The following is a 67,426-nucleotide window of genomic DNA, read 5'->3' on the forward strand; positions in this document are numbered from 1 at the left end:
AAAATCACCCTGAGACTCACCCCGAGCCCCAAGCTTAAACCTGTTATGACTAGACAACTGATTAATATTTCAAAGATCGTCTCATGTCGAATAGCTCGAACAAATCCACATTATAATGTGGTCTCAACAATATGTCACCGACATGCATACAAATATACAATTATGCCCTCAATGTGCCAAATTACCAAAACACCCCTGTAATGAAATGTGGACCCACATGCATGCATTTAACATCATATTATAATATAATTCACATAAACATGCATATTATCAGTTAATGGCATAATTAAACATTTATGGCCCTCCCGGCCTACTAATCCAGCCATTAAACCGCATTAGGGATTTCGGGGCATTACAAGTACCATCTAGAGTACTTTCTGACTACTGACATGGTCGCCAACAACATGGCCTTCACCCAAGGAGGTAATATCTTTGCTCCCCTGGTTGTTTATTTTCCTTTAATTCTTCCTACATTCCCCTTAGAGATTTAGTTTATTTCAGGTTCGTGGCTGCGACCGGCTCCCACTCCAGACATGGAAGTCCGATCTGCACTCTTGGCCAGCATGACTGACGTAGAGAAGAGCATCAAACAGTTGGTCATGGAAGCTAACCTGAGGCTGGTCGGGCTTCTGGCACCTCACCAGGATGTGAGGGAGTCAATAGCGGGGAGTACCACCGGTGAGGAGATTCCCGAGCAGCACCCAGACGTGTCGCAACCTCAAAGGACGAGGACAACTGGAGTGACAATTAGGGAACCCTCCAGCACCCCGTGAGCTGCTGCTCCCCCTGCCCCACTGGGAAAGGGAATAAAGAAAGCCACCAAGCCCTCTATTCCCGTCGACGAGTCCTCAGATGAGAACGGTACTATTTTCTCATTCTTAGATTGCTTGCCAATTCCCTATCATTTACTTGACAAGGACGAAAACTTTAAGTATACTAAAAACTTAGGTTCAGATTTCTTCCAGGCAATAAGTGAGGGTAGCAGCAGTTCAGTAAGTAATGTAGCGACCAGTAGTTGTAGCACGGGTACTTATCTTATAATTCCCTTGCTTTCTTTTTTAGCTCCATCTATATATATTGTCTCACTATTTGTATTGTTTCCTTTTATGCAGATATGTCGTCTAAAGACGTGTTCAAACATTACAAGGTTGCTGCTACTTCCTCGAGCAAGAAGAAAGACAACAAGAGGGCTCACGGAGAAAGCAGCAAAACTGCTTCAAAGTAGGCCAAGACTGAGGGTCCTTCAGTAACTGCTCCTTCAAAGGAAACCACGCCACCTCCTTCTCCACTCAACCAGCCATCCTTAACACCACCAGTCGACCAACACTCTACTCCTCCAGCGCCTTCCACTCAGCCACATCGTACTTAGCCCGAAGGCACCCTGGCCAGCACTGTGGTCAGCTCGGCCAGGGAGAGAATATACAAACTCTCCAAACACAAACGTAGTCAAGAGGCCATCGACGGTACCATCTCCATGGAAACTGACCAAATAATAAATCGAGGGCTGAATGAGATAGTCAGTGTAAGTTTCTTCCATCGTCTTATTCCTTTTATCTAGTCACAGGGATTGCTGACTATGACTGCTGGCTGGCGCCGCGCGGGTGCAATGGTCTCCCAGACCAAATACTTTGACACTAGGCTCACCGAGGCAATGAAGGTGCTCGAGGGAAAGAATGCTGACCTGCTCGAGGAAAACACTGAACTGGTCAAGCAGAACGACGAACTTCTCGAGAAAAACGCAGAGCTGACCAAGCAGAATGATGAACTGCTCGAGCAGAAAGCCACGCTGACCGAGGATCTATTGGAAAGTCAAACCGCCCTGAACAAATCCAATGAAGATAAAGAAAAATTCAGGGAGAGTGCCAAACTCAACTCCAAAGAATCCAAACAGCTTGAGCTCGATCTGATTGCGAGCAGAAAGGAGACGGAGGAGCTGGAGGGGCGCGTTAAGGAGCTCGAAGAGACTAATGCCAAAAACTTGGAGAAGTACAGGGAAGCCACCCACCTTTGCTTCTACGAGTTTTGGATGCAAAATCAAAAGGTCGACTTCAGCTATCTGTCCGAGCGCTTGAGGCAAACTCTAATCACCTGATGCACCATTCGCCTGGAGGAAGAAGAAAGAGCCAAAATTCCTGCTTCCTCAGAGATTTCCTTGGCAACGGGGATTGACGGTGCGGATAACGAAGCTGACACTACTGTCGACCAGAACGCTCCTCAAGATCCTCCAGCCTCGTAGTCTTTTATTTCTTTTTATCTTTCGAACAAGCGACCTACGGGTCGTGATGTAAAGACAAATGCTTTTTTAATTTTTAATTTTTATTGTTGCACGGGCAGCTTTTACTTTTAACGAACAATTACATCCGAGCAATTACTGCTCGCAGTGTAAAGAGATTCCTTTTGATATTATAATATTTGCATTTTATTATAACATCTGTTCGCATGACTGAACTTAGCATAGTACTTTTGGTTTGATTTAACAAAATACAAAATTTTGAAAAATACTCTAAGTGCCGTAGCGTGCTTTCACTTAATTTGCTCACGTGTTTACATATCTTTCGATATGCTTTGCTTTACTAGATGCCTTATATGCCCCCAAGTGCTTGAGGAGCTTTAGGTCCTTGGTCACTTGCCTTGGCCAAAACCTGTTCAAACATTACTGCTCATAGCAAAGAATTTAATACAGCAAAACAACACATGTAATGAGCAAATACTTGTAATAAATACAATAATTGGCAAGAATGACTGGCTGCGCTTAGTCCCTTATATTTCTCGTAATAAATGGACAAAAAATGTCTATACGAGTGATCAACAAGATCTTACACTTATAAGCGACCACTCACGTAAAATGACCAACCCTTTTTCATAAATTGTAAAAAGTAAAATTAATACAAGACAATTCTTTAAGAAGAATTGTTTATTGATAGTACTTGCGCAGGTGTTCTCCATTCCAATAGCGAGGAATGAGATCTCCATTTAAGAGAGCAAGTTTATAGGTGCCTAGATGGAGGACTTCTTCAATCTAGTATGGTTCTTCCCAATTAGGTCCGAGTACTCCAGCAACCTGGTCGCGGATGTTAAGGAAAACCCTTCGAAGTACTAGATCTCCGACATTGAATTTCCTTTCACGTACTTTAGAATTGAAATACCGAGTGACTTTTTGCTTGTAAGCTGCTACTCGAAGTTGGGCTTGCTCACACTTTTCAATGATCAAATCCAGGGACTCCATTAATAGCTGGTTATTAGAGCCTTGATCGTATGTCATTCTCCGATGCGATGGGGGATCTAACTCAACAGGCAACATAGCCTCATATCCATAAGCTAGGGAGGATGGAGTATGGCCTGTTGATGTTCGATGAGAAGTTCTATACGACCAAAGGACTTCAGGCAGTTGCTCTGGCCATGCCCCCTTTGCTCCATCAAGCCTTTTTTTAGAGTGTCCTTTAGCGTTTTATTGACTGCTTCGACTGGTCCATTTGCTTGAGGATGAGTGACTGAAGAAAAGCTCTTGATAATTCCATGTCGTTCGCAAAACTCTGTGAACAAATCACTATCAAACAGTGTGTCGTTGTCTGAGACATTTTTTTTTTTTGCAATCCATAGCGACACACAATGTTCTTAATTAAAAAATCCAACACTTTCTTGATCATTATGGTTGCGAGTGGCTCAGCTTCGGCCCATTTAGTGAAGTAATCAACGGAAACCACAGCCTATTTGACACCGCCCTTTCCTGTGGGCAGAGATCCAATTAAATCTATACCCTAGACCATGAACGGCCATGGACTTTGCATTTGTTTTAGCTCATTAGGGGATGCTCGTGGAATTTTGGAGAACCTTTAGCACTTGTCGCACCTCCGCACGAATTCCATCGAGTCTTTGTTCATCGATGGCCAAAAGTATCCTAGCCTTAGGATCTTTTTTGATAAGCTCTGTCCCCCAGCATGGTCCCCACAAAAGCCTTCGTGGACCTCCTTCATCAACTCTTTGGCCTTCTCTTCTGAAATACATCTGAGGAGTGGCATTGAGTATCCTCTTCAGTACATGATTCCATTGACCAGGATATACCTAGCAGCCTGCTGTTGAAGGGTCCTACCTTTGTTTCTGTCCGCCGGTAAGACGTCCTGCGTCAGGTACTCTATGTAAGGTGCAATCCATGTATCGGCCACCTGGACCACCAAAGAGGTATCCTCTACTTGGATGCTTGGTATGGATAGTCGCTCAACTGGCACTATGTTCATAGTGTCCGCATCCTTCGCACTTGCCAATTTGGCCAAGGCGTCAATGTTTGAATTCTGATCGCAAGGTACTTGCTGGAGGGTGTACTTGTTAAACTACGCTAATAGATCCTTTACTTTATTTAAGTAAGCAACCATTTTTAAGCCTCGAGCCTGATATTCTCCACTGATTTGATTGACTACCAGTGGGGAGTCACTGGAGATATCAAGCGATTTTACTCGGCTTCATTGTTAGAAGCAGTGAACTCAAACCTGATTGCGCAATGAAATCGATGCCCTTCAGGCGTTATCAAAATCACTCTTACTCCAGCGTGATGTTCATTAGAGGAGCCGTCCGTGTACAAGTTCCATGAGGGAGGTTGGTTTTAAGGCTCGAGCTCTTCAGGAGCTTCTGGCTGCTCGCTATCTGGAAGCCCAGTGAGCTTTACGATGAAGTAAGCCAGGGCTTGTCCTTTTATCACTTCTCGTGGCAAGTAAGAGATATCGAATTGTCCAAGTTCAACCGCCCATTTCAATAATCTGCCTACGGCTTCTGGCTTCTGCAGAACTTGCCGTAGAGGTTGGTCGGTCAAAACCATGATTGGGTGAGCTTGAAAGTAGGGTCGCAGCTTCCTGGAGGCTAAGATTAAGCAATAAGCTAATTTTTCAATAGGTGGATACTGCAGTTCCGCTCCAATTAGCCTCTTGCTTACATAATAAACAACCTTCTGCACGCCTTCTTCTTCTCTTACTAAGACAAAACTAGCAGCGTATTCTGTGATCGCCAAGTAGATGAACAAAGTTTCTTAATCCACCAGCTTTGATAGGATTGGTGGTTGTGACATGTACATATTCAATGCTTGAAAAGCCTGCTCGCAATCCTCCATCCATTCTAATTTCTTGCTGCCTCTGAGTAGATTAAAACATGGGACGCATTTGTCCGTAGATTTGGAAATAAATCTACTGAGAGCAGCAATTCTTCTGGTCAAGCTTTGAACATCCTTGATCTTTGCTGGTGATTTCATATCGACCAGGGCTTTGATTTTCTCAGGATTGGCCTCAATCCCTCACGAATTTACTATAAATCCCAAGAATTTCCCTAATCCAACTCCGAAGGAGCACTTGAGGGGATTCAGCTTCATCTGATACTTATTCAAGACATTGAAGCATCCTTGCAAGTCCTCTACATGCCCTTCTGCCTTTTTCGACTTAACTAGCATGTCATCGACATACACTTCCATGTTTGTGCCGATCAGATCCTTAAACATGAGGTTGACAAGTCACTAGTAAGTTGCACCAGCGTTTTTCAAACCGAAAGGCATTACTTTGTAACAGTAAATCCCTGTGTCAGTCCGAAAGCTAGTGTGTTCCTCATCAGGAGGATGCATAGTGATCTGATTATATCCAAAGTATGCATCCACGAATGAGAGAATCTCGTGCCCTGTAGTGGCATCGATTAGTTGGTCGATCCTAGGGAGTGGGAAACAATCTTTTGCGCAGGCTTTATTAAGGTCTGTGAAATCCACGCATGTTCGCCATTTGCCATTAGGCTTAGGAACAAGCATGGGATTAAAGACCCATGATGGATAAAACACTACCCTGATGAATCCATTCTCCTTCAGCTTCTCGACTTCTTCCTTTAGAGCCTTTGATCTATCTTTGTCGAGCAGCCTCCTTTTCTGTTGCACTGGTGGAAAAAAAATTTCTATGCTCAGGACATGGCTAATGTTTGCAGGGTCTATTCCCACCACGTCTTTGTGCGACTAGGCAAAGACTTCCTGGTTTTTCCACAAAAATTCCACCAGTGCTTGCTTCGTTGTTGTCTCTAAGTTTTTACCGACTTTCACAACTTTGGTCGGGTTTTCTTCATCGAGTTGGACCTCTTCAAGGTCCTCGATGTGTCCTATCTCTTCGTCAAAATCCCCAAAGCGAGGATCTAAATCTCTGTCCTCACTTTGGGCAATGCTCTATTTGGTGACATTATCACATGATTGGGCTTGTACATCAGTCGCCATTTGCAACTCTTTTCTGGCAACTTCCCTTGATACACCTTTCTTCACCTTAGTTATCGAGGCGTTGTAACACTCCCTTGCTTCCCGTTGATTTCCCAACATGCATCCTATCCTTGCGTCGATTGGGAATTTCATGGCCAGGTGCCATATCGAAGTAACGGCTCGTAGGTCGACCAAAATTGGCCTCCCAATTACAGCATTATATGCCGACGGACAATCAACTACTATGAAAGTAGTGAGTAATGTCCTGTTAGTAGGTGCAGTACCTGCTGTAACTGGGAGCCTGATCGACCCAGTTGGGGCGAGCCCTTTGCCAGAAAAACAATAAATGGTTTGGTTGCATGGCTCCAAATCCTTGATGGACAGTTTCATTCTTTCCAGTGAAGACTTGTATAGGATGTTGACTGAGCTTCCTGTATCAACCAACACCCTCTTAACCATCATGTTGGCAATTTGAACGTCCACGACCAGTGGATCGGAGTGTAGGAATTGTAAGTGCTGGGCATCGTCCTCAGAGAAGGTTATTAATTCCTCCTTTGTTCGAGCCTTCTTTGGTGCTCAATCCTCCACACTCATCATCTCGATGTCCTGGTCGTACCGTAGGGTTTGAGCGTATCATTCCCTTGCTTTCCCACTGTCCCCTGCAAGGTGTGGACCACCACAGATGGTGAGTAACGTGCCTATCACAGGAGTTGCCTATAAAGGTGGCGAGCGTTGGTGTGCGGGCGCCTGCTCGTTGCCACCTTGAGCCTCTCGCTGAGACCCTCCTATGGCTTGCACATATCTCCTTAGATGTCCCTACCTGAGCAGGAACTCAATCTTGTCCTTCAACTGGTTGCACTCATTGGTATCGTGTGCTTAGTCGTTGTGAAAATGACAGAACTTTGTGGTATCTCTCTTGGAGATTTTTTTCCTTATAGGTGCGGGTCGCTTATAAGGAACACTAGAGTTGGTCGCTTGGTAGACCTCTGCTCGACTTTCGACAAGGGTCGTGTAGTTGGTGAATCTCGGCTCGTATCAATTGTCTTTGGGGCGTTTATTCTCAGAGGTTGACGGCTCACTGCTTGCCCGTTTTCCACCATTTCTGCCATTTTCCGTTCCCGTTGCCCTTGCCGTTGCCATTGGGTTTCTCCAAACCATTGGCGGCCTTGGCAGGCTCTTCCTTTGGCCCCTTGTCCTTCGTGGGTGATTTCCCCTCATTTGCAATCACATCCTCGAGCTTGATATATCGATCAGCTCGATCCATAAACTCCTGGGTACTTTTTACCCCATTCTTTCTTAGGCTACTCCAGAGGGGAGAATGGCGTCTAACCCCAGCAGTTAGGGCCATCATTTTTCCTTCGTCCTCCACTGTCTTGGCTCCAGCTACTGCTCGCATGAAGCGCTGGACATACTCTTTTAAGGGCTCTCCCTCCTTTTGGCGTATCTCGACCAGCTGGTTGGCCTTAGTGGGGTGTCGCGACCCGCATAAAACATTCCATAAAATTCCTTCATGAACATTTCCCAGGATACCATGCTAGTAGGAGGGAACTTAAAGAACCACTCCTGGGCAGTGTCAGACAGTGTTGCGGGAAGATCCTACAGCGGGCATCATCTGACACTTTTTGTATGTCCATTTGTATCTCAAATTTGTTGACATGAGATACTGGGTCTCCGTACCCATCAAAGTTTGGTAGTATTGGCATTTTGAATTTACTGGGGGTTTCTGCAACAGCAATCCTTTGCACAAACGAAGTGCCTCTCCTCCGATCGTACTCTGTGGGATGTTTGACCCCCGACCAGTTGTTGTACTGCCTGGTTCAGAGCATCAATCTGGGCCTGAATCGCTTCTGGGATCGCTGGGGCGACTAGTGCCGGAGGAGCATTCTCATCATTTCTCTCATGACAGTCATTGAGTACGTCCCTCAAATCATTATCCCTGTGCCTCTGCTCACTAACTCCTAGCCGGTCAAAGACGTTATGCTGCCTAGGTTGCCCCCCAGCGTTATGGCTTGCTGGCCTATTTTCTTTAGGTGGGGGGCTTCTGTCTCCACCTATTTCCTCATTCCTCCAACCAGCATTCCCTCTGCCATAATCGGCTTCATTATAGTCATGGCCATCTCTAAAATGTGGTCGACTACGGCGTGACCGGCTATTCACGCTATTTCCTCCTCAGGCTGGTATTTCCCGAGCGTCACAGGGAGGCCTATGCTGGTCGTTGGGTCCCCGTGCATTATTATGCCGTGGGGGGCCCCTGACCGTAGAGCCTGACTCATTCCTTCTGTTGGCAGAAGGATGCTACCCCCTGCTCGGTGGATTCGGCTCTTCATCCCCTGGGTTTCTAGGGCTACTAGGCGGCTGCTCGGCCCTACTCTGCCTCTGGCGCTGGGGATTGCCACGACCAGCATGAGATGGAGGCTGCTGCTCAGGATCCCAAATTAGGATATCATCCTGAGCCACAGGTGGCTGCTCCGGCCTTTGGGGGCTTGCTGGCTAGAGTTGAGGACTTGGATTGGGAGCGCGTTATGGTGGCGCACTCGGTGGTTGATCTGGTTGAGAGGCCAGTACAGCCTGTCCTCGAGCCAATTGAATGGCTGCTTCAAGAGCGGCCATGGCATCCCTCTGCCAACAGTCCATGTCTGCCTGCCGCTCATTCAGCTCCTAGCCCTAACGCTCAATCTCTCTCTACTGTAGCACCATTGTCTCCATTGCGCTCTCCTGATTGGCCAACTCATCCTGCAACACCCCCAATGTTGCCCTCAGCGTTTCCGAATCCAACTCCTCTTCTTCAAACTCAAATTTGTGGTTCATTCTCAGCCACATTTGGGGGAGGAGGTTGGGATGATGCTGCGCCAGCGGTCTGTCCAGCTCTCTTGGATGTCTTTGCCATTTGATTTTCTTAAATATTTTTATCAAACTCTCAATGAAAGCACCAGAATGTTGACCCTCGATTTGGCCAATGATACAGAGTCAGAAATATGACAAGAAATGATATGATAGTCAAGAATGTAATCAAATGGTAAAGAAATGACATAGACAATTTATAGTGGTTCGGCTCCAATGAATGGTAATGACCTACCTCCACTTAGTGCTATTATTGATGTTGAATCCCAATACCATGATCAAAGAACTAGGGTTCTTGAGTTTCATAAGCCTTAGGAGAATTACAACTGTTTCGAGGATAATCACACTATATGCTTTTACTCTCAGTATTCAGAAAAAAGATTCCAGAAAAAAGCCCCTTCCTTGAGCCCTCTCATTCCTATTTATAGGCTCAAGAGGCTTACATGGGCCAATGGGCCTTAACTAACTTTAATATTAGCGTATTAAGGTAATAAATAGGAAATAATCAATGTAGTTATTACAAGATTACAATCTTTAAAGAAAGGAAATAAATCAGAGCGTGCAACCAGTCTGGTCGTATCTAATCATGAGGTTTGATGAAGCAACTGGGGGCTGGTCGATAAGCGAGCAGCACCTCTTCAATTTGATGCTGCCATGTGTCAACCACGTGTGAGAAACTCTTGCCACGTCATCAGCAGCCATTTTTGGGTAAATAGAAAGTATTTCTTACTTCGCATGCCATATTTCTTCTCTATGCAAGCATTTATCAAAGTGCTCAATGGCATAAATTTCACCAAGCACTTGGGGGGCAGGATAGGAGGCACATATATATATAAAAAAATTGGCAAGCTATCTCTTAGATTCAAAAGGATTAGCTACCCTTATGAATATCAAGAGAATTAAGAAACTTCACAAAGATAACCTCCTACAAAAGGCTGACACCCCCATAGGGGGTGAGGCTTCAAGGAAGGTATCCCCTAATAAGTCTAGAACGACCACCAAGCCATCCAGCCAAAAAGGATCCTAAAAGAGACCCTTGTAAAAATAGTACTATACATAATGACGAGAAGGACGCTTCTCGCACATAATAACAAGCGCGCTCAAAGAATATAAAAGGATGCCAAGAACCCAAAGGGTTAATATGTCCTTACAAGTATAGCCAGGGTGCACCAAAAACACTATCATCATCAGCCCAAGGAAGACATAAGGAATTCATCAAAAAAATAGGGGACTGATCAAAGTCCCGTACACATGATAACCAAAAGAGAATGACAAGGGCTTAGAAGGCCAGTGCATCCTCGTAGTCGATATAAAAAATAAGCAAGGACTTAGATATCAAGAGTCTCATATATTAAGAATGACTTATAAGAAGTTCCATATAAAAGAAAAAACACAGAGGGTTACACAACAACAATATATATAATTAAGCCTCGGAGAGGGGCTCATGGGTTTCCACCCCGACCTTTCCACTCAGCAATCTTCTCAGTCACATACTTTCCAAAGGGAGACAGGTTGACATCAAGATTGGTCCTCCACATGGAGTACAATGTTCACTCGACTATACCATTCTCAGCATTTACCAGCTCAGCCTTAAGAGCGTTAATCTTCTCATTCATGATATGAATATTGGCTTCAAGCCTGGCATTGGAGTGAGAGGTCGAAGCATTCTTGGCTAGTGCAGCATCCCTCTGGATAACTGCCTCAGCAAGGTGGCCTTCCAAGTCGCTGACCCGTGCAGTCAACCCTTCTTTCTCTGCCTAAACCAAGGAGAGGTCCTTCATCACCCCCTCAAGCTCGAATTGTAACTATTGCATGGATGAGGAATTCAAGGCAAAAAAATGGTGATCCAAGATGGAAGCCTAAGTAAAAACAAAGAAACGAATCAAAACATCAATGGCCAGGCGATATCAAAACCAAAAAACATACATTAAGTGTTTTGACAAGCACCTGCATAGAGGCTGGCATATAAGCCTCATCCAACTCGGGATCTGGAATATCATACATAGACCCCCACTCAGTTTCGAAAATATTTCCCATGTAATGTCTCATGGCCTCTCCATACTAACTCTCCAAAGGATGACCCTGGGAAGCGAAAGTATTAGCTCAGTAGGGGGAGACACGTATACATGTTGATGCATGCTTAGATAAGGAAGGGGACCGGGAAGGTCCTGATCCATCCACGGAGGCACAAAGAGCAGAGGGGTGTGGAGTCACCTCTTTAGGAAGCGAGGCACCCAAAGACGCCTGCCCCAGATGCGCCCCCAAGGGTGGAAGGGCATCGTCAAAAGAAGGCAGGACAAAATTCATCTTCGGGATAGAAGGAGCAAGAGCATGGGTGTTGAAATCAAACTCGCCACCTACCACCGGTGATGGGATCCAAGAAGTGACGTCATTGGTATGTCCATCGTCGGAAACATCCCCAACCCCATCAGCCAAGGATAAACAGGAATATTTCTCTGACTCCACCTCATCCTCATCTTCCATATCCATCTGGTCACCCTCAGAGTAGTGATAATCTTTATCATCGTCTATTACCCTCGGGATTATAGACTTAGATGAGACGGAGCACAAGGAAATGACTTGATTTGGAGACAACAACTTGCACAAATACATAATACCCTCAGTGAAAAGGTTGCAGGCCTGTTTATGCGAAGCCAGCACAGCCTAGATCTCCACCACATGATCGCGGGCTGCCGAGCTCAAGGTAGGGCCGACAACCCCTTCAAGACCTATGGTCAAGAAAAAGAAATAAGTATAGTTAGACAAACTTGAGGAGAGGGGAAAAGACAAAAAATATATATGTATGTACGCAGGTAGAAAAATCTTACTTGATGTGTTAAAACACGTATGTTGAGTGGATACGCTATTGGTGAAGAAAAAATTACTCTTCCACGAACCCCTATTGGAAATAGAACCCTCCACGGGGGATACCTTGTGAGACACACAACTTTCTAGAGCTGATAGAAGCTAGGGGCTATTGGGTTCTCCCTAAGAGTGTACAGATGATGGATCTCACTCATGGAGGGCCCCTGAGAGTGCACTTTCTTTTATAACACCTACAATCAACTAAGCACAAACCATGAGTTGGGAGACAGCTAGAGAGGTTCTAGCTCAAAATAGTTGAGTCCCTTAACGAAGAAGGGGTGAAACAGCAAGACCCCCCAAGACTTGATTTCTTAGATGCTGAAAGCTACAAGCCCCTCAGGCGGCTCAAACACACGGTCATTGCGAGATGGAATGATGAAGTTGATGTCCGGTGATAGTACATGGGCCTTCGGCATGTTGGAAAGCTTGACTCGGGTAAGAGTAGACTCAATGTGTGCGTTCTCAAAATAATCAAGGATCCCCCTCGACATGTTTGATACCTGGACAGAGACAATAAGCGGTTTGTGAGCGACTAACTTCATCAACCACCTAGAAGGCCCTCAACATGTCCTACGTTTACCCGCATACTGCTTGACCCTATGATGTTCAGCTATGGAAAGACGAGGAAATGAGGGAAATACCATGGAAAGGAACTCGGGTTCAAATGAATCACAATCAACACCCCCATGGGTAGGACCCCCAAAACCTGGGGCTCCATCACCATAGGACGATGGAGGTTCAGGTGGCAGGTTTTCCTCTAGGCAAGAGATTTCGACTATACAATCTTGAAGGGTTGATTTTAGTGTGGAGACATATGTTTCATGCCATGGGGAGAATCCTATACCCCCACCACGAGTAACATATTCGAGTTCACTCTCAAGGCCTCATGCCTTCTGCCTGAGGTAGGATAACCTTTGCATGTAGAGCATTCGCACACCCCCATTTACAGAAGGTTTGCAAATGTCGAACTTAGAGTCGGAGGATGAAAACTCGATAAACTCAATGTCAGGCGGAACAATAAAAGACCATCCACACATCATAGGCAAGCTAAAACTCGATGATGTGTGTGCGTGAAGACAACCATATATCTACAACATGAGTGTAAAGGGTGTAAGATAAGGACCCATGTATACACGCCTAACACGCCATGGGAATAAAGAACCCTTAAGAACATGTACAAACTAACCTATGGCCCTACCCTCGTGTAAAAGATAAAAGAGACATACTATCACTGGGGAAGAAGGTATACTTGGGTGCGTATATGTGAATCCACAGATGTGCGAGGACAGGCTTTTGGGCGTGTGAAGAGGGATCGAGCGATAGGCAAGAGTGGACCTTTTTGAAATGTGAGATCACCTTGTACCCCTACAATGCAAACATTGTAACGACCCAAAATCGCTAATAAGGCTTAAGGGCCTTGATTAGTGTGCCTGGAGGGCATAATGGGATTTTGTGTGTGACTTTAATGAGTTAAATGCATGATTATGATTTAATGCATGTTATATGACTATTTGAGATGCATGACTATGTGTATTAGTATGCATGTAGACCTGATTATCTTAGAAAGAGCATAATTATAATTTGGCCATTTTGGGCATGACTATGCTGATATCTATGATCTGTGACTCGAGACGATCCTAGAATGAACGGGTTAGCGGAAAAGTCAAAGCGGGAATTTATACCCGGCTTGGGTTAAGCCTGGGGAGTTTAAATGGGAATTTGGAAAAATATATTGAGGTTAATCTTGATGATGAGGGTTATATTTAGTGATTAATCAGGTATTGGGTAGCAAGCGGGAAATTATTAGAGACACTCGAGGAATTAGTGGGAATTGGGTAAAATGACTAAAATGGCCCTACATGGACAAAAAGGTTTATAATTAATAGGAAGGGAATTTTGGTCTTTAGGTTTTTAGAGATAAGTTAAATGAAGCTTTATATTAAGTGGGATTGGTAGAGTAGAGTTATAAGGCTGAAAAAGAAAGAAAGAAGGAAGAAAAAGGAAAAGAGAGAAAAACAGAGGGGTTTTCTTCAAAGGATCGGTTTGTGGCTCTCCCATCATTTCCCTTCATTTTTCTTGGAGTTAAGCTCTATGGAGAGCTAGAGTAGGTCGAGCATCAAGGATCCAAAGCTAGACTTGAAGATTGGCAAGGGATTAGCAAGAACACATCAAACATTGAGGTAAGTTTTTTAGAAGTTTCAGTTTTAGGGCTTGACTGGTTTGAGCTGTGTATTTAAGCTAAATAGATGGCGATTTTTGGGGATACCAGGCCAAGGTTGTGAAGGAGCAAGCTAAGGAGGTCTAGGTTTCAACTCAAGGTCGAATTTCCATCCACGGTATGATTTCTAAGTCCTTAACTTTGATGTTTGACTGAATTTCTGGGTTTAGGGTTCATTATGGTAGATCTTGAGTTTTGGGTTGCTTGAGCTTGGGTTATGAGTTCTTGGGATGCTTGGGATGATTGTGAGGTGTTGATAAGTTTGTTTTTGGGTTTGGGAAAGGTATGGACAAGTTTGGGGTTGAAATGGTTGAAGGAAATCGCAGAAAACGATTTTTGGGTGTGGCCTGTCTGCAACTAGCGCTAGTCTTTGGGCGTTGTAGCGCTAGGCCCTGTTTCTGGGGATGTGTTGTTCTGCTTGTAGCGCTACAGCGCCCTCTTAAGAGCGCTGTAGCGCTGCACTGTTCACAGAAAGGGGTTTTTGGGCTTTTTTTGAGGGATTTTGACCTAGGGTTCGGGGCTCGATTCCACCACCTTGTTTTGTGGATCTAGGACTTCCCGGGGGCTCGGGATTGGTCCCGAGGCTAGGTTTTGGACTTGAGGTTTGGTAATGACTTTGACTTATGGATTTTGTTTAGGTGAGCGCTAGGGCTCGAGTAGGATCGTGCTCGAGGAGTCAGGTGATCAAAGCTATCGAATTGAAAGGTAAGAAAACCGTAACACCCGAGAACAGGGCATGGGCCCACAGTGTTATTGCAGGGCATGGCCCTAGATTGTATTATGTGCGAATGCATAACCTTAAATGAATTATTATATGTTTGAATGATTATTTCAAAATGTACTATATGTGTGATTATAATGAAATGAACGGCTAAGGCCGAGAGCGGCGAAGGCCGAGAACGGCCTTGGGGCCGGAAGTAACACTTAGCACATGGAGTGCTTATAGCCAGGGTGGGACCCAATGGATACATGAGTTATCTTTACGGTAAGGACCGAGACCCCAGGCTTTGGTAAGGCCTCTGGGGTGGCATGGCCGTGCTTGTTCAGTCTGATGGTTTTCCTATTTATCAGTGGATTATATGTCAGCTATATTCTATGCATATGTTATATACCGTATGAGTTGTCTTGCTGGGCTTCGACTCACGGGTGCTCTGTGTGGCAGGTAAAAGCAAGGAGTCAGTCAACCGGCCATGAGTATGGAGAGCGTGGGGGCGGCGCGTACATGTTCGGCCTGCCCGACTGCTTTGGTTGGGGGCATTTTGTATATGGTTGTATTAACCTATTATTTTGATAGTTAATCAAGTGTAAAGCTATTTTTTTTAGTTGTAAATATTTTGTAAACCTTATTTTGGGATCCCGGATGTTTGATACTTAATGTTTTCAATGAAACTAAACATTTTCAAAAACTACAACCTTAACTTCTGATCAAGTCACACTTTTGGTTTTAGAAACCTCGTAGAGTCAGTTAGTTGCACAATTTCCATTTTAAACTCACTTAGTAACGGCTCTAAGGTAGTAGGGCGTTACAAACATGGTATGAGGAAGAATAAGTTTTTTTTTTTTTAAAGGAGGTGAATCTAATGAAATGGGGCGAAAATTACCTCAAGAATTCCTTTATAAGGGATAGAACCTTGGAGCCCTTGGAAATAGCTTCAATGAGATACCACTAGGCTAAGTAAGTTTTGGTGTGAAGAAATGAATCCAAGTCTTGGGGTATTTACAAGCAGGGTCAAGACTTCCTAGCCAATAGATCAAATCTAGGATGAATGGTGGAGATCAAGAGCCTTGGAAACTCTGGGATCCGCACCCAAAAATGATTGGCCCTAACTCAATTACAAGGATGTACTTGGATCACCACCCTAGTTATTTGGTTTTTGCGTTTCTTTATACACTACAAAGAAACACACCACCAAAATACACTTTGTGTTTCTTCATACACCATCAGATAACACACCAATATTGAGTCTCCCAAGCTTCCTAAAGTAAAGCAAAGCTTTAATGTCGTTCATATCATACAAGGAACATAGGAAAGAGTCTACAAGAACACTTAAAAGTATACTTATGGACTAAAGGGTAAGTGTGAATATGGGATAATTTCCCTTGAAGCATCCGTCGTTGAAGGCACATATGGGCGTGAGCGTTGAAGGGGCGAGGGCCTCGTTATGCAAGGCCCAACTCGCCTTAGGAGTGCGTACATACTCCCCCGTAGCCGCTTGATGCACCCCTCGGTAGGCAATGGCTTCACATAGCAAGGCCCAACTCACTATTCTGGCACTCATGGGTGACTCAAGGTCAAGACTCCTCGATGGAAGGCCTAAGGCCTCGTTCGACTTAGCGTGAGGCTCGCGAGAAGAAAGGAGCCTCATTGTACGAGGCTGAGTAAACGAAGGAGGCACCAGGTGGGGAGGCTCCTCAGTGTGAGGTATAAAGCCTCTTTGGCCTCGATGTGAGGCCCGTGTGAAGAAAGGCACCTCGCTATACGAGGCTGAGGAAGCAATGGAGGCATTAGGTGGCGAGGCTCTTCGGCGCGAGGCTTAAAGCCTCATTCACCGCGAGGCTTGTGTGAAGAGAGGCACCTTGCTATATGAGGCGCTGCATGCCCAAACACTAATACGCCTTGACGCTGGGGCTGCATACCTAGATGCCTTGTTATGCGAGGCATAGTTCTCCAAACCCCATGACGCGAGGTCGATATGCAGTAGGGCCTCGCTACCCAAGGCCTATTTCATGAAAGTGCCTCAACATGGAAACCTTGTAAAGGAAATCCATTCTACGTTAATGAAGAGCCACGATGTTCTCTAACACTTTGCAAAATATAAGGAAGCTTGGAGGGAAATTGTATCTTGAAAATGAAATAAGGACCATCAGGTACAAGGCACGCGTACAAGTACGGGATATACAACTATAAAGGTGGAAAATGCATGATTCTAACTTCCGTGTCTGACAAGTAGTGGTAACATAAATTAGTACGACAAGTGGTGGCATATTCTGCATACCTTTGACTATGTACTAAAGCCGACACCACTACCCTGACAATGTACTTACGTACGATCTTGTCCCTTGGGACCACCCTGTATGAGGGGCTATTAGAGCCCATCTATAAATAGGCTTTGACCCCTCAAGCTAAGGGGTTGGAAAAATTCAGTGTATACTCAAGTTATTAAGCAATGTACGAGTTTTTACTCCATTGTGGTTCTACACTTTTCTTCTTGAAGTTCTTTCTATCTTTCTACCTAGTTTTTACAATGAGTTTTCTGATCCTATATCGTTGATGAGTTCTCACCGTCAACACTTATTTATTTGTATTCTTATTTGGAGTGTAGTTCATTTGTCAAAAAAAAAATTCTTTCTTTTTCTCTCTCAGTATATTTTTTTTCTCTTATATTGTCATTAATACAATTTCCCATATTAACCGCATTACAAGTCCTTCCCCCCATCTATTTTCATATACTCATGGTATATCAAAGGGAAAGATAAGTAACAAAGTTTCAAAAAGATAAATGTCAAACAACAAAAGAATCATGTTCGACTCAAAATTGGGTAACTAGGGATTCAATACATTAGGGTTGACTTGAAAGGCTCAATCGTTCCAAAGAATTTCCTAAATCATCTTCCTAAGCATGCATCATTCCTCTTTCAGCTCAATCAACAAACTATGCAAGTTCTAAAATCTTTTCAATTCTCGGTTTACAAACCCATTTAACATGCATATACTAAATTATTTTAAGAAATTTATTAATTAAGGCTTACATGGAATTCAAAACTCAGATCAAAGCTCATCACAAAATTAACCTCACTGAGCACATGGATTCACACAATTTTAAAAACATCACTCATATTACATGGTCATTAGTATCATTAGCTTCCAAACAACTTGATTTACAAACTAACAACTAAAAACATGAAAAACAACTAAAAAAACTAACGAAAAACAAAGTAAACTCTCCCCCAAACTTAAATTAAACATTGTCCCCAATGTATAAATAAAAGAAAAGAAAACTTCCCTGTAATCCAATGCATTTCTCCATTGTAGTGACTCTCATTGCCGTCTTTATCTTGTTGGAAATATAAAATTATTCATTGACACATCAATGAATGGTCGACGCCCATAATATGTGTCATACAAGATAACTTGAAGGTTGTTATTTTGAATGCCTTCAAACTTGGCAAGATATGAATCTAATCTACACGTCACACCAACAACACAAGACTTTGAGTGATGAGCTTGGGGAGAAAATTTTGGTAGCTCATAAAGGATACAGAATGGTGAAGGTGACATCAATTTAAAATATGGATCCACTAGCGGTGTATGTGATTGAAGCATTGATGAACTCAAATTAATGATTGCAGGTGCTTCCTCATCCTCCAAAGTCATATTTTGCTCATCTTCATATGTGAATTCCTTAAATAACCCTTCTGATTGTTTTTCACTCTCCGCTCGACTGTCCATAACCATGCTTGTGATTTGATTTTCAACAACTTCATGATCATGGATGAAATTTACTTCATTCACCATAACAGAATCATTATCTACCAAGCAAGTATCCAACATAACAAAATTTTGAGTTAATATAACTTTGAGGGTCTCTTGTTCATCAACTTTAGGCTCAATATTTTGTAATATCTCAACCCTTGGTGCTTTTATAATATTCGAATAACTTTCACAACCTGGGTTGTTTGAGTCATTGTCCTTTAACCACTCCATATTATGCACCATTAAATTATCACCATCAAAATTTAAAGTGTTCTCCGATCGATTCATTGCTTCTTCAAAAACTGATTTATGCTCTTCAAGCTCGTATGGTTGGTGTATAATATTAGGATCTTGGAATGATGGATGATATTGGTGACTCCAACATTGCAGAGAAGAATCCTAATGCCAATGGTAATCAAAATCTGCCATATCATTGAACAACTCCATTATATCTTCATGGCATCTTCTTAATAAAGGTTCACTAGTTACCTCTGCTCCATAATTTACCCAACTTCTTGTTGCATCATCTAATCCATTGTAAAAGAAAAGTGTAAGACACCCCCTTTAGAAATTGTGACGACATCTCTCCACCAATTCATTAAATCTCCCCCAAGCGAAGTAAAATGGCTCCATGTGTTGTTGGGAAAAACCCAAGATGTAATCTTAATGGAGCATTTTTTATTTACCTTGCAAGTCAAACACAGAAAAGAAACATAAATTAAATAAGAAAAATAAAAAAGAACCAAATTAGAATCAAAATAATTCTATGGATATTAATAAAAAAAATCCCCGGAAATAGCACCAAAAACTTGTTGTGAGAATTTAGAAACTACGCAAGTATTTGCAATCATAAACAAGTAATAAAGTAGTAAGTAGAGTATCGTTCCCACGAGGATTGTTACTAATTACCAAGAATCAAACTTTATTTCTAATTGATTTTATGAATAATGAATATAGAATTTACTAAACTAAAAGAAATAAACAATTAATCATAACAATAGAGAACTCAGTAATAAATATATTAATTCAATGGATAAAGTTATAGAGTTATTAACTTCATCAACTATCCACCTATTCCTCTCTAGTGTGAATTTAAGAATTTCTATGTCTATCTTGATATCAGATTACATCGTAAATTATATTCTTACTGTGACTTATAACTCTCTACAATAAGGAAATCTCTAACATCTTTGTGGTAAATTAACAAATTGCAGGCATTAAACACGTAATCCCTAAGCTACACAAATCATACGAGTACTCTTGTCCAATATAAATTTATGATTATTTGACCATAACATAATTATCTTTTGTAAAATCCATATTTGGAAATTTAAGATTTGACAAATATTTTTGATTTAGTCTATTTATTTTTGGATTTATAAAGAAAAATATCATTGATTTTATTGCTATTAATTTATGATATTTCTTATTTATTAGGTTTGTATTTTTTGTAAGAATAAAGTCTCCTTATTCTCAATATCTTTTTAGACTTTATTTTCTTTCCAAATTTAACTAATTAATTCTCTGTTTTATAGCTAACCGAATATATCTCTAGACAGCTATCAATCAATCAAGAACGGGTAACTACTCAAAGTTAGTCAAATGATGAACTTGACCATGAACAAGTCTAGATTCGTACAATTTTGCAACTACGAAATCTCTATTTGTTCCTACAATTCCAGCTGCATTGATTTTGATTGAAAGTTTATTTTGGAAACATTCCTAGCGTGTGTTGTGTGTCTAGAATTATGTAAAGCTGACTTTGGGTAAGTATTTTTTGTATAAATACGAACCAAAGCATCAGCCCTAAGTACCTCTTCTTCGCCTTAATTTCTTATACTTTTAAAAGAGTGTCTTTTTTTGTAAAGGATAGCTGTTCTATTATTCCTTGGTTATTCTATGTCTTTTTAATTACTTATGTGTTGAGTAAAATCTCAAAGAGAAGAACGTGAAGAACAACCTTCGGGAGAAGGTTCATCAAAGTCTTGCATCGCGAGGAAGCAAGCATTCATCAAGCAATTTGAAGGGAGTTCAAACCTTGGTGTCTTAAGGAGATTCATTCAGCAAATGAAGAGTACACTACATCAAAAACCCCTTTCAATAACACATCATTATAAGACAAATGAAAAAGTGTTATAATAGATATAAATAAATGCGGTAAACTAATTTTTGTAAAACAAAAAGCGGTAAACTAGAAAAAAATTAAAATTAAAAGGGGGCAAATGAAATGTAAGTGATATTTTGTTTGGGTATAACCCTTTAACCTAGAATCCCTTCACTTCAATCCCTCTCTCTCTCTCTCTCTCTCTCTCTCTTTCCGAATTCTCTCCCTCCCTATCGTTCTTGCAGTTAGCCTCTCTTTCTCTATGTGTTTCTACAGACGATGGGTGGAATTTTCTTTTAGGTGGCGAGGTGGATGGTGGTAAGTTCATGTTCTCCTTCTCTCTATTTTCTTTTCTTTTAATTTGATCTGCTTTTTTCTTTTTCCTCCTCTGGGTTGACGATGGTTCTTGGTTGTGGACGAGTTATTCTAATTATTTTTCTTCTGTTTGGGTTTGCGTTATGCAGGTTTGTAGGCGTGATGGTGGTGGTGGTGAGGGTTCATGGTAGTGGCTCAAAGGGAAAAGGGTGGTGTCTTCTTCATATCAATGTCTGGGTTGTTGAGTGATGCCGAGATAAGATTTTGTTTTCATTTAAAAATGGGTTTGTAAATTTGATTATTTTACTTTTGAGAATAACTTGTGTGTTTCATATTTTTTCTGTTTTGAGTTTACTAATTATTTTTAAAGATTTATCTATGGTTGAGTACGTTAAATCTTTTATTTTGGATTTACTACATATTTTTATACAAATTTACATGTGTTTTTTCATAAACACATGTTTGCATAATAATCTATGAAGCTTTTTCTGATTCTCTTGATGTCATAATAATCTATGAAGCTTTTTTCTAATGTTACATTTGAAGTCTGTTAAAATAGGTAAGATAAAAGTGTGTAGGCATATGGTGTGATTATGTGTAAATTTCCCTGTCAATTTACTTCAGGAACTTTCATACCTTATAAAAATTATCTATACATATGCATACACACTTTAAAAACTTGCAAGCCTACTGTTACACATTATGCATAATTCAAAATCTCAGATATGTATAACTTCCTTGTTGTATAGTATGCAAGTAATGATCAAGAAGACAAGTGCTTAACTAATCTTTGATGTGCAATGGGCAAGTATAATGAGATTCCTTTTAGGGTTTCATTTATCTTTGTCTCTATTTTATTAAGTATGAAAATGTTTTATATGTTTGGATTAATTTGTGCCTCTGATTGTTTTTTATTATTTTTGGTTTTATTTTCATTCCTAAAAAAAAATTCTTCTCTCTTTCACTCATATGCCTCCAGCTATGAAGATTGCCCAACATTGTGGTTCATGAGTTTTTTTATTATAGACTTATTATTTGTTGGTTTGAGATTAATGAGTTTCTTCTGCTTATTTATTCATTAATTGCCTTTATATATCTATATATATGTTTGTTCAACGTTTTCTACAATAAATCTCAATAATGATGTGTTTATATAAACAAATATTGACCTACATATTTTTGCATGATATTGAGTGATGATTCTTATATGCATACACATAAGAAAAAATTTGTATGATAACAAAATAAAATAAGTGAACTATAGTAGTCCAAAACAGGGGACTAATTAATCCTATTAGGTTCTAGCTCTAGTTGTCTCATTAAGTTCATGTATGTTTTTGCTTCTAATGGAACAATTTACTTTTTGCTTTGCTAATGATTAAATGATTCTTGTTCTTCTTTTCATTAAAAATTAAAGCTTTTATTTTGGTTGGTTTGTTGATATTGATTCTGGGTTGTATCAGAAAAACTGTAAAAATATATATAATAGCATTGATATGTATAATTTTTATGGTTTTGTTTTAGTATTTCTTTCCATTTATTTATCTAGTTAAGGGAAAATGAAAGTTGGGAGATGTAATAATCATCATTATTAATGATAAATTTCGGTCAATACATTATATTTGGTGGTCGTTTTACTGATATTCAACTGATCTATATGTTTATAACTTTAATAAAGATGAATAATATATAAAATGCATATAAATTAAGTTGGCTTATAAATTGTATCCATCCTCTACTGTCATCAAATGTCCTCCCCCCCCCCCCCCCCCCCACAAAAAAAAAATAGTATATCATTATCCTTTTGGAAGTTTGATTTTCACATAACATTTACACATTGCAGTTTAAAAATGAGAAGTTTTAGCAACATTTCAATCAGGTTTGTTTGGGCACCCCTCTAATTTATTTAGTGCTCTACTCGTTCCACTATGGACTCTTTCCACTATCTAGTTGAGCACCATCTTGATATCTTTGCACTATGAATCAAATGTGATATTATATCTTTAGAGAATCAAGAATTAGAAAGGTCTCGAGAGCACTTTTCTGTTTGTGATTTTATATCTTTACAGAATCAAATGTGATAGCCTGTATTGATGTGGAAAGAGGAATATATTTATGGTGTGGTTGTCGTTTGTGTTTGAAATAAATGAAAAAATAAAGAATAAAAATATTGTCTTATGAAAAATATTATTATATTGTATTTTAGAGCATGTAACTAATGAGTTAATAATAATTTTTAAATTTAATCTTCCAACTGTCAATGTAAGTATATTTAGCTTAGGATTTTACTTGATAAGATGAGTGAAAAATCTAGTAAAATATTGTTGGTAATTGCCACATCCACCATTACTCATGTACAACTGCAGTGGTAACCATAAGTTCATGTTATCAACATATCTTTACTTGACAGACTGACAACAAAATTCACTTTTTGTGGTTATTTTGTGTATTTTTATCCTATTTGTTTACTAACTATTTGATAAATAGTTAGTGTCACTTCTATTTGGTCACTAACTGTTTGATAAAATGCTTTAATTTAAATATGACTATTTGAATAGATAATATGATTTTGTGATTTCTTATATTCATGATTTTAGATTACTACTCCAAACCTCTTTGATTTGATTAAGTCTTTCTCATTAATATTGCATTCCAAATCCTTAAACTTGTTCTTGGATAGTGAATTACAAGAGGTATATATACACATTATAGAGGATGTGATCGTGTATAGTGCATACTCTTGTATTGTTCTTGTATGAGATTTCATGTGTTGGAAGTCTGGTATTGATTTCTTCTTGTTGTTGTTTGGTATGCTTTTAGGGAACCAAACAGAGTGGTTGAGGAGTAAAAAATGATCTAGGGTATTGACAAATTGGAATTTTAAGATTTTGTCAGGTATTGAGATATTTATATACTATATATACAAATGAACTACATACAACACAAGATATATAATATGATTTATATTATATTAATCAATTTCTAGCTAGAACATAGATAGTAGAATAATAATTAATTATAGCTCTAAATTAGTTAACCACATTATTCATTACTACCCACCAAACTTGTTGACGAAAGAAATACTATCATCACCTGTGGTAATGGTAGTATACACATCAATATTCATACATAATATATATTGTACATCATATATAATAACTTTTCTTTAAGTGTTATTATATCTAGAACTTGAACACAATTAATGCATGCATATTATGAAATGCAACATGCATTAGGATTCTCATCACTGAAAAGCTGAGGAGCTGGGATTCGTTCAATCACATAAAGAGGCTGATAATAGTGAATCATTCTCTTCATACTTTCCTCTTCAACACTTCCACAACCATTGTTGATCATCATCACTTCATAACCATTATTTTCTCCTGCCTTTTCATTATTATTATTATCAATATTCTTTCCCTCTTCGACCTTACTTGCTTCTTCTGCTGCTGCTTCTTCTGGTTTTTTCTCTGACCTTACTTGCTTCTTCTGCTGCTGCTGCTTCTTCTGGTTTTTTCTCTTCCTCTGCAGTCTTCTCTTCTTTCTTTTCGGGTTCGGGTTGGGGCTCGGGCTGAGGCTAAGGCTCAGGTTGTGGGACAATGGTGGCTTGCTTTTTAGTGCGTCTGTAAACATATTCCACTAGCTTGTTTGTGTCCATGGTTCCTGTCACTATAACTTTCCCACTACTGAGCTCAGTAACAGCTGTTTGAACTCCTGTAATATGAAAACAAAGTTATAATAAAAAGTTGTATATATGTGTATTATATGGTAAAATATAATGGCTTAGTTTGTCTCTAAGTTTGAGCTAGGCTTTTAGCTTAAAAGGTTTATCTTTTTAGGGATAATACTTTAGTTTAGTTTAGCTATATATCTTCAACTTGACACAGTTATAAACAAATATATGGCTAATAATTTGCATGGAATACATATATATATATATATGTATGTATGTATATGTACGTGTGTTTATAAAAAGAAATACATGTGAAGTGACAACTTCTGGTATAGGGTCACCCTCAGCTGCTGGTAATGGGGACAAGACTTTAGCTCTTTTTTTAGTTTTTTTCATAATTTTTGTGCAAACTGCTTGAGGCTCCACTATTCCCTTTATAGTCACTTCATTTTTGGCAAAATCTATGGCAACTGCCTTAACTCCTATAACCAAAACCAAAAAAACCAAATGTTACATATCTTATATTACTGCAAAGGAAAAAAGGAAAAGAGTAGTATCAATTAACAATTTTGTATTTCTTGAAGCTATAAAAAAGAGAAGCCTCTCAATAGCATTCAGCTTTAAGCTTCTCGTCAAGCCCCTTGTGAGTTGTGCCTTACTTTTAACTTGATTTTCTAGTTATTTTGGATTTGACCATAGCCATAGAACTTGTTTCTGCAGCTGATTTAATTGAGAGAATTACTTGTGCAATCAAAGATTCCTAATTGTTTTGAGTTTCATTTTAATTAAGAAGGGAATTTTTTAAATTTGGTTACAAATATTTATGAATAATCACATTAGCATTTTCAAATTAACACAAGTCCTTTATTAATGAAATAATGAGTCTTGCTTTTACGTTTGAATTATCACGAGTCCTCCATTAAACATTTTATTGCTTGATTTTTCATTTCTTATAACCTATCTTTGTTGTATTTTGATATTCTCATATTGAAATGTTATTTTTAAAGGATTTGGTTTCTCAAAATGTTTCTGTATTGGTGTAACATTGGCTTTCTAAATATGTTTATCAATTGTTCAATGGTGTTGTGATATTTGCGATGTGTCTTATTTTGGGTATTTATATCTGAAGAATATGTTTTTGTATTACTGTTTTGTTGTATATATATCTGCATTTCTTAAAAGATTAGAGGTTGTTATTGAATTTGTTGAACTCTTGGAGGGGCTTGTTCGTTAATAGGAAGGGTATTTTTTCCTTGTCTATTTTCTGTTTTTCTTTTTTGCATTATTTTATGCTATTGAGTTAATGCTTTGTTGTAATTATTTATTATTTTCAAGTTGAATGAAATACTGCTAGTTCTCGAATTTTCTTTTAACATAGAGTGTGGCAGAAGTGGAAGTTTTTTACTTTTGATCTTTGGTCTAGGTAAGAATGGTTTGTTTTACATCTTATAAGTTTCAATTTTCTTTCTTGTTATTACTACTCTGTTTCATGAGAAGTTAAATTCGTAAACGATTATTAATTTAATGTGGAATTAATGGTCTACTCTCCCTAATAAATCGTTTTGTGGAACGTCTTTGCCTCGTTTAGTGGCCAATTCAGACATTATACTTGTAAGCATGACTTCTATTTCTGACATTTTGTAATTAATTGATTGTTTATAAGCTAGTCTTTGACAAGTCTAATGTTCTTTGGGCATCTATTCAGGTAGAATTACAAGTTTTATGACTGTATTTTTTTTTTATATATTCAGCTCTACACTTAAACATATAATATATTATTATATATTCTATTGTAGGCACAATATGACTTACATGATGATTGGCACAATATTCCAAGAGGTACATTTTCATACTCAAAAAAGAACCAATGTCTTATAATTTAGTGTTTGGTTTCTTTGTTTGCTTGGTGTAGTTGTGAATTCATTATTTTGTATGTGGTGTCCTCTCTTGGAAATAATTTCCATAGCATTTTTCTTGAAGTAATTTGTGATGCTAGATAATAACAATAAAATATTTCTTTGTTTATTTTGCAGATGTAACAAGCGAAATAGAAAAGGATACTTAATTTTGAAGGCTTTGTGTTGGGCAGCTGTAGAATATTTTGTGCTGAAAGTAGTAACTTTTCAATATGTTGAATATTTAAGACTACTTGAATACTTAAAGAACATTTTGTTGTTGATGACAGTGTTGGATGTTGCAACTACAGAATCTCTGTCTGTTCCTACAATTTCGGCTGCATTGATTGTGATTGAAAGTTTATTTTGGAAACGTTCCTAGCGTGTGTTGTGCGTCTAGAATTATGTAAGGCTGACTTTGGGTAAGTATTTTTTGTATAAATACGAACCAAAGCATCAGCCCTAAGTACCTCTTCTTCACCTTAATTTCTTATACTTTTAAAATAGTGTCTTTCTTTTGTAAAGGATAGCTGTTCTGCTATTCCTTGGTTATTCTATATCTTTGTAATTACTTATGTGCTGAGTAAAATCTCAAAGAGAAGAACGTGAAGAACAACCTTTGGGAGAAGGTTCATCAAAGTCTTGCATCGCGAGGAAGCAAGCATTCATCAAGTAATTTGAAGGGAGTTCAAACCTTGGTGTCTTAAGGAGATTCATTCAGCAAATGAAGAGTTACATCAAGCTTGCGGCAAAACCATTAGAGGGAGTCTAAGTTTTGTTTAAGTCAATTACTTTGTACTTGTGAAATTTGACTAATGAATCTTATCTCTGGGCGTGGCCCCGTGGACTAGTAATATCTGAAAGGATATTGACACCACGTAAAAAACTCTGTGTGTCATTTCATTATTCAGGCATTTCTATTTTATCACACTGGTTTGGTATTTTGTAGTGACAGGAACTTGATCTGTAGCTACAAAAAACTGGTTTGTTGTACCAACTTGTTCGTTCCGCATTTAATTAATTTGGTTAAATTATATAAAAAGTTGTTAATCATAAATTACGTAATTTCATCTTTCACTTCTCATATATCAGGTTAAAATCATATAAATCATGCAAATGGTGATCAAACATTCATAAGCATTAAACACAAGACAACAAATAATTCACAATGTTGATGGCGTAGTAGTAGTGGTAGTAGTAGTAGTAGTAGTAGTAGTAGTAGTGCCCATCGTGACCCTATTATGAAGCGTCGCGGTTCGTGTCCAATATTGAGAATCTATCTCGCCTCTGCCTCGACAAGCGTCGCAGCCCTTAAGGTAGTGCGTTCCGAATCTAATTCCCCAAACAATAATGTCGCGGCTCAGAATGTAGGCGCCACGACCCTTATTTCCCATAATTTTGGTCGTCTCTGTCTAACACAGTGTCGCGGCTCTTAAGCTCAGCGCTGCAGCTCAAAATGCTTCTTTCACTAAAATTCTTCTTTTTGATCCCAAACACAGTATCAACCATCAATCATCTCTGACATATATATCACTACAAGAATTTCAAGTATTAGCGGCGGGGGACTCCGCCGCTAATAAGGTACCAATCCGCCGCTAATATGTATTAGTGGCGGGACTCCGCCGCTAATACACTGCGCCTAAAACTTTGTCGCTAATAATGATTATTAGCGGTGGACTGGCACACCCGCCGCTAATAGCTATGTCCGAGGCATTATTATTAGCCGCGGGGTCCGCCGCTAATATTGTTTTTATAATTTTTTTTAAATTAAATTTTAAATAAATTAATATTTATTAAATTTAATTATTTTTAAAAATAATTTATAATATAAGTTAACAAAAATAAACATTTAATTAATTTAAATATAACTAACATTAAAATTAATATAAATAGTTTTAATATTTATCAACCTAGTAAATATCACTATAGTCATTAAAAATAAATTAAGTATTAATTCAGTCCAAATATATAAACTAGTAACTAAAGAAAGTCATTAAGATTAATATTGAAATTGTCCTCATCTTCAACATTTTGGTTTGGCTGTGAGGACGACGGCTGTGACGGTGGCGGTGGCTGTGGCGCTGAAGGAATATAAGGTGGTTGTGATGATCGTCTGAGCGTGAGGTCCCCAAACAAATCTCGAGGCTGTGGTTGTGGCTGCGACCCGCCTCCAACCTCCCAATATCTAACATTAGGTGGCGGAGGCTGCATCGATCCTCCTGGAAAATCGATAAAACTAAAATATTGTGGAGGAGACTGGGAAGAAGGTCCAAAAGTGTATTGGTTTTGATACTGAGGAGGTTGTTGCGACGACACATGTGGCGGATACATTGGGTGAGGCTGGTACAGCTGCTATGGCGAATACTGTGAAGGAGGCTGGAACTGCTGCTGTGAAGGAGGCTGATACTGCTGCTGTGAAGGAGGCTGGTGCTGCTGTTGTGGCAGTGTATGAAGGTCAGGATTGGCAGTGTTACTCTGAGAAGACGAACCACCTTTGGATTGTGGTGGCAAATGCCTCTGCAGAAAACTGTCAAACATTGGGTCATATAGTTTACTGGGATGCACAGTTGTCGAAGTCTCAAACGTCTCATGAATTGCCTTCATCATCAAAGCCATAACTCTCGTATCTTCATTAGGCGAAGCAGCAGTATTTGCTTGGGACTGACTTTGATCTGTAGAGCTAGAGGATGTCTTTTTTGCCTTCCCTTTCGCCCTATAACCCACTCCTCTTTGGTAGTCATATCTCTCCCCGAGTACTTTACTTAGTATCTCGTATTGATTGACTGGGGACGAATCAACGCCAGATACATTTAGAGATGCCTCACTCTGCTGTTGACTTTGCCTCTTAAGCTGTGTCCTCTAAACCTCTACCGCCATTTTTTCCTGTATAAAGATAACATTATAAACAAAAATTAGAAACATTATAAACATTAGAAACAAGAAAACAATACTATTCACTTACATAATCTTGTTGAGCTGCCTCATTGACAAAAGATTTTGTCGATTTTCTCATATGAGCATCCCTCCAAGTATCAACAACATGCGCATCCGGGTTCTCCTATACAAATGTAAACAAAATGTTTCAAAATGTGTTAATTTATAAAATTAAATTAACATCTTCACTTACATATTGGTGACGCTTAGCTGCCAACGACTTTGTGCCTTGTGTTGTTACATACTTCATTTGTCTTCTGTTTGCTTGATTTTTAGCGGAACGAGCCAAAAATCTTTCGCTAAAAAACATTTCACAAATAAGCTGCCAAGCCTCCTTAGTGCAACGGTCAGGTGGCTTAGAGAGGACATTCTCCAAATCTTCTGGTCCAGCATAATGATTTTTGAAGTGTCTATGTCTATAGTTCTTTCTCTCGCGATATCTTTCCCCCATCTCCTTGTTGAGAGTTGCCAGAACTGACTCACGTTGTGGATGACCGTCTATATTATAGTAATACTGCATTAAGAAAAAAAATATTAGATAACTTGTAAATAATGGAATTAAATAATGAAAAGTACAAGATTTGTAATTTTTTTACCCTCATACGATCAAGCACTTGATCCTTAAACTGTTGAGGTACATCAGCAAAATCCAAATAATGCCCCGAACACAAAATGGAAACTAGAGTGCCCAACATGCGAATAAAAGCTTGATCCTCCTGCCCAACCACTTTGTTGGTCACAGGATCAAGCTCTAGATCCAATGGTTTCCCAGCTTTTTTCCTTCGTTCTTCAAGAACATTATTACTAGCAGGGCCACGACCTTTTCTTCTCGTCGGTGGGGCTTTGAAATTTATTAACAATAATCAGTATTAGTATTGATGTTATATTTATCTAACAATATAATTTCTAAAAATAATTTTGATATGCAATATTTAACCTGACTCGCAAGATGTTGGTACCCTAAAAGGATCTGGCGGGTCTTGACCCCCACCATCTCCGCCGTGATAAGTAGCTATATCAGATGACATTATACTTCAGTTTAAAATTTATTAGTTAGTAATTAGCATTAAAATAGAAGTATATCACATTGAATTCATAATAATAATAATTACAAAAAAAAAACTTTATTATATTTAAATATATAGTTCTGTTACACAAATAGAAAAAACTAAACAGAGTAATCACTATCATTTCCATCAGTAATCGGAGATACATGTTCATCTTCACAAAGCTCAAATATCTTATATTATAATTACAAAAAAAAAACTTCATTATATTTAAATACATAGTTCTGTTACACAAATAGAAAAAACTAAACAGAGTAATCACTATCATTTCCATCAGTAATCGGAAACACATTTTCATCTTCACAAAGCTCAACAACCAATTCATCTTCTGCATCTGCAACGTCCTCATGTTCTGACATATCAGCTTCGTCGTCACCATCTTCATCAACTCCAACATATGCAGCAGGTTGATCAGATTGCATAATCAACTCTCCGAGGTCCACAGTCAACACAAAATTTGATGAACTTGTTTCATGTACAACATCAATAACATCATTAACCTCATCAGAATTGTCCTTAATGTCCCAAATCTGTCGATGTTTCACATCATCTACAACTTTCCAATCACGACCTCTAAGTAAATCATCGAGACAGAAAACTTGCTAAGCTTGAGTAGCAAGTATGTACGACTCATCTTTGTACCATTCACCATTGACGTTTATACTGGTGATATTATTTTCAATGATTGTTTTCTTCATTCTTGGATTTGTATTAAACCATTTGCACCGAAATAATGCTACTGAATATGCACCAGTGAAAGAAAGTATCACTACTTCTTCAAGCGTGCCGTAATAATTAAAACCTTCTGTTCCGGTAACAGACACTCCACTATTCTGTGTGGTGCGCTTTTTATCTCGATCGTGTGCAATAAATCGAACACCATTGACTATACAACCTTGGTAAAAGGTTGACAAATGATCTGACCCAGATGCTAAAGCTAACAGTTCATCACCATTTTCCAAAGGCCCAAGCTTATGCAAGTCATATATCTAAATACATAGAATGATATTAGATTCACAAAATATATCATTAATAAAATCACTGTTCAAAGTTCAAAGTTCAAAGCTACCTTTTTATGAAACCACAAACGAAAATTTTTCCTATGAAAACGATCATGATCACCATCTGGGTATTTTTGTTTAATCTCTTGTAGGTGTTCGCTGTTAATTAGAATAGTGTTACGATTCTTGATAACAAAAAACTGATAATAACCACACATGTTCTAATTTATAAGAGAATAAACTTACTCTAAATAAGGCTCAATTTCAAGAGAATTCTCAAGTATGAACCACTCAGCTATTTCACGAGTATTATGATCGAGAATCTTCAAAGTTCCCTTTGTGAGTGGACGACATTGAGATTGGAAAACTGCAAGATTTCGTGGGATATAAGTTGCATCTTCATTTCGATCAAGACGATTAAATCTTGTTTCAATGCCTTTGAAATACATTGAACAAAAGGTCAAAGCATCATCTGCAACATAGCCTTCGGCGATCGACCCTTCAGGGCGAGCTTTATTTCCCACATAATTCTTTAGGGCTGTTTGTTATATGGGGAAGTGTTGGGATGGGTGGTCATTTGAAGTGTACCCCATGTTTGGTGCCATTTTTTAGGTGGGAAAGTGGTGGGTCCCACAGAGTTTTAGTGGGTAATGTGAATTCTTGTGAAAGGGTGAGTTTTAGATTAACCCACATGTGAACCCTTGCCACACATTCCCATGACACCCAAAACTTATAACAAAAAGCTCCTAATTTTATCATGTACCTTTCAAAAGGATACATCCACCTCATAAATACCGGGCCACCCAATATTGCTTCTTCTGGCAAATGTAATACCAAATGAATCATTATGTCAAAAAAAAGCTGGAGGAAAAATCAACTCCATCTTGCACAATATCTGAATAAGATCATTTTGTGCTTCCTCCATATCTTTAACATTTAAAGTCCTCGAACATATTTGCCTGAAGAAATTGCACAATTCTACAATAGTGGTCGATATAGATTTTGGAAGAAACTTGCGAACACCGAGAGAAAGTAATCGTTGCATTATCACATGACAATCGTGTGACTTCAACCCAAGAATATTTGTATCATTCTCGGACACTTTCTTCTTCAAATTTGAACAAAAGTCATCTGGAAATCTAACTCCTTTTATAAACTGACAAAACTGTTGCCTCTGCGCCGGAGTTAACACATAAGGAGTGTGCGGCTTCATCAGCTTCCCATTCTCATCTTCATAAATCCACAATGATTCTCTCACACCCATCTTTTTCAAATCATGTCTGGCATTAGTGGTGTCCTTAGATTTATCATTGTCTAAGATGGTGCCAAGGAGACTATCACACACATTCTTCTCAACATGCATGACATCTATATTGTGTTTTAATTTGTTTGTACACCAATACTCAAGCTCGTAAAAAATACTTTTTTTCCTCCAATTACCTTTATCTACTCCTCTTTTACGTTTCACACCCCCAAACTGGACATGTTTTCCTGGAACTTGTGCTGCAAGAGCATTAACTTGTTCTAGTATATCCTCACAAGTAAACCGTCTCAGAGGATGTCTTCTCTCAACTTCTCCATCGAACTCTTTGTCTCTTCTCATTCGATGAGTACTTGGCAAGAATCTTCTGTGACCAACGTAAGATGTCTTACCGATCACTCGGATGGAAGTTGTGTCCTCATTACACGTAGGACAAGCTTTGTAACCCTGACCACTCCATCCAGACAAACTACTGCGAGCTGGAAAATCGTTCACTGTCCACAAAAGGGCTGCCCGCATCTTGAACATCCTGTTGGTCGTACTATCTCTTGTATCAACTCCGTTAACCCACAGATCCTTCAACTCATCCACCAATGGTCTCAGAAATACATCCATGTCCTTACCAGGTGATTTTGGCCCAGGAATAAGGAGGGTCAACATGAAATAATTGTCTTTCATGCACAACCAAGGTGGCAGATTATAGTTTGCCAACACCACAGGCCACATGTTGTATGCAAGGTTCATGTTGCCAAATGGATTAAATCCATCAGCAGCTAAGCCCAGACGAACATTTCTGGAATCCCTTGAAAAATCAGGATGCTTGGCATCAAAGTTCTTCCACGCAGAGCCGTCCACCGGGTGTCGCATCACCCCTTCATCTTTTGATTTCCTGGAGTGATGCCATATCATGTGTTTTGCTGTAATCCTTGAACTGTATAATCTTTTCAACCGAGGGGTCAACGGAAAGTAACGCATCACCTTATGTGGCACTTTTTTTCCTTTCGTCATTTCAAAAGTAATCCATCTACTACTTCCGCATACTGGACATGTCTCTTTAGATGCATGCTCATTGTAAAATAAGCAGCAATCATACTGACACACATGAATGGACTCGTATCCCAACCCTAATTTTTTCAATCTCTTTTTCGCCTCGTAGTACGATCCGGGGATTTTGTTTTCCTTAGGAAATGCAAGCTTTAACAACTTCAGCAATTCATCAAATATGTTGTTAGGCATCTTCCCTCTAACTTTTAGATGCAATAACTTTGCTAAAAAGTTCAGGGATGAAATCCAATCACATCCAGGATACAACTCCGCTTCAATCTCCTCAAATAACTCATCATAATACTGACTCCCACCGGGATCCCTTTCTACTTCCTCAGTTGTCGGTAAAAGGAAGTCTTCCACAACGTGAATCATCTCATCGTCTTCATTCTCATCAACCACCTCATCAGCAACAATTTCTTCCACCTCACCATGAAAAATCCACTTATCATAAGCTTGATGAAAACCCCTATCGAATACGTGTGCCCGAACTACATCTAAAGATTCAAATCTATTATTATTGCATCTCACACACGGGCACCTAATTCTTCCATCAGAATCTACATGTTCCGACGCCATCCTCAAAAAAGCTTGCAGACCATTCCAATATTCTTGACAACCACGATTTCTCAATGTTGTCCAAGTCTTGTCAATCGCCATCTAAAGTGTTATAAGAGTGTGAGTTTTAGTAATGTGAATAGAAATTGATAACAAAGGAGATTTGTTATCATTTTTGAAATCTTATGCAATATTATAATATCTTATGCTATTTTATGATGTTTTATTAGATAATGTTATTCAATAAACAAATTAAATTAAATTATTTAATTAAATAATAATATATCAAACTTTTATAATTTAATTAATTAAATTATTAAAAATTAATCAAAAATTAAATTATTATTTATTTTTAATTTTTTATACTTTTATTAAATATTATTATCAATTTCTATATTCATGCAATTTATAACTATTTAATATTAGATAATGTTATTCAATAAACAAATTAAATTATATAATTTAATTGGATATTATTTAATTAATTAAATTAATAATAAATTATTATTTATTCATAATTTTTTAAAATTTTATTAAATATAATTATCAATTTTTATATTCGTGTAATTTATATTAAACAATATTATTCAGTAAACAAATTAAATTAAATTATTTAATTAAATAATAATATATCAAACTTTTATAATTAAATTATTAAAAATTAATCAAAAATTAAATTATTATTTATATAATTATTTATTCTTATTTTTTTATACTTTTATTAAATATTATTATCAATTTTTGTATTCATGTAATTTATACCTATTTAATTATTTTTTATTATTTAATTAATTAAATTAATAAAAAATAATTAAAAATAAATTATTATTTATTCATAATTTTTTAATTTGTAGTAATAATAATAATTTTACAAATTAATTATTATTTGACTTTAAGGCTAATTTATTTTTTTAAATAATTAGATAAATTTTATTAATTTTTATCATACATTATTTTATTAATAATATTTTTAACTTATTATTTCTGTGTCAATATCCCTGTAATTGATGGTTGTATTCAACAACCATCAATCACAAGCATACCGAGACAGAGAAAATAAATTAACTTCTAATTAACTACTAATTAATTTTTTTTAATAATTTTCAATTAATTATAATAATACTAATTAACTAAATTATATAATATACATTACAATTCTCATTATGTTGACATAACATATAACAAAAAAAAACTATTTTACTTAATTAAATTTCACAAAAAACATAAAGCAACATACTAATATTTTTTTTAATTATAAACTAATAAATAAAAAACCACCAATTCAATTGATTAAAAAAAAACTTAATCAAATCATAAAATCTACAACTTTCTAACCATACTATAAAATCTACCAAAGTTTTCTCATACCTGAATATCAAGACAGGATTTAGGGCTAGGAAATCTAGAGTAGCTCTACACTTCGGCAGTAAACTACCAAAAACAATATCTGCATATTGAATTATGGAAAAAAAAAATTAAAATAAACCCACTAAAATATAGTATAACTGAGCATAAATAAACACTTCTTGATCCATAAAAAAAATTGGTCGATTCATTCCACTAAAAGCAGAGAGAACAAAATCACACAGCCATATATACAAATACACAATTATATACAAAAAAAAACTTATTTCAGAACCTAACAGAACACCTAACAGAACCTAACACCTAACAGAACCTACGAGAAATATGATTTTTTTTCATAACAGTATGTTTGCAATAAAAAAAAACTTTCAAAGTGTGACAGATAAAACTCCAAACCCTCAGAAAATTTCAGTATAACCAGGGAGTAACCAAAATTTGACTCAAAACAAACAAGTAGCATTGTTAACATTTCTAATATTTATGAAACAATGTAAAAACAAATACAAACAGCCACATCAAAATTTCAAGGAAAAAAAAAACAAAAGTCAGACTTGAACATTGCCTCGCAAGCACCATAAAGAGACTCAAATGCAGAGCAATTCCCTGCATAAATATGATTTACTTTGTTTACAAATAAGTCCTCAAATAAGTCCTTGAAAAGAATACTATATGATTTACTTTGTTTACAAATAAGTCCTCAAATAAGTCCCTGAAAAGAATACTATAGCTATATAGTGTGAACACACACATATATATACAAGACAGTGAATATAAATATATGTACACTTTTATTCAATGCATATATATATGTATACATTGAAGTAGGTACACCTGGCTCTGAAAAACTAAAATATAAATGTACAAACTTGAATACATAAATATAAACGAAAAAGGTTTGTTTTTGTTCTACAATATACCTTAGAAACACCTTGGATTGCTTAAGAAACGCCTTCTCGATCTGCAACGAAATAGATTGTTAGAATAGAGTTTAAGAGGCGGAATAGAGAAAGAGAAATGGAGTTGAAAAGTGAGAGAGATCCAATAAGATAAAATTGCATTTGGATTAGAAACGCCTAAAAATTAAAGAAAGAAAAAAAATCCTAACCAGAATAAGATATCACAAGACAAAGCCAAGAGTCCAATACCAAGAGACACTATGAGCCTGAATATATATAAGTTATATATCAATGAAGAAGACAAGAACAATAGTACAATACCATATGCATATCAAAACAAACAAGTTTATAATATGAAAACAATCAACCAGGGTCGTCTCTACCTTAAGGGCGAGATGGTGGACCGAGAGCTGCGTGAGGACTGAGGAGCACCGTGAGACTGTGCGAAGGCAGGAGAAACGGAGAAGGCAGGAGAAGAGAACATATGCGAAGAAGAGAGGTGCGGTGCAATATGTAACCTCTACATAATCATTAGCGGCGGGGTACCGCTGCTATTACTATAGCCCGTCGCTAATAATTATATTAGCGGCGGAGACTCCGCCGCTAATAAATGAGATACTCCGTCGCTAATACTATTAGCGGCGGATATCCGCCTCTAAAAAAAGGTGATTATCCGCCGCTAATAACACTTTAAAAAATAAACCGTTTGTTTCCCGGGCATTTTCCTCTGTTGTATTAGCAGCGGACTACCCGTCGCTAATAATGGGAAGTCCGCCGCTAATACATATTATTATATATTTTTAAATAACCACACCTAATTAGCGCGCGAACCCCCTAGTCCGCCGCTAATACCCTGTATAATAGCGGCGGACTGTACCCGCCGCTAATAGCTATGCCGCAACTAACATTAATTGTTGTAGTGTATCCTAACTCATAATGACCCAAAAACTACCATAACTTTGTCCAGTTTTCCATATTTCCATAGATCCTGAAACATTAACAAACACAAGCAACAAACGCGTCATACTGCACAAACACTACTAAATAATCTCAAAACTTCCCTAAAACAACTCTCTAAAACACTATAAAAGCTACTCTATCGCCTGCAGAGGTTCTTCTTAAGGAGTGATTCTTGTGTGAACTCGCTTTTCTTCTTCCAAAAAAATGAGCATGTCTTGATGCCTCTCTACAAGTTGTTAGAATATTGAACCATCTAACAATAAAAAAGCAAAGTTTTGTAGAGAATCCAAGGATTCTCGAGGTTGGCTTTAACTTGCTAAGTGTTTATAATTTCATGAACGAAAATGGGATTAACAACCTATCTAGGCCGAATTCCAGAACGAATAAGGCCTTTCTAAGATGTTGTTTTGTTAACCTAGACCTTGTATGGCTCAAAAGTGTTCAAGCTAAGGATTATCTTATTTGTAGTGTTCCAATCCGTAAGAAGAATCGGCGTCTGAGGTTTACCGTGCCTACTTACGAAAAAAGGAAGCTGATTTAAGGTATTTCTTGTATGAAATCTCAAACCCCTATGAAAACAATTGTTGGAAACTTAGAGATAAAATATAGGTTAAATACTCATTTGACACCCTATGTTTTATCGAAATACAAACTTGGGACCATCTGTTTCTGATAATTATCAATCGATACCCTATGTTTGCAAAAGCTACATAGTTTGGTACTCACCGTGCATTAAACTTTTTAATATTCCTAAATTACCCCTCATTTTAGTGATTTATTTAATTTTCAATTATGTTATGATTTTTAAATGATTTAATTTATTTTTAGATTTTATAAAATAAAATAAATGTTTAGTTAAAACTTTAAAATAATTTTAATAAAAAAATTATTTTTAAAATAAATTTAATTAATTAAAAAAAGTGGACTTAAAAAATAAAATAAAAAACTAATTAAAATATTATTAATTAATTTTAAATAAAGTAAAATTTTAATTTAATTAATGAAAAAAAAACTCATATTTAACCCAATCTCACCTTTGCCATCTCAGTTCCCACCCACCAATGCCACCTACATTTTTTGTGTCAAACTTGGATTGATTTGTTAATTAAATTAAAATTTAGGTTTATTTAAAGTTAATTAATAAGATTTTAATTAGTTTTTAAAATTTTTAATTTTATTTTATTAATTATATTTATTTATTTTTAAAATAATTTTGTTTATTAAAATTATTTTAAGGTTCTAATTAAACATTAATTTTATTTTATGAATTAAAAAAATATATTTAAATCATTTAAAATTAATAAAATAATTGAAAAATCAAATAAATCATTAAAATGAGAGGTAATATAGGAATATTAAAAATTTAAACACACGGAGGGTACCAAACTATGTAGTTTTTGCAAACAGAGGGTATCAATTAATAATTATTAGAAACAGAGGGTACCAAGTTTGTATTTCGATAAAAACGCAGGATATCAAATAAGCATTTTACCGATGGGTGAAGAGAGAGAGTCAAAGAGAGAGAGAGAGAAGAATGAGTTTAGAGGCTTAAATTTGAGGTTTAGGGGGTCAAATTGGCATTTTCCGAGGGGTGGGTTGCAGAGTCCGTGGTTTTGGGGCTTAGGTCTCGTGGTTGCGAAATGAGGAAGAACAACTAAAATTGCTGAGTATATAAGCAATAATTGATGTGGCATACTATTAGCGGTGACACGTGTCGCCCCTAATAGTCTAAAATATGTTAGTGGGAAAATTCCCACTTTGTTTTCAGTATATTTTCCAAATTTAGTATGGGCGATAAGTCGCCCCTAATAATGTTCCTGATAAAATAATTCATCTGAGGTGATATCAGCGACGAATACGTTTTGTCGCCACTAATAATGTCATTATTAGCGGCGGTTTGGAGTCACCCCTAATAGTGTCGCCTCTAAAAATCATTTTTCTTGTAATGATAAACTATGGCATCTGGATGAGATCGATGATGATTGAGATCTATCTCAACATTTTGACTACTTAAGTAAGCAAACACATTGTTGATTAGTGTGATTGTTGATCTTGGAACACCCGAGATGGCGATCCGAGAAATAATTTAGAAGATAATATTTTTATTAGTTATTCATTTATTTTATTATTAATTAATGAATATTTTTTTCTTTTAATATTCTAGAAATGTTTAATTATAAACGCATTAATTCATTATGATTATTATTTTTCTTAATCTAGTAAAGATGTCTAAAGTTGTAAATAATTAAAATTCTATAACGGTTTTTTAATATTTTTAAATTTTTAAACGGCATATATTTTTATTTGATTTTTAATATTTTTAATTTTTAAAAATCATTAAGTGTGACATGAGGCATATTAAGGGGGCCTATCCCCTAAAAGTATAGATATTTCATAAATATGTGAAAATTTTGGGGAAAAATTTTTGAGGTCAAATTTTCGATGGGGGTCGCATAAATACCTGCTCGAGTCAGTTCTCCCAACAGCCTATATTTAAGGAAATGCTCATTCAAGGAAGAAATTTATGTAGTAAGGTCATTAATGAAAGGTTTATGATTCATGTGCACACAACTTGTTTGGCATTCCGAAGCTATGGACATAATAGAGTTAAAATTAACCCTACCGTTATAAGCTCTTCGTAACTGAGTTCAATAATCGTACCAATAAAGTGTCACATTGTGATATTAGTGAGTCACCAATCAAATATCTATTTATTATTTTATTATTATTATGCATAAAATGAACATATTGCAGACTATTTATGAAAAATGCAACCTAACTTTATGCGTACAATGCCAGTTGTCTAAAATTGCCCCCATTAATATAATATACATAAATCAAAATATTAATAATTTATTTAAATCAATATTAGTCGTCCGATTAGCAAAGTCATCTAATTGGATGGCATAGATTAAAAGTAGTACTAGTGTCATTTTTTCCACAGGACACATTACATTTGCCCTTTATAAAATAGCCATCAATTACTTTTTTTATATTAAAAATAAGAGTTTATACTTTTTTGGATCTTGTATTTTGACAAATTATTTTTTGGACCCTATATGTTTTATAAAATGATTAAAATAGAACCATAAACTCAATTTTGATGAAGAACAAATTAAATATAACAACACAGTTTTTAAGCAGAATGATTTTATTTTTGTTCTAAATTATTAGTTTGGTAAATTATTTGTGATTTTAGTTAAAAAAACATTGACCAAAATTAGGTTTAGGGTTCTATCTTAACTATTTTACAAAACACAGAGTCCAAAAAATAATTTGTCAAAACACAGGATCCAAACGGATAATAAAAAAAAACATAGTGTTCAAAAAAGTATAAACCTTAAAAACAAAAACTATGCGCTGACCCACCAGCCATGTCAACCAGTAGTAGGTGGTGCAACCACATGTATTAAGGTTTATTCTCGTGATCCTTCTATATAAATATGTATAATTTTATCGCCAAATTATTAATATGTACATTTTGGGGATTATTTACACTAGTATATATTACTGTTTAATTTGAGCACCAACAATGTTGTGCAATTATTAGATTGTTTGCTTGAAGAGAATATTGCGTCAATAGAGGTTTCCCTCCTATTCATCAATGATCCATATATCTAGCTATATGTGACGTTCATGTTCTTCCTAACTCATACACACATTGAACTTGAACGTGATAAGCACTGTTATAACCATCCGACAATATAAATAATTGAATCGACAGCTTTGATAGCAACCACCCTTTGACGATTCCTTCATCACCAAGATTAACGGTTGAGAATTCTACATGCTGCAACAGGCATAGCTAGCTAGCTAGCCATCCCCTTTTCACAACTTATTTTTGTTTTTTGTATCATGAAATAATTTAGAAATAAAACAAAGTACTACTTTGCATCATTACATGCATGATATAGAACCCTTCTAAAGTTAGACGTAACCAAAGAAAAGGGTTAGAATAAGTTAGAACTACTCTATTATTCGAAAGTCTAAATGAAACCCTATAAGATTCTAATCAGTAACTTCAAGCTTTCTTTAACAACACTTTATGACATAACCGTATATGTTATAGAATAACTAATATATATATATATATATATGCTTTGAATAACTTGCATTCCATTTTATACTATATATTTTCACCAAATGAAACATAATTATTTTTAACAACACTTAATATTTTTTATTAATTACAAGTATAGAATAGTTTTTTCGCTCTATAGGCTTTAGGTGGAATGGCAAACAATGATTAACAGTCACAATCATGTCTGCTAGTGTTTTTGAGGCATATATGCATGGACTGATATATAAGATCATAATAATATGACTTAATTTAAATATAAAAAACAGGTTTTGACTTGAATTGAGAGACAAAGGTGGTCAAAAACAAATGGAATGTCTTTGACACCACTCTAAAGTTGTTCTAACAACTGATGCTATTAAAATAACCATTCAACCAATTATCTCTCAGTTTCGCTAAACTGTATCTTATTTCTGCACCTAATCAACCAAAGCTATTATGTTTTATCACAAACCTATGATAAAACACACTCTATATAAAGACCACACAAACCTAAGATATCAACACACAATCAATTGGAGTAGCACATCTGAATTTCAAAGCTCTTCTCTAAAACATAAACATATATATATATAAATATAGATATACGTATAGATACAAAAATGGGTGCTACTCTCTGTTCACCATTACTATCAGTCCCAAAAATATATCTCTTCTTTTTTGTAACTTTGTCATTAATTACTGAGTATGCATTTGCAGCAACTAGGCACTACAAGTTCGAAGTATATCTTACATATCCAACGCTCTGCATATTATTTATAAGCTTATTATTTATTATACTGTCACAAATATTCATTTAATGGGTTTATTAATGTGTTTGCAGATAAAACTACAAAGTGTGACAAGACTTTGCCATACTAAGAGCATTGTCACAGTAAATGGGCAGTTTCCTGGACCTCGCATTATAGCTAGGGAGGGTGACCGTCTCCTTATCAAAGTGGTCAACAATGTCCAAAACAATATTTCAATTCATTGGTATTTAAATTAGAATATGTACACATATATGTTTATTTATATATATCCTTTAAATAAGTGTTAAAATTATCATATTGTGATATATACTTGTATGATATCTTTATAACAGGCATGGTATTAGACAACTTCAAACAGGGTGGGCTGATGGGCCTGCGTATGTGACCCAATGCCCCATTCAAACAGGGCAAAATTATGTGTACAATTACACCATTACAGGGCAGAGAGGCACCCTTTTCTGGCATGCCCACATATCATGGCTAAGAGCTACTGTGTATGGTCCCATAATCATTCTTCCTAAGCGTGGAATCGCTTATCCGTTTCCTAAACCTTACAAACAAGTTCCCATGATCTTTGGTAACCAACACAAAACATAAATATAAATATTATTTATTTAGTACTATAGATTCTCTTTTCAATATTCAAGTGAATATGATATAATAACATACTAATTATACAGGAGAGTGGTGGAATGTTGATCCTGAGGCAGTCATTGCCCAGGCCTTGCAAACTGGTGGAGGCCCAAATGTATCAGATGCCTATACCATAAATGGGCTACCAGGCCCATTATATAATTGCTCAGCTAAAGGTATATGTATATTGTATGCATCAAGATAACCATATCTGTACTATAAAATTTAACTCAAAGAACGTACATGAAGATAGTTGACCTATTACTCTTATGAATACTTGGATGTTTGTATTGTAGATACATTCAAGTTGAAGGTGAAGCCGGGAAAGACTTATCTTCTCCGTCTGATTAACGCTGCACTTAATGATGAACTGTTTTTCAGCATTGCAAACCACACTGTAAAAGTGGTTGATGTTGATGCTGTTTATGTTAAACATTTTGAAACCAATACCATTCTCATAGCTCCTGGGCAAACCACTAATCTACTTTTAAGCACCAAATCTCATTTCCCAAATGCCAAATTCCTCATGCTAGCTAGGCCATATGTCACAGGTCTTGGCACCTTTGACAACTCTAGTGTCGCAGGAATTCTTGAATATGAAAGTTCACACTCCACCAACCCAATGAAGAAACTTCAACTCCTCAAACCAGTGTTGCCTGCTCTAAACGACACTTCATTTGCAACCAAATTTGCCAACAAACTCCGTAGCTTGGCCAGTCCTCAATTCCCAGCTAATGTTCCTCAAAAGGTTGACAAACATGTTTTCTTCACAGTTGGGCTTGGAACAAATCCATGCCAAGGTAACAAAACATGTCAAGGGCCTAACGGGACAATGTTTGCAGCCTCAATTAACAATGTTTCTTTTGTACTCCCAAACAATACTGCCCTCCTGCAAGCCCATTTTTCTGGTCAATCAAAAAGGGTTTACAGTCCTTACTTCCCAAGTAGCCCTATCATTCCATTTAATTATACAGGAAATCCACCAAACAACACAATGGTGGGAAATGGAACAAAGGTAGTGGTTCTTCCATTCAACACAAGTGTGGAGTTAGTGATGCAAGATACAAGCATCCTTGGTGCTGAAAGCCATCCTCTCCATCTCCATGGATTTAACTTCTTTGTGGTTGGACAAGGCTTTGGCAATTTCAATCCAAATAAGGACCCTGCAAACTTCAATCTAGTTGACCCTGTAGAAAGAAACACTGTTGGTGTTCCTTCTGGGGGATGGGTTGCTATAAGATTTTTAGCAGATAATCCAGGTCTCGATTTTAATGTCATGCTTGGGATGTAGCTATGTTGTTAATTATTATTCTCTACAGTTTAATGATTTTAACATTTTGTACATGTTGGCAGGTGTGTGGTTTATGCATTGTCACTTGGAGATCCACACAAGTTGGGGATTGAAGATGGCTTGGGTGGTCTTAGATGGCAAGTTACCCAATCAGAAGTTGTTTCCCCCACCGGCAGATCTTCCCAAATGTTGATTTCTATTCTCACCATCACTTATTCAAGATTTCTTTTAACCGAAGTGTTCATTAAATTTTGTCAAACACTTTAAATTATTCTTTCAATAATATTTTTGTCCCCATGCATGTACTTCATTTTTATGGAGTCGAAAAAAATGAAAGAGAATTTGTTTTTGCGATTTAGCCGGGAAAGGCTCAATAAGATTGCCAAGAATGAGTACTTAAAATCATTATTCAATTACCTTTTTTCATTATTTTTTTTATTGTTGGCTTGGGAGAAAACATGCACAAAAGTTGAGTTTTCTGGTTTATGATGGAAGTAATATTCGTGTTCACTTAACTAAATCAAATAAAAAATTTCAGAAGTAAATATCTTCTCCAGGCATGTCAAATCAAGTTTTGGACAAACATATTTAAGTGAACAAATAAATTCGTTTTCTATTAATTACAACGCTTTCAATGTTCATTCTTCCATCCTCAACAGTGTAAATCTTAAAAGTTTCATTATAAAATATTTCATTTTGTATGGCTCAAGTTTATCTGTTATTGACAAAATAATAATAATAATAATTTTTATCCCTCAAAAATACGAGGATGACGTAGCGAATGAGAAAGCGGCACGTGGCATCACAATCAGGGAAAAATGACAAAGTATTGAGAAAAGACCGACGAACAAAAAATATAGGTCCAGGACCTATAGGGAAGTCGGTTAGGCCAAGACCCCATAGGGGTGGTCGGCCTAACTCCTACCCCTAAGGGTGGTCAACCTAAGCAGGCCCAAGAGCCCCTAGGGGTGGTCGTCCTGACCCCTACCCCAGGGGTGGTCGGCCTGTCATGCTCAAGAACCACCTGGGTGGTCGGCCTACCCTATCCTCCATAGGATGGTCGGCCTAAACTCCCAAGTACACTTCACTGAGCAATACTTGCACTCGTTCAAACTAAGATCAAACAGGTCCAGCACCCAGAAGATCACAGGTCTAGCACCCAGAGGATTAACAGGTCTAGCACCCAGAGGGTTACCAGGCCTAGCACCCAAGCTCTGAAGGGTCATTGGGCCTAGCACCTAGGTCTCATAGACAAACCAAAACTTAACATTTTCCCAGAGGTTTCAACCGTGCATTATCTACCACGATCTAGAGAAACAACAAGAAACCCACGGTCTCATAATCATGGGGAGGTGGACACGTGTCTCCACTACCTGATAATCGTGTACCAAATCACGATCCCAATAATACTGATCATGTAACAGCCCTTGGATACTATAAATAAGAAGCCAGGGCTTCATTTCAAAGGATGGCTTTTTCTAGAATTTTGGAGATCTGAAGAACATTTAGGGAGAAATTCTGGGAAAATTATAAACAAGCGAATAATTTTGTTCATCAGTATAATTGTCGAGTGATTCAATACTAAAAGCTAAGTGGATTAGGTTATTACTGCTCATCAGAACAGGGATGAACCACTATAAAATTTATGTGTGTTGGTTTAAGATATTTGTACTATGCCGTTTATTATATTTATTTCGTTCAAAAGGTGTCGTATACTGTACATACAACCGTTGGTCAATTTCACAGGTCAACATTTTGGTGCTTTCATTGAGAGTACGAAATCAAGAAACACACTTTCATCAGTTATACAATGCCTCCAAAATCCAGTCATACAAAGAAGACGACTCCCAGGGATTCCAACACTCAGGATCCCATCGATCTCGTTAACGAACCTCAGGTGGAGGTTGAAGACCAATCCGGTCACCAAGAGGTTGTTGTGGCCCTTAAGGCAGCTACCCAGTTAGCCCGAGCTAACGCTGAAGCTGATGCTCAGGCGGTGAGGGAGGCTCAGGCCAAAGCAGCAGGAATGCGAGACAGCAGTAATAGGGAGTCCCATGGGAGGATTCGAACCCCAAGGACGCTCTCATAGCCAATTTTCCAGAGACAGGATGAATAGGCACAGTCCAAGACTGCCTCCTCCATGACTAAGAAGAATAACACTTCATCTTGAAGTAGGAGTGTTACCAACCCAAAGACCCCCTCCCAATGGGACAGACGAAACAACACAGGAAATGAGAGTCAAACATGTGAGAGGTGTGACAAGAATGGAAATGGCCACTCAAAATCTTAAAGTCATGTAGGAGGAGAGGCTCAGGGGCAGGGTCGCACCGACAAGGGCAAGGCGGACCTACCACCCCTACACCCTCAGTCTCGCAAGGGAAAGGAACCGATGAAAAACACCAATACTGTGTTCGATAGGCTCGGGAAAGATGCACAACCTCAAGATCTGAGGGAAGTCATCAACAGGAGGACCAGCACTCAGGAAGGGGTACCAGGGACGTCTACCCCACCTGGAGCAGCAATCCCACCAGCAGTGCAGGCTCAAATAGATGCACTCGTCATGGTTGTTCAGGGTTTGACAAAGAAACCTTCCAATATCGAGTTGGCACATAGAAGTGGGAGTCCCTTCAGTGCTAATATCCAAGCTGCTCAACCACCATCGAAATACAAGACCTTGAAACTCCCAACATACACTAGGAAGGAGGACCCAGTATGACACATTGGGAAGCTCGAGGACAGATGGAGTTACTCGGTGTGGAGCATGATTATAGGTGCAGGGTATTCTCTACCACTCTCTCTGACTCAGTCTAGGAATGGTATTGGAAATTCAAACTTGGATCCATCACTTCCTGGGAGCAATTCAGGAAAGAATTTTGCAAGGTCTTCAATGCTGAACGAATTCAATCAATTTATGTCAATCAACTAGGTGACATCAAGCAATGGAAAGATGAATCCCTCAAAGACTACATCCAAAGATTCATGAGAGAGGCAAACCGAGCATCCACGGTAAGAGATGAAGGGAAGTTCGTTGCCATCTCAGCATGACTAATTTATCATAGTCCCATGTGGGATAGCATACACAGGAACCCCATCAACACCTTGCAGGAGTTCCTGGATCGAGCAGACAAATACATGAAGCTAGATGACGCTATCATGAAGGAAGAAAAAGGCATAAACCATCCGACCACTGTCAAGGTAGATAAGAACAGCGCAAACGCTTAGGGCGGCAGTGGGGGCAACGGTAAGAAGAGGAATACCTCAGGGGCCGAGCAAGGTGGAGAGAAGAAAGCTAAGTCAGCACCTGCCGACAAACAGCCTAAGCATCAGCCCTACCGACCCAAGTTCACTAATTATACCATCTTGACTACATCAAGAGCTGAGATTTACTTGGAAACATACCAGGAGGTACCATACCAAACGCCACCACCCTTGCGTTCAGAAGGAAAGAAGGACAAGAATAAGTTTTGTCGTTTCCATAATGATTATGAGCACAACACAAACAACTGCAAACAATTGAAGGATGAGATAGAGTTTCTTCTCCGATCAGGAAAACTCTCGAGGTACCGAGTCAAGACCGAAACCCCGAGCAGGAATCCAGAATTTCGAAGGCAAAGGAGTCCACCACTGAAGCCAATGGCCGTAGACTTCACACTGGATACCATATGTGGGGACCCACATAGCAGGCAACAGTAACAATGCTCAGGAGCGATATGCAAGGACCATCAGACATGAGGTAGGGGAGTCTTCCCAATGCATGGCAATCGAGGAGTAGTCTCCAAAAAATCCGAAGTATGAAAGTGAAACTCTCACTTTTACCGAGTATGACGCTAGGCACGTGAGGTACCCCCACAATGACCCTCTGGTCCTTACCATTCAAATCGCCAATGCTCGAGTGAAGAGATTCTTGGTGGATACGGGAAGCTTAGTAGATATCATCTACAAATCATCATGCAAGAAGATGAAGCTCACGGTCAAGGACCTGACACCGTGTTCCCAAATGATATATGGGTTTACAGGAGAATGCCTAGCACCAGTAGGAACTATCAGACTACTGGCCACGGTGGGGGATGCCCCCAGGCACGAGACTCTGATGAGAGAGTTCCTGGTGGTAGATTGCCCATCGGCTTACAATGTAGTGCTCAGGAGACCCCTCCTGATGGTGTTACACGCAGCAGTATCTATCTGGCATCTATCTTTGAAGTTCCCCACAAGCGCAGGGCAAGGATGCGTACATGGTAACCAAAGGGAGGCACGAGAATGTTATAATGCGTCAGTGGTCAAGGAAAAGAAAGGACCATGCATAAACAACATGGTAGTAACCGATGAGGTTGTCAACATGGAAGTTGACGTTAAAAGAAACACTCTACTTGAGTCGAGGGCTCCTTTTAACGAAGATTTGTTATTATAGCAAGTTTCCCACAGCGAGGGAAATGACATCGATCCTCGTTTTGGGGATGATGTCATGGGGGTAGGACCAGTCGAAGATCTTGACGAAGTCCTACTAGATGAGGAGGAACCGACTTGAGTAATTAAAGTTGGGAATGAGCTAAAGGTGGAAATTAAGGCACGGTTGGTAGAATTTTTGAAGAAGAACCAGGACGTCTTTGCCTTGTCACATAAGGACATGGTTGGAATTTCTCCATCCATGAGAAGCCATGTCCTCAATGTGGACAACAACTACCCACCAGTGCAACAAAAGAGGAGATTTCTTGACAAAGACCGATCTCAAGCCCTGAAGGAGGAGGTCGACCGGCTCAAGGAAAACGGTTTTATAAGGGAGGCCTACTACCCAGATTGGGTATCGAACCCCATGCTGGTCCCAAAGCTAAACGAGAAGTGGAGAACCTGCGTGGACTTCACAGATCTGAACAAGGCTTGCCCCAAATACTGCTTCCCACTACCCATAATAGACCAACTGGTCGATGCACCTGCAGGACATGAAATACTCTCATTCATGGGTGTGTATTCTTGGTATAATCAAATAAGTATGCACCCTCCCGACGAGGAACATACCAGTTTCTGGATGGACAAGGGATTGTACTGTTATAAGGTGATTCCATTCGGCTTAAAGAACGTAGGAGCCATCTACCAGCATTTAGTGAATGGCACATTCTGAGACTTGGTCGGCAAAAATATGGAGGTATACGTCGATGACATGTTGGTCAAGTCCAAAGAAGTTGGAGGGCATGTTCGAGACTTGGAGGAATGCTTTGCAATACTTAGAAAGTATAGCATGAAGTTAAACCCTCTTAAGTGCTCATTTGGAGTTGGTTCTGGTAAGTTTCTCGGATACATAGTCAATTCACATGGAATCGAGGCTAACCTCGAGAAGATCAAAGCATTGATTGACATGTAGTCACCTACCACGATCAAAGAAGTGCAAAGCTTAACTAGGAGAGTAGCTACCCTCAGTAGGTTCATATCAAAGTCTACGGACAAGTGTGTCCCTTTCTTTAACTTACTGAGGGGCAACAAGAAGATCAAATGGACCGAGGAATGTGAAAAAGCTTTACAAGCCTTGAAGGAACATCTCGCTCAACCTCATGTCCTAGCGAAGCCAATATATGGTGAAGTACTATTCATCTATTTGGCAATCACCAAGCATGAAATTAGCGATGCTTGGTAAAAGAAGAGAACAAGGTACAACACCCTGTGTACTATATCAGTAAAAGGCTAGTAGGTGCGGAGTCTAGGTATCCCCCTCTTGAAAAGCTAGCCTACTATTTAGTAATCGCCTCTCGAAAGCTGCGTCCATATTTTCAAGCTCACTTAATTCGAGTCCTGACCGATCAACCACTGAGACAAGTTCTTCAGAAACCGGAGGCCTCGGGACAATTACTCAAATGGGGAGTGGAACTAGGACAGTTTGATATCACTTATCATTTGAGGACGGCAATAAAATGACAATAATGGGTATAATTCATAGTCGAAGGCACCAACCTTGAAGACCCTTCCTACCAGAATGGAGATACTGAGAAGGAAGGAGAAACTCCTATATGGAAGCTATATGTTGATGGAGCATCCAATGAACACAACTCAGGCACAGGAATCATATTAATCACTCTGGAGAATCATTGAATCCATTGCGCTCTCAGATTTGGATTCAACGCTTCAAACAGCGAGGTTGAGTACAAGGCATTATTAGTAGGATTACGCTTGTCTCGAGATGTGCATGCACAGTCCCTGGAGATATTCAGCTATTCCTAGCTAGTGGTCTACCAGGTACTGGGGAAGTATCAAGCCAAGGAACTTAGGATGGTGCAATACCTGAACAAGGTGAAGGACTTGTTGGCGTAGTTCAAGAAATACTCAATTATACAAGTCCCGGGGGAGCGAAATTCCAATGTTGATCCCTTAGCTAATCTTGCTAGTGCCAAAGATGCGCACACCCTGAATGTCGTTCCAGTCGAATACTTGGCGGAAAGAAGCATAACCGAACAGGAGGCACTACCTGTTGAGTTAGGAGATACATGGATGACCCCTATTATTAGCTATCTCAACCAAGGAGTAGTACCCAATGATCGAAATAAAGCAAGGAAGTTGGTGAGACAAGTTGCATGATATGTGATAGTCAAAGGGGTCCTATACTGACGAGGGTACTCCCTACCACTACTAAGGTGTGTTACACCCGACCAGTCAAAGTTGTTAATGATCGAGGTACATGAGGGGTTTTGTGGAGATCAAGCTGGGGGGCAGAGCCTATCAAAGAAAATCATAAGAAAAGGATACTTTTGGCCGACAATGAATGAAGACTTGACAGAGTATGTCAGAAGATGCCACAAGTGTCAGATGTTCTCCAAGATACCTCGAGCGGCACCTAACGAATTAACACAAATACAAAGCCCTTGGCCCTTCACTGTATGGGGGATCGACTTGATCGGAAAGCTACCTACGGGAAGCGGAGGAGTCAAATTTGTTGTTGTATCCATGGACTACTTCACCAAGTGAACTGAAGCAGAACTGCTCGCCACCATAACCTCGAAGAAAGTCTTATACTTTGTGGTGAAGAATATCATATGTCAATTTTTCCTACCAAGGAAGATAGTCTCAGACAATGGGACTCAATTCAACAGTGATATGTTCACCAACTTTTGCACGAGCCATGAAATCACAAAGAGCTTTTCCTTAGTTGCACACCCCCAAGCCAGCGAACAAGACTATCAAAGACACTCTGAAGAAGCGCCTTGAACAAGCCAAAGGAGCCTGGCCAAAATTACTTCTGGAGGTCCTATGGTCACATCGAACGACGGTACGAATAGTGACAGAGCATACGCCATTCTCTTTAGCATTTGGGTATGACGCCATGTTACCAGTTGAACTCACTCCCCCATCGCGTAGATGGGAGACATACAATCAGGGGAGGAACCATTAACTGATAGAATAGTCGCTCAATTTAATCAAAAAAGACGAGAAAAGGTAAGTCTTAGAGTAGCAGCACATCAACAAAAAATGGCCAGATACTTCAACTCTAGAGTGAAAGATCGAAAATTCCAGGTTGGGGACTTAGTACTCAGGAGGGTGTTCCTAAACACTAAGGACACTATAGCAGGGGTACGAGGACCTAATTGGGAAGGGTCATACCTTGGGGAGGAGTTAATCCCACCAGGGACGTACAAGATAGCTTGGATGAATGGAGAGCTAATCAAAAACTACTAGAATGGTGAACACCTCCGCCGGTACTATCAGTGAAGTTGTTCAGCAGCAACACAAGTTTTAATTTGACAATGTAGTATTTTTCAAATTATCTATGTAACAGCTGTTGTGCTTTAATGAATGAATTTAATTTCTTAAGTTTCACTTAATTCTTTAAATTTATTTCAACGAGGGACTTGTCCTTTAGACCTGTCAACCCCATCGGATAATGTTCGATTCTGGTCCTTGAGGGACCTATTGACCCATAAGATCCAAACAAGAGACTGGTCTGAGGACCTTGTCGCCAAAATATGGATCATGTTCGATGTTGGTTCTTGAGGAGCCTATCAACCCATACGATCCAAACAAGAGACGGGTCCTAGGACCTTGTCGCCAAAATATGGATCATGTTCGATCTTAGTTCTTGAGGAGCCTATCGACCCATACAATCCAAACGAGAGACAGGTCCTAGGAAATTTTCGCCAAAATATGGATCATGTTCGATCTTGGTTCTTAAGGAGCCTATCGACCCATACAATCCAAACGAGAGACAGGTCCTAGGACCTTGTCGCCAAATTATGGATCATGTTCAATCTTGGTTCTTGAGGAGCCTATCGACCCATACAATCCAAACGAGAGATAGGTCCTAGGACCTTGTCCCAAAAATATGGATCATGTTCGATCTTGGTTCTTGAGGAATCTATCGATCAATACGACCTAAACGAGAGACAGGTCCTAGGACCTTGTCGCCAAAATATGGATCATGTTCGATCTTGGTTCTTGAGGAGCCTATCGACCCATATGATCCAAACGAGAGACAGGTCCTAGGACCTTGTCGCCAGATTATGGATCTTGTTCGATCTTGGTTCTTGAGGAGCTTATCGACCCATACGATTCAAAGAAGAGATTGGTCCTAGGACCTTTTCACTAAATCTATTGATCGCGTTCGATCCTGGTTCTTGAGGAACCTATCGACCCATAGATCAACAAAAGAGACTGGTCTGAGGACCAGTCGCCATTATTTGATCACGTTCGATCCTGATTCTTGAGGAACCTATCAACCCATACGATCAAAAAACAAGAGGTTGGTCCGAAGACCAGTCGCCATCATCGGATCATAATCGAATCTGGTCCTTAAGGGACCGATCGATAATTTGATTTAAGACTCGTTACAGGCTCGATTAGCCCATCTAGACCCGGTTGGTCCAACTTAGACACTTCCGTCTACAATCATTATAACAAGTACACTAGAGATTACGTAGATTGTGATCGACACTTGCTTCACAATTTGCATCTGTGTATAGGTATCATTACTACTGAGTATGAAACCATCACCCGACTACCAATGAGGGACAAGCATTTGTTGCTTGCATCATTGGATGAAAAGGATAGTACTATGTGTCTAACGCTCGAAGCAAGGCATGGTCAAGTAGCAAGCGACCAAGGCTTTTAAAACCCATGATCACTTGGGGGCATATAGTACATACCGATCAGGGTATACACAAGCAATGAGGGTGTGACCTTAAGTACTAAGCAAGCTCAAGTTTTTCTAGGACATTTTTTCAACATATTTTTCAAATGTGAAAAAACAAAAACAAAAAAGGCATTGGTGAGGAGACTCCTAGCCATGTCCCTTATAGGGTGGTCGGCCTATCACCCATGAGGTGGTTAACCTGACTTGTTTTGCTCATGGTACTTGGTGAAGTATCATACTACTCACATTACCATGGTTGTTAGCATGAAAAACATAAGAGAGTAAGGTTAGTATGGCATGTGAAATACATGTTTTCAGAGTATACTAATACCCGAACCAATGAGGGTTATAAGTTGATATACTTAGTAAGCATTGGAAATTAAAAATTTTCAATCAATACACTGAGTACTCATAACAAAAAAGCATAAAGGCATAAAATGTCATATGTAAAAATTGTCAAGTACAAGGTGCCCCACCAATGGCATGAAAGGAAAGACATAATAAAAGACCAAGAGAAGACTAACTTGGGCGAGGAGTATCATCTGAAAGACCACCCTGAGCCTCGGTAGCCTCACGAGCCAGACACTTCCTAAGCTTATTTGCCCGTGTCTTCTCGGGAAGGAAATCCAAGTTCAGATCTTTGTTGGACTTCCAAATCAAGTAGAAGCAAGAGAAAGTTATCTCTGAATACTCTTCTCGAGCCTTGTCCCGGGCAACTTTGACCTCTTTCTCCTTCTCGACAAGAGCATCCTTCTGCAATTGATCCATGTTAGTAATTAGCTTCTCTTTCTCAGCTTCAGTCTGTTTGATCTGATCGGCAAGTTTCCCCTCCATCTGGGTTATCCTAAGAGTCAACTCGGTCACTTCCTGTTGTTTAAGCTCCACGGTACTACGAAGGGTGCTAATCTCCTCATCCTTCGAAACAATGTCAACATCCCTAGAGCCGAGAACGCGCCTAAGGTACAACACCTCTTGGCAGACAGCTTCAAGCTTAGAACAAAGATTGGAGAGCGTAGAGGTATACTCCACAGACCTATCACGGACATGAGAGACTAGCATCAGTGCCTGCAAAAAACATATAAGTGTTAGATAAACGTCAGCACACAAAAGATAAGAAGAGAACTCTAAAGGACTCACACTCTGAATGTCTAGGAGTGACAATGTTAAAATGGTGCTCAACCGCTCATTCTTAATCCCATTAAAAGTCATTGTCCTCTGCTCCAGATGAGACGCTTGTTCCATGAGGGCACCTAAGTTCTGTATAGCAGACTGGTGTGGCTCAGATAAGGGAACAGACGCAGAACAGGAAGCACTTGTATCAGTGGAAATGGGAAGAACTGGTGTAGAAAGAGATGGCTCTACCTCTATGACAGGACTAAACGTCAAAAGAATCGGACTAGACGCCAAAGGAATGGGAGGAGACACCTTGAGAGGAACCTCCATTACCGACTAAGTCTTAACCCTGGCCCTTTTTGCCACTCGAATAGAAGGACTAGCCTCGGTGGGAGTGGAATTCTGCTGGGTATGAACAAAACCAAACATGTTTGAGCCTGCAAAAGAAGATCAAATGTTAGAAGGATATTAAGTACATATGAATCATAAAATAAAGGTGATAAAGTGTCGAACCTTCTGAATGAGATTCGGGTTCGAACGTAGTCTCGTCAAAGTTGTCTGAAGCAAGCGATGAGTACGCGACAGATGCACCCACCTCATCACCCTCCTCTCCAGCTAGCACAGGTGAAGAGGGTACCTCCATGACATGAATGGGTCCCAGGGAGTCTATGGAGGTCACGGGCTCGGGACCATCGTCATCCGGAACATCGACTATAGTAGGAGGAAACAGCCCCACCTTCCTAAGGTTCTCTGAAGCAACGAGGGTCTTGACATTCTTCTCCTCAGGGGTCATGGCAATCAATGTCTTGGCCCTATCTATCATAGCCTGGGTCGGGAGCGGTCTATAAAAAGGCCCAACGTGCTTAAACTTGGAGTACTTGGCCTCTGCGTCCTTAGTAAAGAAATAGTTGTCGGCATATCTAAATGCCTTGCTATTTCCAGAGATCTCTTCCAAGAAAGTGTTGGTACCCTCGCTCATATAATGGTAGAAGTGGAAATACCCCGAGTTGCGCTGAGAAGGGTTCGTCTTCAGGTCAAACAAGTAGTGGATCTCGTAAGGCACTAGAGCAGCCCATTTTCTGCGGTGATAGAAAATGTACAATGCAGATAAAACCAAGATCACATTAGGAGCTAGTTTAGAAGGACTAACACTGAAATAGTTCGCAACGCTATGGAAGTATTGATGAAGAGGAAGTAGGGCGCCAGACTTGATGGCAGAACTTGTCCAAGCACGCATACCCAGAGGGGGGGTCCTTGTTAGGAAAAACTTATACAGGATCTTTATTTATTTTCATGTAGATCTAATATTAAACAAATTAATATGAGATAGCCTAGAACATGTTTCTAAAATTGAATTCAAAGAGAAACAACGATAAGAATACTTACAGTATACGCAGCGGAATGAATGAGTCCTTCCTTCAGTTTCTCTAACCCTTGTATCCTTTCTGTCGCAGAATATTATCAAGAAACTGAACCGATCTTCTATTTTCTTCATAGTCTTCCAAAGTATCCTTAGAATCACCTAGACTAGAGTGGGCGATTCTCAACACATGAGATAGATATAGAGAGAAGAAGAGAAAATAACAAAGAGGCTTAGAAAATGACTTGTGTTTAGAGAGAATCTAAAACTATCAGAAAACCAATGATTAAACTTATGTTTTGACTTCTCTCTAAGCACTCCTTTTATAGACACAATTATGTCATTTGATTTAATTAAAAAATCAATAAAATAATAGCCAATTTGAAAACCTAGGTCAAAATTATCATGGACTTTAGGCCCGTGAAATTTCTCATTTGATTATAAGCCCATTGGACATAAAATCAAGACCTGTATTATTTTCTATTGATTTAATTAATTAAAGAATAATTTAAATCATTTATCAAATTAATTATTTATAATTTGAACTTTGATTTAAACTTATTTATTAATTTAGATACCAAATTATCTTAATTAATAAATCTGCCATAATTTCTCTTTTCTTCTCAAACATACATAACTATGTGAAACTATCCAAACTTGATCTAGTCAACTTTGATAATTCTAATTGATAACTAAATCAATTAATTGAGACTATCTAGATGATTTTATCCAAGGTACAATGGGGACCATGGGCCTATGAAATCAAGCTCCAATAAGTTATCATAAATCTAATAAATAAATTTACTACTTATTAATTCCTCGTGACTCCACTATAGACTCGGAATTGCACTCTTGAATTCATAGAACGCTCTATAACAAATATAGATACGCTATTAATTATCCATTGTTACAACCATAATTGTCATTCAATCCTCTATAGATGGTCTACAATGAGATAGGACTAAAATACTGTTTTACCCCTCATTGTATTTTATCCTTAAAACACTTAGTTCCTTGTAAATGATATTTCAGTAAACTAATTTAATTATTGAAATGAGATCTCTATCATTTAACACCTTGAACTAAACTAAAAGGAAACCATCGTTTCACTTCTTCATCAAAAGCTATAGATGTTCATATCTATGATTAACACTCCAACTCAATTATACTCTGAGTTCCCAAGATGTAAGTATGGGCTAGTCCGTAGGGTAAGCTGGTAACGAACAAATCAAATAACTCAAATAATACAATCAGTTAGAATACTAACCACTCAGAATTGAGATTGAATTGACCTATGGTCAACTATATGATATGACTAGAATAGATAATAACGGTATGTTTACTTATCTTATCAACTGTCAATATCGGTCCCGTCCGATGTAACAAATACATCCGATCTTATCTACTTTGCTAATGTTCTGGAAATAACATAACACCACAATGTGTAAGTAGATCATATCGTAGATTGGCAAGTCAGTGTAAATCTTGTGCACTGACTAATCTTAGGACTAACTTATTTTGAACATATAATCATATTTATATTCCACTATGATTACGTCACTATAAATACGATTAGCTATATGCTCGGGATTTAATAGAAGTTTATATTAAACAAATAATCATGAAAATAAAACATGTGAACAAAGTGATTGACCAAGTCAAAAAATGATTTCTTATTCTTTTATTGATAATAAAATGAGATTACAAAGAATTTGGGTTTTAATTAAGGTATAAAACACCAACAAACTCCCACTTGCACTAATTGAAACTAATGTCTTAATTCTACAACTCCCATTTCCTTGATATGCTTATCAAATGTAGTTTCTGGTAGTGTGTTTGTAAACGGATCCGCAAGATTGTCTTCAGTTGCAATCTTCATAACCTTCACATCTCCCCGGGCCACATACTGTCGAATAATGTGATACTTCCTTTCTATATGCTTACTCCTCTTGTGACTTTGAGGTTCTTTATAGTTGGCTATCGCTCCTGTATTGTCACAAAATAACACAAGCAGTTTATCCATTTCTGGAATAACACCAAGATCCGAATAGAATTTCTCTAGCCAGACTATTTCCTTAGCTGCTTCTGACGCGACTATGTACTCAGCCTCCATGGTGGAATCTGAGATTGCAGATTGCTTTACGCTTCTCCAAATCACAGCTCCACCCTCAAGAGTAAACACCATTGCAGAAGTAAACTTCCTGTCATCGCCATATCAATCTGAATATCTGAATCGGTGTAGCCTACAGGGTTCAGAACACCACCCTTGTTGACTAACATATAATCCCTAGTCCGTTTTAAATACTCCAGGATATGCTTAACTACTATCCAATGTTCTGGTCCTGGGTTTGACTAATACTTACTCACTACTCCCACTGCATAGCAGATATCTAGTCTAGTACACAATATGGCATACATCAGACTTCCAATTGCAGATGCGTAAGGAACTTTTCTCATTGCATCTTCCTCTTCAGGAGTCTGGGGAGACTGCTTCTTTGAAAGATGAATTCCATGGCGGGATGGTAGACACCCTTTCTTGGAATTTGTCATTGAGAAAAGTTCAAGCACTTTATCTATGTAAGCTGCTTGAGATAGAGCTAAAAGTTTGTTCTTTCTATCACTGATGATCCGGATACCTAGAACATAACTTGCTTCACCCAAATCCTTCATTTGGAATTGAGTGCTCAGCCAATTCTTCACATTTGATAATTTCTTAACATTGTTTCCAATGAGTAAGATATCATCTACATAAAGAACCAGGAATACCACTATTTGATTTTCCTTCAGTTGGTAAACATAGGACTCATCAATATTTTGTTCAAAGACATAGGTTTTGATTATTTCATCAAACCTAAGATTCCAGGAACGAGAAGCTTGCTTAAGTCCATAGATGGACCTATTCAACTTGCAAACTTTTCCTTCTTGTCCAGCTACTTTAAATCCTTCTGATTGATCCATATAAATGACTTCATCAAGCTTTTCATTAAGAAAAGATGCATTGACATCCATTTTCCATATCTCATAGTCGAGAGTGGTTACTATGGATAGGAGGATGCGAATGGACTTGAGCATGGCTACTAGACTAAAATTTTCCTCATAGTCCAAACCTTCTCTTTGGGTATAACCCTTTGCCACTAATCAAGCTTTATAAGTCTCGATATTTCCTAAAGTCACTAGGTGCTTTCACAAGATCCTAGACAGACTTTGAGTACATGGACTCCATAAATTGTTTCATGGCTTCGAGCCATAGTTCCTTTTCAGGGCTTGCCATTTCCTGTTTGAAAGACAATGGATCATCATCACTAGTGTCACCAACAACCATATTGGTTTCACCAACCAAACCATAGCAAACTGGGTTCCTAGAAACCCTCCCACTACGATGAGGCTCTGTGACAGTTTGCTCACGAACAATGGTACTTTCTTCATTTGAATCAACTTGCGTCGGTTGGACATGAAGAGTGGGAATTTCCTCATCGACTTACGTTGATGACAATGGAACATTGGTTGGAGTCAATTCTTTAACCATTTCCTCTAAAACTACTTTGCTGCAAGGTTTGAAGTTTTGGACATAGTCATTTTCCAGAAAAGTGGCATTCGTAGAAGTAAACAATTTCTTTTCTGAATGACTATAGAAAATTCCACCCGAGTACCTTTAGGATAGCCAACACATGCAAACTTCAGTTCACGGTTCTAGCTTTCCCTCCTTTTTCCTCAAGATGTGGGCGGGACACCCCCAGATTCTATAATGGCATAAACTAGGTTCACGACCATTCCAGCGTTCTAAAGGTGTTTTGGGGATTGATTTTGACGGCACGACATTGAGAATGTTGTTCGTGGTTTCAACTGCATGTCCCCAAAACGAAGTTGGTAGAGTTGAGTAACTAAGCACGCATCTAGCAATTTCCAATAAAGTTATGTTCCGACGTTCTGCTACACCATTTTGTTGCGGAATACCTGGGGCAGTAAGTTGTGATAAAATCCCAAGTTCAGTTAAATGATCTTGGAACTGCATATCCAAATATTCTCCACCCCTATCAGATCGCAAGATCTTTAACGTTTTACCTAATTGGTTCTGAGCCATTGCTAGGAATTCCTGAAACCTTGAAAATGTTTCTGATTTCCTATGCATTAGGTAAAGACATGAGTATCTAGAGTAATCGTCAATGAAAGTGACAAAATACTCAAAACCACCCCTGGCTTGTACATTCAAAGGTCCACAAACATCTTAATGAACAAGTCCAAGTGGTTCTTTGGCTCTATCACCCTTTGCAGAGAATGGACACTTGGTTAGTTTGCATTCTAGACAAGATTCACAGACAAGTAATTCACCTAAGGTGAGTTCCCTCAAATTTTCGTCCTTTGTAAGTCTTTGAATCCTATCATAGCCAATGTGACATAGTCTCAAGTGCTATAAATACGTCATATTATCATTATCGTTCGTTTGATGTTTATTGGTCCTAGGTTTAGCTACTTTGAATAAATCATTGTTAAGAGCGAGGGGTTCATTAGGTCGCAGAATATAAAGCCCATTTTCCAAACATGCAATACACAATTGTGATCCATTAAAAGAAATAGATATATTAAAACTTGTGAAAGTCATAACAAATTGTTCTAATTGCAACATGGAAACTGAAATTGAATTTCTACTAAAATCTGGAATAAAAAATACATCTTTTAAAATTAAGTATTTATTTCCGAACTTCAGACGAGCTCTTCCTCTTGTTTCTAGCTTTCGAAGACGAAGCTTGGTTAGCTTCAGCCTTAGCTGGATCAGCAGCAACAGCAGTAGTCTTATTTTCTCCTCCTTTACTAGGTCCACCCATGATAGGCTCAAATATTTGAAGCTCGTTCATGAGATGAGTCAGACCATAGTTGAGTTGATTACGAACATGTAGACATGGTGTCATCCGAGCATTCACAGTGTCATCACGTATGTGCGGAGACAGTGATATCTAAGCATTTACGGTGCCATCACAATCATTGACGGTGCCATCATGAACTTGCGGACACAATGCTCATTCTGGAGATTCCTCAATCTTGACAAACTCAGAGTTGTCTCCAATCTACTCTATGTTGATATTCTACTTCCAGTAAGGAAGTTTTCTCTAGTGAGTTTCTTTATCGAAAGTTGAGAAAGGATGAGAGTAGACTCATACATAACTTAACTTAAAACTACAAATTATCAATAAAATAGAAATCAATCACATTTGCTCAATAAAAATTCTATTCACAAAATTTCAAGAAATATCACAACATATACCACAAATATGTAAGATATGAGAAAAATACCAAAAAAAATCATATCTCTATTTCTTTAGGGTTTTAACTAATCTATAATATCCTTATCTTGGTTGGCGAGAGTCAACAATAGCACTAGTTAAATAGAGTTGTAAACTCATTTAATAATTGACACCACTATTAACAACCAACTATTCGATCAAAATAAGAAAACAAAATCTCTTATTTTATGAGCTAGACCCACGGTTTCAATAAACATAGATTTAGTCCTAGTAGTCATCGTAGGGATGAGTCTAGTTGTAACGCCCTGGATAGCCAAGACCGTTACACTATGTGTTTATAAAGTGCCAGACTTGCTAACCAAGTCGTTAAAGTAAAACGTGTTACTGAAACAGTAGAGGAACTAGGGTTAAAAGTGTTTTGGTCTCAAAAGTTACATTTTCATTACTAAACATTGTTTCATTACATGGGATCCCGAAAATGACAGTTTCAAAGGTCATTTACAAAATTTACAAGGTTTAAATACATTAGCGGCCGTACTAAGGCAAAATGAGCAGTTAGGTAGTCTCTGTCCTGACACACTCCTCGACCATGGTGATCGAACGGCTGGCTATGTACATTACACCTCGGAGCTCTCCACCTCAGGCTTGGTCCAGCTTGCCCTTGCCCTTACCTGCACCACGAAGCACCCGTGAGCCAAGGCCCAGCAAGAAAACACAGCAATGACAGAGCATTAACAATTAGCAATCAAGTCATTTACTCATATAGCATCTCATAAATTTCAAGTATATCATCATTCAAGCATACCACATACTAAGGATTTCATCTCATAAAACATAATGCACAGACGATAACCAGGGCTAGCGCCCACAGGCTGCTCCCTCTGTTATCCTAATGTTTCTGGCTCCCAGTGGCCAATTCGCGCCCCGTGCGCTAAAATTATGAACGGTACCCTTAGACCGCTTATACGTGTCCCTTGGCATAATACCAACGATGACACAATACAACTCTCGGGAGCACTTAGTCCCATTCACAACCATATATTCGGGTGCGGTTTTCTTACCTTTAGCTTTCAAATGAGTTAGTTACGGGCGATACTCCTTGAGCGCGATCCGATCCTCAAGCCCTAGCTCAGTACCTAGTCACAACCATGAAGGAAGACACCATTAACAACCTTAAATGAGTTCCCAAGCCAAGTTCTAGTACTCGGAACATTGAACTTCACCAAATATAGTAAAAGACTCAACCCCGAGCACCTTAGGTAAAATTTCCAAGCCTAAAATCTCAAAATCCCAAAATCCCTTAAGCGCCCCGGCATAGGCCACCCATGCCGCGGCATGGCCCCCAAACAGAGCCATCCCAGGCACAAAAATAGGTAAGGGCCGCGGCATTGCTTGGACCATGCCGCGGCCCGCCCTTCTTTCTCAGCATGCAACACCCCTTGAAGGGCCGCGGCTCACCAAGAACCATGTCGCGGCCCGACCCTTCGAACCCAGAAAAAATCACCATTTTCAATCTCCAAACCTCACCTAAAGCTATCCCAAAGCCCCCAAACCAAAACCAATTAATAATAACAACATAAGAATGATTTAGACAACACAATCCAACCAAAAATCCAGCCTAAGACTCACCAAAACCCCAATTCCAACTTCTGAAATTTCAACCCATAGAACTCAAAACCAGCCATGATAACTCTCAAATTCAACCATCAAACTGTAATTTAAACCTTACCTCAGTTGTAGAATCGATTTTCCAAGAATCCCCTGACCAATCTTCAAAGTCCCTAGCCTCAATTTCCACCTTGAATGTCAAAACCATAACCATTTAAAACTCAGTCATTTCTTTAAGTTCCTAACCCCAAAAACGAAAATTCAGAACTTACCTTAGCTCTATCTCAGACCTTGATCAGTTCCTGAGCTAATCCTCCAGATTACTTCCTTCAATTCCCAAAGACACAGCTCAATCCCAGCAATTCCCTCTCAAACTCAAAAGTTTTTCCCTTTGTTTTTCTGTGTTTTTCCTTTCCTTTGGTTCCCTTTGAGCGTGTAAGTGAGCTGAGAGAAGTATACTTAGTCGGTTTGTGTTTTCTTCTAAAGACTTCCTTAAGTCTAACTTATCCTTTAAGTTAATCCCAAGGCTCGGGGTGCCGGAAACGTCCCCGAGGCCAAAACGGTAAAATCCCCCAATAATCCCGCCTAGACATCCTAACCTCAGATATATCTCCAATTATTTATTTTTATCACCCGATAGTCTAAATCACTACCCGATACCTAAAATACCCCTGACTTGTCCAAAGTCAATTATAATGCCCCGTTGTGACTTTTCCTGCTACCTAGCCCTAGGATCGCCTCGAGTCGCCGGCTGCAGAATTATCCACATCATAATGTGGTTCTCACATATATCTCAAACATATATATATCATATCATCATATAATATAATCAATTATCATACAAGCATCACTAAACATATAATTACTCATTAAATCACAATTACTCCAGTAATGCCCTCCTGGCACACTAATCAAGGCCCTTAAGCCTTATTAGTGAATTTGGGTCGTTACACTAGTAGAATTTGACCTATAATTATCTATCTTTTGAAATCTAACATTGTCAAAATAACTAATGAACACCTTCCGTAGGGGGACGAATCAAAGCGTCTACCAGCGGTGGAGATCGAATAAAATTCTTAAAATAAGCTCATCATAAAATTAAAAAATATATATTTTTATTATTTATTTTTAGAAAATTAATGACTATGGTTTTCCAAAAAAAATTAAATAGATTAAATTTTTAAAAAACAAAGTCCTATAATTTCCTATGAATTCTAAAGTGTCACATTGACACAAATTCAATTAATTTAGAATTAATTTGTTGCTAATCAATATTTAGGTTTAACTAATATAATGAATCTACATAATTAAGTCAAACTCAAGCAAATGGGTCTTAACAATTGGGCTTGTATGGAGGAGGGCTGGGTCCAGTATGTCGTTCCCACTACAAAGGCCCCCTATCTTCCATACAAGGTCCAAAAGAGAGGAATTTAAACCTTCATTTTATTAATTGCTTGTTATCCAAAAAAAGGCATTGATGACGTGGCAACTGATCCCTGGACACGTGGCTGACATCTGGAGGAACTCTGCTAGTGCATCGACCAGAAGAAGTATTAGAAGCAGTAAGCAGCCCAGTCTTACCTGCGACCAGTCTGGTCGATGGTTCCGCATGTAATGTAACATTACTGCGAAGATCTTTGTAAATCCCGAATTTAACTCACACAATCTACTGAGTATCCGATTATTCAGGAGAGAATATCTGTAACGATCTTATGTAATCCCCCTTGAGCCTATAAATAGAAAAAGAGAGCTCAAGGAAGGGACTTTTGGGCTTGGGAATTATTGAAGATTAGAGTAATTCTCCTTGGAATATTGTATTGTTCTTCAGAGGTTAGTGAAACTCATTGAACCCTTGTTCTTTGATCACTCCTTTGATTCTTATATCAATAACAATCTAAGTGGACGTAGGTCATTACCAAATCCTGGGGCCGAACCACTATAAAATATCGTGTTCTTATTACTTTTGGTCATTTGATTCTTCTTAACATATTCATTCACATCAAGCATATTCCGACTCCGTGTCAGTTGACCAAAATCTGGGTCAACATTCTGGTGCTTTCATTGAGAGTTTGATTTATCATCGTTGAGAAAATCAATGGTGAAAACTGGAAGGAAAGCTGGACAGGCGGCCGCTGCTGCGCCATCAAACCCGCCTCCTCCTCCCCCTGCGAGCGTGGCGGAGGATGAGCCACATCTGGACTTTGAGGAGGAAGAGATGGATGATGCAACGCTGAAGAGTACCCTGGGGGCGTTGCAGGAGGAGCTGGCTAGTCTGAAAGCCAGTCAAGAGACTGCTGCCGAAGTTGTGGCGCGGCAGCAGCAGGAGATTGAACGGCAGCGCGCGGAATTAAGCGAAAGGCAGGCGGAGATGGACCGCCGCCAGAGCGAAGCCATGGCAGCCCTTGAGGCGGCCTTGCAACTGGCAAGGAATCAGGCCGCACCTGTTTCGCAGCCTAACCAACCTGTCCACCCCAGAGGGGTCCTAATCCCAGCCCACCAACCCAGCCTTCGAGTCCACAAAGGCCCGAGCAGCCTCAGGAGCCCCATGACGATGTCCCACTAGACCCTGAGGCGCAACCACCATCCCAAGCTGGTCGCGGCATTCCCTTGCCACAAAGGCAGAATAGGGCCGAGCATCAGCCTAGTAGTCCTAGACGCCGTAGGGGCGATGAGCCAAACCTACCGAACGGAGGTCATTATCCCCCTGGTAACAGGAGGGACTCAGAGTTAGGCTCTGCAGTCTAGGGTCCCCCACGGCATGATAATGCACGGGGACACCACGACCAGCGCAGGCCGCCCTCTAACGTTCGGGACGTTTCAGCCAAGGACGAAAATCAAGGGAACAGTCAATCCCACCATAGACAATCGAGGTTCAGAGATGGGCATGGATATAATGAGGCCGACTCAGGCAAGGGAAACGCTGGCCGAAGGAATGAAGAAAGAGGTAAAGGCAGGAGCCAGGTACCTCAAGATGACCAGCCCAATAGACGGGATGCAGGGGGGCAGCCCAAGCAAAATAATGTCTTCAACCGGCTTGGGGGTAGCGAGCAGCGGAGAAGAGACGAAGACTTGCGTGATGTACTCAACGATCGCCGCGAGCGGCATGGCGATAACCTCCCCACAGCAACAGAGGCCACAGCGATTCCTGCCGCTGTACAGGCCCAAATAGATGCCCTTAATCAAGCAGTGCAGCAGCTGGTCGGGGGAAGGACGTCGTATATCGACCACGATAGGAGGAAAGGCACTCCTTTTGTACAAAGGATAGCTAATGCAGAAACTCCAAGCAAGTTCAAAATGCCTACACTTCCAAATTTTGACGGGTACGGAGACCCAGTATCTCATGTCAATAAATTTGAGATACAAATGGACATTCAGAAAGTGTCCGAAGACGCTCGGTGCAGGATCTTCCCTGCAACACTTTCTGAAGCCGCGCAGGAATGGTTTTTTAAGTTCCCTCCCGCAAGCATAGTTTCCTGGGAAATGTTCGTAAGGGAGTTTTACGAACAGTTCTATGCAGGTCATGTGCATCCGACCGAAGCAAACCAGCTGGTTGAAATTCGCCAGCAGGATGGAGAATCAGTGAAGGACTACATCCAGCGCTTTATGCGAGCGGCGGCTGGAGCGAAAACGGTGGGGGACGAAGGCAAAATGATGGCCATAACCGCAGGGGTTAAACGTCATTCTCCCCTCTGGAAAAGTCTCCGAAAGGAAGGAGTAAGAACTACCCAGGAATTTTTGGACCGGGCTGATTGCTACATCAAGCTCGAAGAAGCCATTGCCGATGATGGAAAGCCCTCAGGCAAGGATAAGAAGGCTTCCGAACCCGCCAAAGCCGCCAATGGGTCCAAGCCTAATGGCAACGGCAAAGGCAACGGCAACGGCAATGGCAAGAATGGTGGAAAACGACCGTATAATGAGCCTTCCACCTCCGACAATAAACGAGCCAAGGGTAATCGTTATGAACCTCGGTTCACTAACTACACTGCCCTCGTTGAGTCTCGGGGGGAGGTTTATCAGGCCACAAGTTCTAGTGTGCCTTAAAAAAAACCTGGCCCCATTCGAAAGGATATTTCGAAGAGAGACACTACCAAGTTCTGTCGTTATCATAACGACTACGGACATGACACCAATGAATGCAACCAGTTGAAGGACGAAATCGAGTTCCTTATTAGACAAGGACACTTGAGAAGATACGTACGGGCCTCGGGAAATTCCCAACGAGAAGCTCCGGGTAGCAACGAGCAAGCGCCCACGTGCCAACGCTCGCCACCCTTACAGCCTGCCCCCGTGACTGGCACACTCTTAACCATCTGTGGAGGCCCGCACCTCGCGAGAAATAGCGGAAAGGCCAGGGAACGATATGCTCGGACTCTGTGCCACGACCAGGACATCGAGATGATGACTGTGGAAGACCGCGCACCAAAAAAGGCTCGGTCAGAGGAAGGTGAAATAACCTTCTCTGACAGCGATGCCCAACATGTCCGTTTCCCACATTCCGATCCGCTAGTCGTGGACATCCAGATGGCCAACATGATGGTAAAGAGAGTGCTGGTCGATACAGGAAGTTCA

At 39.0% G+C, this 67,426-nt stretch overlaps 1 protein-coding gene and 1 pseudogene across 1 annotated transcript; one reads left to right on the top strand and one right to left on the bottom strand.

The window, feature by feature from the left end:
* Positions 1-24,230: 24,230 nt before the first annotated feature.
* Positions 24,231-37,741, bottom strand: LOC133791993 (heavy metal-associated isoprenylated plant protein 9-like; annotated as a pseudogene).
* A 4,533-nt stretch (positions 37,742-42,274) lies between these two features.
* Positions 42,275-44,843, top strand: LOC133788472 (laccase-17-like). The gene is made up of 6 exons (XM_062225964.1): positions 42,275-42,476; positions 42,578-42,729; positions 42,839-43,083; positions 43,187-43,315; positions 43,436-44,398; positions 44,493-44,843. Exons 1-6 carry the CDS (start codon positions 42,357-42,359, stop codon positions 44,621-44,623), a joined length of 1,740 nt encoding a protein of 579 aa, XP_062081948.1. The 5' UTR covers positions 42,275-42,356; the 3' UTR covers positions 44,624-44,843.
* The last annotated feature ends 22,583 nt before the right edge of the window (positions 44,844-67,426 follow it).

This window comes from Humulus lupulus, chromosome 7 (genome assembly GCF_963169125.1).
Source record: "Humulus lupulus chromosome 7, drHumLupu1.1, whole genome shotgun sequence".
NCBI lineage: Eukaryota > Viridiplantae > Streptophyta > Magnoliopsida > Rosales > Cannabaceae > Humulus > Humulus lupulus.

Bases quoted from the DNA above. Each gene is read 5' to 3' on its own strand.
- LOC133788472 (XM_062225964.1), top strand. From the start codon at position 42,357: ATGGGTGCTACTCTCTGTTCACCATTACTATCAGTCCCAAAAATATAT. The intron at 42,477-42,577 runs GTATATCTTACA...ATGTGTTTGCAG, and splicing joins CTAGGCACTACAAGTTCGAA to ATAAAACTACAAAGTGTGAC. The intron at 44,399-44,492 runs GTCTCGATTTTA...ACATGTTGGCAG, and splicing joins ATTTTTAGCAGATAATCCAG to GTGTGTGGTTTATGCATTGT.